This window comes from Pygocentrus nattereri, chromosome 29 (genome assembly GCF_015220715.1).
Source record: "Pygocentrus nattereri isolate fPygNat1 chromosome 29, fPygNat1.pri, whole genome shotgun sequence".
Lineage (NCBI taxonomy): Eukaryota > Metazoa > Chordata > Actinopteri > Characiformes > Serrasalmidae > Pygocentrus > Pygocentrus nattereri.
Window position 1 is genome coordinate 18,421,959 of NC_051239.1, and position 72,089 is coordinate 18,494,047.

Sequence of the window (72,089 nt, forward strand, 5' to 3'; positions counted from 1 at the left end):
AGGAAACCCAATTCTAGCATTAGGTCTAGTCTTAGTCTGGGAAATTGGTCTTTAAAGTTGATTTAACTCCAAGACGCTGGTGAACTGTGCACATTACTTCAGCATGGATGACGCTACATATAAATGGCCAGGGCTTGCAAGCAGGCCCAGAAGGTTTTACTACACAATTCTGTAGCCTAAGAACAGCTCAACCAGTTTGCAGTGGAGTCCCTGTGGTTATCGAATAATAAGGCCTACTGTGTAATAAGCCTGGGATTTTAAGGGGATAAGAAAAACATTTGAAGGGGAATTCTGGAATTCAAGATGTAAACAAAGTTGTTCAGAGTGGTCAGAACTGTTCACAGCTGTGGTAATAGAAAGAAAATGTCTGAAGTAAATGTCTGTGTATAGTGTTGTAAGGCAAAATTGCTTTTTTGTTGGTTTTTTTTCCAGATTTATAACATTATTCATAAAAACTCAGGTGATGTGCAGGTTCACTGGTATTTTTTCATTTTCAATAGTAGATAAAATGGTTATACGTGTTGTAGACATCATGACCCCTGGTTCCCATCACCACCACTGTAATGAATATCTAAGTTAGAAGGTTTCTCTACCATCTCACATCAAACCATTCTGAACGATGTTGAGTGAATAATACAGACATTTTGAAAACAGCGAAACTCTTTTTAAAGCACATGCTTTACCGAATTTACAGGACGTTTTTGCTCAAATCCTAATGTTTTCACAAGGATGTAAAATGAATTTAAGCAAGTGCTGTATGTTCTCAACATTTCCAAATATGTATCAGTGTAACAACGTTATTACAAGAAAGTCCAGCATATTGAAGCTCTTGTTTTAAAGCTCTTGTATTAAAGCTGTTATCCTTTCTCTGTGAATGAGTGCAAACCAACACAGCGCTGCAGCCTACAAACGTCGCCTGAATTGGGCTTCGGATCTATATACTACTCGGAAAGTTGCCTCGTCCAGTGGTCTGCTATTGAATGTCAATATGACATGCTCCAGTTTGACAGCAGATATCAGTAATGCCGGGGCTCAGCCAATAGGAACTGTCCATTAGGAGAGAGGCATGCGGTCAGCATTTATGCCAGATTGGAGCAGATTACTCCAAATCAGATTACCGCATCCCAACCCTGCTATAAAAAGCAAGGTTATTATAAGCTTATCAGCGTGTAATGTCAGTCTTTTTTCATAGCACTGCATCGCATCATTCTTTGGTGACATTTTGGCCCTTTTTAAAGAACTAATCTCATTTCTGCTGTGATCTTTTTTTAATGCCGTATGATACTGCTACTCAGTGTCCAGTCATGTAGTACAGCTTTAAAGGAGGTTTATTTGCCAGGCAGCTCTGCATAACAGCCCAAAAAAGACACAAAATGCACCAGCTACTCACAATGCCGCTATATATATTGTACATATATATATAGGACTGCAAATTTGGTCAGAAACGTCTATCAACACTGGACACACAAGATCTAATGCTTTACGCCAACATTAAAACACTAAAGCAAACAAATTATTAACAGAAATTATGTATACTAATGCTTGGTAGGTAGATCACATAATAATGGTGGTGCTCGTTAGCTGTTAGGCTACCTGCTTCACTGAGCTCTGCTGCACACTGCACTTACACAGTCGCCTTCTGTTTTAGCTTGTAATGATAGCACATTATGATTGGTGTGGGGGGATTTAAGGGAGAATTTAATTAATAACACAAGCAATGTATGTTTTTCGACAAATATCCTGCTAGCCCACAGCAAATGTCTGCTGTAATGTCAAAAATTCAGAAGGACATGTTCCCAAGACAAATTATCAGCTGTTGAAAATGAGAAATTTTTGTGTTTTTTGAGAAATATTTTCCACGGTTTTGAATCTGATGCCAGCAACTAATGTAAAAAAAAGTTGAAACAGGGGCATGTTAACCCCTGTGTTACCCACCTCTTCTTTTAACGACACTCTGTAAGTGTTTGGGAACTGAGGAGACCAACTTTTTGATATAGCATTTCAGCTGCTCAACAGTTCGGGTTTTTTTTATTTCATTATGCGGCAAATGTTTTCAGTGGGTGATGGGTCTGGACTGCAGGCAGGCCAGTGTAACGTCCAGACTCTTTTACTACAGAGCCACGCTGTTGTAATATGTGCAAAGTGTGGCTTGACATTGTCTTGCTGAAATAAGTAAGGCTTTCCCTGAAAAAGACGTCGTCTGGATGGCAGCATATGTGGCTCCCAAACCTGTACATAGTGTTTAGCTTTAATGGTGCCTTCACAGATGTACTAGTCACACGTTCACCTGAGTCCTTCTTAAATGAGCTCAGGCCCAGAGAAGTCAGCGGTATTTCTGGATTGGTTTCTTTGTTGCGTTATTGAGGTTTAACTTGCATTTTTAGATGCAACAATGAACTGTATTGATAGAAAATGCTTTTCTGAAGTGTTGCTGAGTCCACTACAGAATCATGTCTGGTTTTGAGGCAGTGCCACTTGAGAACACAAAGATCACGGCCAGCCCATATTTGTCTTTGTTCTCTGATTTCTCTGATGAAAAAATCCCGAAGTTCTTTGCTATTTTACATTAAGAAACATTCTTGAATTGTTGCACTATTTGTGGTTAGACTCTCAGCTCTTTTTATACCCTATCACATTACTGACCTGTTGCCAATTAACCTAATTTGTTGTGAGATGTTCCACCAGGTGTGTTTTTTTATAAGCATTATACAAATTCATCAGTCTTTTGTTGCCCCTGTCCCGCCTAGTTTGAAAGGTGTATAGATTTTTCAAAAAACAATCAAATCTTTTGTTTACATGTTGTCTTTGCACTATTTCTAATTAAAACATGGTTTAAATGATTTGCACATCACTGCACACGCAGTTTAGAAAACATGGTTGTGAAACCTTGTATTTTGTTTACAACATTTGAAAATTTAGTACAGTATATGAACATTTTATGATGGATGGACCTGTAGGAATGAGCCATAAATACTAATAAAATCTTGTTACATTATTGTGCAGAAAGGTTAAGAGCATGTTATGTTATGTTGCTGTTATAAAGTCACCATTTCATAGACAATATACATATAGCCACATGTCACATTACAAAAGCCAAAGTCACATGTTTTGTTGAAAATAAGTTAACACATCCTCCACAGGACATCAAAACTCTGTCCCTATCAAATGAAAAGTTCCTTTAACAACATAAAACCTAAGAATAAGTCAGCCAGTTTGCATTGTAGTCCATGTAATTAGCCATAGCCTGGAATTTTAAGAGGTCATTTCAACCACATACTCAGACTTTAGGCTTAGCAGCATCTGTGTAGAGAGTATGTTCTTTGTGCCATCGCTGTACTTTATGGGAAAAGAGGGCTATACCTAAGGGCCCACTCCATTTAAGATCTAGCTATATTTGAAATGTTGTTGTTCACCTCATTGGTTCTACAAGAGATATTTGTCATTTTGCTGTCTTGCTATGCCCAGTCTGAGAGCAGCGCAGTGCAGAACTGCCTGGGGCAGCGGCAGGTTAAGTGCCTTGCTCAAGGGCACAACCAGAAATACCCAGCCAGTTCTGGGTTTGAGTTGGTAGCTCACCTCTCCTACCACTAGACTAATGTTTTAAATATATGTGTGTGTGTGTGTGTGTGTGTGTGTGTGTGTGTGTGTGTGTGTGTGTGTTTTGCTGTTGTAATTTATCTTTCAATACTCAAACTATTCCAACCAGATCACTAATGAAAAGACAGTACATAACTGACCAGTGGCAAAAATGTGTGTGGAAAGCAGTGATTCCACAATCTTCTACAATCTACAACATGTAATGTACGATCGAATACATGTCTAGATCTTCGCCCATTACTCTCATACTAATAACTTCAACTCGCATAACAGCTTGGATGATGTTAAGGAGCCAAATTAATTTAGTTTAATTACATTATAGATCTGATAACTGTCCTGTGGACCCACATGATGCTAAAAATCTCATTTCATTTCATTTCATGATACTTCAGCTGAATTAAGGGGAATTCCATTGATTTGTTTTTAAAACAATGCACAATTAAATGGGTGAGATGGTTAACAAAGTCATTCCGAGAGGTTTTATGTTAAATAGTCGTTTGTAAAGAGTCTTGATTTCTTTATAATGGTGGTATAGGAGCCAGGGGTCACCCTGTCTACATCACAAATATAGTTATATTAGTTACTATTTAAAACCACCAGTGAGTGTTCTGGGTTATAAAATAGTGGTAAATCTGATCAACATTTGTTTTCCTTTAGGACTTTGATGCATCACAAAGCCCATTTACCTCTCTGCCATTAACAGACATTAAATATGCGTTATACGCCCTAAATCTTCCTCAGAACGTACATCAGTGTATTCATAACCATTGAACGTAATCTCTTTCTGTGAGAGAGCTTATAGAGGTGGATGTCTGGTTCCTATCATCACCATTGTGAACAGTAGAATTCCACCTCACGAAGTTTTCTATTGCTCCCCTTTCAGAAAGCCACATGGCAGTACTTCTTAAGTCCACTTGGTGGACACACTACTTGGTAAAGGAGTAGAAGAAAGCAATATAATATCAATACTAGGCGGAGGCCTAAAAGAATTATTCACCAAAAAATAAAATAATAATCTAGTTAATAATTATTCTTTTGGGACTAGTTTACATAAGTAAATAGTGCTAAATGCATCTTTCTAGCATTGCATTTGACCTTTTTCTAGCATTGCCTTTGCTTTTTCCTTTGGACAACTTTAGTGTCCAGTCAAACTGAACGGGTTGAGTGCAATATGTAATATATTTTTATAACTGCTGGCTTCCTACACTGAACCATATTTGTGTTATTTGTGTTTCAGCCTACATGTGTGTGGCAGTTATAATCAGACTGCTTCGCTAACGGGATCCCAAGGGATGCTTTGTGAAGCAGCCCAACATCTACGATGCCTTTAGAGAAAGTATCCCAGGCAACTAAATCTCACCATGTTTCTGATCCTTTTGAGATGGAGGTTCTTTACCTTTTGAGATGGTGGTCCTTCACAGAGCACTAGTCCCATGTACATCTACAGTGCTGCAGTTCAGATACTGTTAAAGGAGATTCCCACTGCTTTTTCTTGCAGCACCAGATTTCTTTACAATGCTAGTGATAGGAACCAAAGGATGTCTGTGGTGCAAATCTAGCCATTTCGTTTGCAATCCACATCTTCCAGTGAACCCCCACACACCTTCTGAGTTTTATATATAATGTTGATGATGGCAAATCCAAAAAACACGTTTTCTTTGGGTATCTTTTTGCTTTACAATGTCCTGCATGTCCTTCTCCACCCTGAATGTTTTTTAAAAATGTGTTTCTCTGACTTTCTCTACACCTTAATGTTGTAATTACACCCCAATTCCAATGAAGTTGGGACGCTGTGTAAAACATAAATAAAAACAGAATACAATGATTTGCAAATCCTTTTCAACCTATATTCATTCGAATACACTACAAAGACGAGATATTTAATGTTCAAACGGATAAACTTTATTGTTTTTTGCAAATATTCACTTATTTTGAATTTGACACCTGCAACATGTTTCAAAGAAGTTGGGACAGGGGCAACAAAAGACTGGGAAAGTTGAGGAATGCTCAAAAAACACCTGTTTGGAACATTCCACAGGTGAACAGGTTAACTGGAAACAGGTGAGTGTCATGATTGGGTATAAAGGGAGCATCCCTGAAAGGCTCAGTCGTTCACAAGCAAGGACGGGCGAGGTTCACCACTTTGTGAACAACTGCGTGAGCAAATAGTCCAACAGTTTAAGAACAACGTTTCTCAACGTGCAACTGCAGGGAATTTAGGGATTTCATCATCTACAGTCCATAATATCATCAAAAGTTTCAGAGAATCTGGAGAAATCTCTGCAGGTAAGTGGCCAGGCAGAAAACCAACACTGAATGCCCGTGACCTTCAACCCCTCAGGCAGCACTGCATTAAAAACCCACATCATTCTGTAACGGATATTCCCACATGGGCTCAGGAACACTTCAGAAAACCACTGTCAGTGAACTCAGTTCGTTGCTCTGTCTACAAGTGCAAGTTAAAACTCTGCCTGCAAAGCGAAGCTACATATCAACACCACCCAGAAACGCCGCCGGCTTCTCTGGGCCGAGCTCATCTGAGATGGACTGACGCAGAGTGGAAAAGTGTCCTGTGGTCTGACGCGTCCACATTTCAAATTGGATTTGGAAATCATGGACGTCGTGTCCTCCAGGCCAAAGAGGAAAAGGACTGTCCGGATTGTTATCAGCACAAAGTTCAAAATGAGTGAATATTTGCAGTGTGTTCAATTGAATAAAGGTTGAAAAGGATTTGCAAATCATCGTTTTCTGTTTTTATTTATGTTTTACACAACATCCCAACTTCATTGGAATTGGGGTTGTAAATAAAAACAGAATACGATGATTTGAAAATCCTTTTCAACCTATATTAAATCGAATTTTCTACAAAGACAAGATATTTAATGTTCAAACAGATAAACTTTATTGTTTTTTGCAAATATTCACTCATTTTGAATTTAATGCCTGCAACACATTCCAAAGAAGTTGGGACAGGGGCGTGTTTACCACTGTGTTACATCACCTTTCCTTTAACACTCAATAAGCATTTGGGAACTGAGGACACTGATTGTTGAAGCTTTGTAGGTGGAATTCTTTCCCATTCTTGCTTGATGTCCAGCTTCAGCTGCTCAGCAGTCCGGGGTCTCCGCTGTCGTATTTTGAGCTTCATAATGCGCCACACATTTTTAATGGGAGACGGTCTGGACTGCAGGCAGGCCAGTCTAGTACCCACACTCTTTTACTACGAAGCCACGCTGTTGTACCAAGTGCAGAATGTGGCTTGGCATCGTCTTGCTGAAATAAGCAGGACGTCCCTGAAAAAGACGCTGCTTGGATGGCAGCAGATGTTGCTCCAAAACCTGTATGTACCTTCCAGCATTAATGGGGCCTTCACAGATGTGCATGTTACCCCTGCCATGGGCACTAACACCCCCCCACACCATCAGAGATGCTGGCTTTTGAACTTTGTGCTGAAAACAATCCAGACAGTCCTTTTCCTCTTTGGCCCGGAGGACTCGACGTCCATGATTTCCAAAAACAGTTTGAAATGTGGACTCGTCAGACCACAGGACACTTTTCCACTCTGCGTCAGTCCATCTCAGATGAGCTCGGGCCCAGAGAAGCCGGCGGCGTTTCTGGGTGGTGTTGATATGTGGCTTCGCTTTGCATGGCAGAGTTTTAACTTGCACTTGTAGATGGAGCGACGAACTGAGTTCACTGACAGTGGTTTTCTGAAGTGTTCCTGAGCCCATGTGGGAATATCCGTTACAGAATGATGTGGGTTTTTAATGCAGTGCCGCCTGAGGGATCGAAGGTCACGGGCACTCAATGTTGGTTTTCTGCCTTGCCGCTTACTTGCAGAGATTTCTCCAGATTCTCTGAAACTTTTGATGATATTATGGACTGTAAATGATGAAATCCCGTAATTGCACGTTGAGAAACGTTGTTCTTAAACTGTTGGACTATTTGCTCACGCAGTTGTTCACAAAGTGGATGCTCCCTTTCAGGGATGCCTGACTCACCTGTTTCCAATTAACCTGTTCACCTGTGGAATGTTCCAAACAGGTGTTTTTTGAGCATTCCTTAACTTTTCCAGTCTTTTTGTTGCTCCTGTCCCAACTTCTTTGGAACGTGTTGCAGGCATCAAATTCAAAATGAGTGAATATTTGCAAAAAACAATAAAGTTTGTCCGTTTGAACATTAAATATCTTGTCTTTGTAGTGTATTCAATTGAATATAGGTTGAAAAGGATTTGAAAATCATTGTATTCTGTTTATATTTATGTTTTACACAACGTCCCAATTTCACTGGAATTGGGGTTGTATTGTGAAATTTTGGAAAATTGGTGGAGTTCCCCTTTACCTAGATAATCTATATTATATATCTTTATTGTATGCTATATACAATGCTACGTGATACATAAATTGTTTGTATAACTAAGAATGTATCCAGGTGCGTGCTTTGTTATTTCCCAGGCCAACTGGGCTTATTTACTAAACTCTGCAGCAAAGCAATGGAGATTTGACTGAATAAGAATTCCATTTAAGTCCAAAATTCAAAATTTGACTCTAGTGGAAATGTGTAACTGCGCACAACATGCAGAAGAATATTTTATTGCTTGTGCTTAGGACCTCTTCAGCAAGTCATTGAATCTGGTGGACTGCAAGTGCATTGAAAATTATTCAAAGAGAACTCAATCAAAACTTGGTGAAGGATGTAAGGATGTGTCTTCCAAGGATGTAAGTGTAAGTGTATTTTCAGTATAATCATATAATACTCAATTTTGTATTTGAGATGAATGAAAAACGAGCCGAGCCTTTTTTTAAGCCTGTGCATGTGGCGTTTAAATGCAAAAGCATCTAATGTGGTCCAAAAAACACGAAACCCAACCCAGCGACTTGTCGCTTTAGAGAGCGACTCTCTCCTGCCCATCTTCCTCCTTTCTCAATAATGTTACTTCTTTTAACTTTAACATGAAAAGCGTACATAGAGAACCTGTTCATGACTTGTTGGCTTTGAGATAGGAAAATTAACAATTATAGGACTGAGAAAACTGTAAAATCTGAAAACAACAAGCTTTTAAATTTGGGAGGAAATCTTCTAATCAGAGTGGAAATCAATGTATGAATATTCAACTACTTTGCTGGTGTATTGATGATTTAGACTGTTTTTAATCTGCAGTTCTGTGCTTTTGTCAACCCCTGGCAATTTTAAGTTGGGCTCCACTTGCCTATCACAAACCTCAATGTCACATGACTACTACTTCCATCCAGGTCAGCAACAGACTACCTGGGAAGTGTTGAATAAAGTCCCGCTTTAGTCTTGGTACCCGCAATAGTGCATAGATTAGACAGTGTTTCACTGTGAAATCATGTGTTCATTATTGTAGCTTTTATTGAGAATTTTATTGACTTAATGTTATGGATTGCTTACTTTCCATTCATCCACATAACTTTTTCCCTAAAGTATCCCAGATTTCAATCATGACTCCAGCTACACTTGAGCCTACTTAACATTACCTGAAGCTTACCCCAAATTCAAAACGTAGTCCACATCTTTCATAATGTCTTGTTTTTATGGAAGATTCTGGAGTGCTCCCTCACCCCTTTCTCTCTCTCTTTGTGTCATACTCAAGGGCCCTTGCATTTGAGGTGCTTGCCCCACCCTACCTGGAGAAGAACTCCTGGAGGAGGACTCTGTTGATGCTCCGATCTCCTTAGCAGAGTGTTTGCATGCGGGATGCTAGCGGCCCTCTAGACCCTCTGGGTAATGAATCAGGGTATATTGTGTTCCAGGTCTCTAAGTAACGGCACTACCCAGCTCGCCTCTAGGTCTCCATGGAGTAATATCTCACTCATGCTGCTGGCGATAATTAGCTATGGGTTGGAGACAGACTCCCTCCCCTACCTCCCTCGGATCTGCCAGCGGTCCCCTGACTACCTGCCTTTCACTTGTTCCTTTTGTTTTTCTCATAGAGTTACAGCGGCCCTCGCATGCAGCCCTGCAGAACTCCCTTGGCGGGGGTGGGTCTCGTTGAGTATTGACTGGAACTGAGCGAGTAGGTGAGGCAAGCACCTAACGGCGCAATTAGACGCTTAGAACACTGTGCATATGATGCAACCAAGGCGTTGAGTGATGATTTTCTTTTGCCGTCACTGTTTGATTAAGCACTTTTAATGGACTTTAAGAGTTTTGGGCTCAAGCCTTTGTCCCAGTGTCCCCCTGAGCCTGGACTTTTATTATTTGATCCAAAGGTTCATAGAGTCATGGCAGTAATTTCATGCAAAGCCCAATGCCAATGATAATGTGTATAGAATCGTGTTTTTTCAAAGTCAAAATGTAAACACAGCATTACCTTCCTTGAGTGTTTCTGCAGACTGTGGATATTTAGCTGAGCCTTTTGGTTTTCGGCCTAAGCTACTACTCACCTGGCTAGTGGGCTAGGTATGTTTAGTTAAGTGTTTAATTTGTCAGGGACCATGAGCATAATCATGAGAAAAAATGCTTGAATTGCTTGATGAATGTAAAATAGCCCTAAAATCAGGGCTGGGATGTAACAGAATACAAGTATTGGGAATACATATTCAGAATACAGGAATGAAGTATTTGTGTTCAGTCTAAATTACATTCAGTCAAACCAAAGTGAAAGTCTAAGTTAATTTATATAGTGCTTTTACAACAGGTGCTGTCACAAAGCAGCTTTATAGAAAAATTTGGGTCCAAGCCCCCACGATTGTCGCCAGTGGTGTCAGTGGCAAGGAAAAACTCCCTTAGAGCAGGAAGAAGAAACCTTGAGAGGCACCAAGACTTACAAGGGGAACCCATCCTCCTCTGGTCAATAGCAAACAGCATTAGTATAAACTATTAAAATACAGAAATGGGGAAAAACAGGTAAAGCAATGGCTATAGTTAGATAGTTTGAGCTAGAAGGGTCATCAGAAGGGTCAGTACATGCAGGTGAGGTTTGCAGAGTGTTGTACAGTTAGAAGCTCCATGGTGGTCAAACCAGTCCAAAAGGCTAGCAAGCAATGGGCATCTGATCAAGGAAGAAGAATCAACAGCATCAGACGCACAGGATGGGCAACTATTCAACTCAGCAAAGAGAAAGAAAACACACAGAGTTAGTTCTGTAAAGAGTGGCTTACAGAGACAGATTACAGTATTAACAGAGTGCAGCGCAGACTCCATCAGGTCTAGTTATTACAATCTCACTGAAAGGGAGAAACCAGAAAGGTCCAGAAAGGTTACTGAGACATGAGGCTCCCTGAGATGTCAGCGTCCCTCCGCTCCACTGTCAGCAAACCTGAGTGAGAGTGTGAGAGCAGTGGGATGACAGCACCAAAACCCCCAGTTTACCATAATATCCCACATAATGTCCATGAACCCCCAGATCTGCACCTTTTATATAACAGGGAACACTAATTACCAAATGCCTGACTTAACAAGTGGGTTTTCAGCCTAGACTTAAAGGCTGAGGCTGTGTCTAAGTCTTAAAAACTCACTGGAATTTTATTCCAAAGCTGGGGGGCTAGGAACTAATGGTAAGCCATGCACCTTGTGATCTAGGTAGGAGTGATGTAAATGTAAATGTAAATGTAAATGAGTGATAGTTCTTGGTAAGACAGAAGTTCATGTAGGTACTGAAGGGCAAGGCCATTTAAAGCTTTATATGTCAGTATTCAGAATGCAGCGACTTTTTACATTTTTAGGAGAACATTTCTGAAATACGTAACCACAAAAATACATGTTTATTGACAGTTTTAGAATCTAAATATATATAAATATGCATAAAACTAGTAAGAAACCAAAACAAGGAGAAGCTATTCCCCCAGATATCTACAGCTGTTGTCATAAAAGGTACATATGTGGTTAATTAACCAATGCTCACCATAGTCAGATGTCAGTTATTATAATACCTAGGCAGATGAGTGCAAGTCTGTGTCTTTTTTTTTGCTCTCTTTCTCTCTCTCCCTGGTTAAGAAAGCCACAGTGAAATAGGCTAAGTGGCTTGTTGGTGGTTGCCAACCTCATTATAGCCATGTCTCTGGCACATAAGTCTACTAACTGCTTTTACTAGCTAGTCCCCCCCTAAAATGAATTTCTGGCCACACTTCTGGCATGCCTAGACATTTCTTTACCCATGAGGCACAGAAGAATCACTTAACACAGTAATTGTCACCTTATTTCCAATTAGTTCTCATCAAACAGCTGATTTTCTGACATCTCTGACACATTTGCAAATATACAGATTCAGAGCTATGGTTATTATTGTATTAGGACCACCATCTCTTCATTTTTACTTAAAGCTATGGTTATATTTCCCATTAAAATACATAAACACACAGACGGACTGGAATATTAAAAGCATGCTCTTTGACTGTAACATGACTGAAATAGTTGAGGATTGATTATCAGACAGCAACACCTATTCGTCATCCACTTTATCAGAAACACCTTGTACTTCCACTCGGTGGCCACTTTATCAGGGCCATCTACATTATAGGTTTCTAAAATGTCATGCATGATTTGTCAGTCGCCTTCTACCCCATCCATTCTGACCACAGGACCACTGTTGACCTTGTATTATTAGGGGAGTGGACCAGTGACAGTAGTATATGAGGCATAGTATATGGCATGGTGTATGTGTAGGCATGGTAGTGATGGCACTAGTACAAGTGTATCTGGCAGATCAACACAGGAGTTTTACACACGTCAGCATCATTGCTAGCTTAAGAGTGCTCTGGCAGTCAAAATGATCAAACCAAGAGTGGCTCTATGGCCAGAAACTGACAACTCATGAAGGACCATAGATAACAAACAATCAGCACATCCGTACAGTCCCTAACTGTGCACCAGCAAGATGGACCTATGAAACAGATGGCCTGTGATCATATGTGTAGCAATTTAACAGGGGTACTGGTTAAAAACGTATAGTGCAATTGTTTCTGAAGCTATGTCTGTGTTGGAGATTTGGAAGGATTTGAAGAAAATAGCCCTGGAATAGCATGCTGGCCGATTTTCTATGGAAAATCGTCCTGGAGATAACCAGCCTCCTTACATATTAACTGTGCTATTCTTAAAATGAGAGATTTTTCTTTGAACGCTGCACAGCATTCACTACAACTTACATATGTCTGGCTATGGCACAGAGCTAGCCTTGATGTGGCTGTACTGTGCTTTCAGCAGCCAGTGTAGTTTTGGGGATGGGGTATTCATGTTCCACAAGCAGGCATTACAGTTGAAAAAGTAGGTGTTGGAGTAAGGGGAAGCTCTAAACTGTGCAATGCTTCAGTACTCTGGGCTTTAAATTGGAAGTAAAACAGAGCTCTCAGTGAAACCAGCCTCGCCTCCAAGCCTCACATCTTCTGAGGCTGTTTAGACTGAAGAAAGGTGAAAGCACAGAGCTGTGTCTGGTAGAACTGAGGAAATAACGAAAAAGCAGGGTATGTGCAGTCGGAGTGGAGCTGAAGACAGTAGTGTGAAAGTCTGAAAGGTGAGGCCCTGTTGTGAAGCTTTAGGACTAGGCCTACGTCCTAGTCGTCGAGCTCAGCCTTGCGCTTACGTAGTGACGCAGGCGAAGCGTGGGGTTTCCCGGAGCCCAGAGCAGGGTTACCGCGCCCATCTCTGCTGTTTGATGGCCGGAGGAAGCGCCTGAGCTGCTGTGGGCGAGAAGAAAGAAAGAAAGAAAGAAAGAAAGCGCAGGAGAGAACGACAGAAGGAAAGAAAAGGAAGGCTGCGTTTTGGACAGGGGGCTGGAGTACGTTTGAGGCGGCAGCAGAAGAGCTTCGGTTCGTTTTACTGCAAAATTAGCATTTTTCCTGGCCGCCCCGTCTTCGCGCCTGTGTGCCGGTGTGCGTATCGAAAAGCTGGGTTCGGGGAGTGCCACTCCTCGGGTAGCCTGTTAGCTCGTCTGCGCGCTGGTCGGAGAGACGGGGGAGTCTGGCTTCGCTGTTTCCAGTCAATGCGATATAAACAACGGACGCCCACGACTGAAAACGGGTAAGACATCGTTTTGGGCCGTTTTTGTGTGAACGAGCGTGACAGTATTCGTCGCTGAACGGCGGCTAGCTGCAGAAAGCTAATTGGGTTGATTGCCTTCGCTGGGTTGAGAGTGGCCGTGCTGTGGCGGGGGTGGGGGTAGCGGTTGGTAAGCTAAAGTAAACAGATGGGTAATTGGCAATGTGTGAATAAATATTTCAGAGATTGTTTTTCGAAGCTTTTTTTCCGATGAGGACCGTAGCCTCTTGTGTGTGGGATGTGGTCGAGCCTTGCAAAATCGCGGTCACGGGCCAGAAATATTCAGCGCTGTCTCGTCGGGTTTACAGCACCTCCTGTGTTAGCTCGCGAAGCTACCGTTAACGGCCGTCTTCATTCAGATTCGGGTTGCATAATCCCGCCAGTGTGAGATTTATTTATTTTCCACGGGATTAGTGCAGGTCCTGTCAGAAGTGGTAACCTCATTATTGGCACCGCGTGTGTGTATTTTTGCCCTTTTTAACGCGCGTCCACCTTTCGGCACATTCTCCTGGTCTGGCCGGGGGAACCGAGTCGGGTTAGCCGCTCGCAGCTAGTGAAACAGCCTCGTCTGGCTGCCTCCTCATACCTCGGCTGGCGTTTAAGTTAACGCGAACCACAGGGACCGTAAACCTGGGTTGACTAACGTTAAACGTGGTGGCTGCGGATTTCACACAGGCCCGAGCTCAGAGCGGTAGATGCGAGAACCGTTAAAAGCGGAGTGAAACTGTGAAAATGGCTTCTTGTTGAGGAGCGAACAGCCCAGTCCCACCACCCCACTTCTGCCTTGGTCCTGAATTGGCCACTCTAGTCCCCAGTCAGCACCAGCAGGCTTTCTCAGCTCGTTTAGTGAGCGGACCTGTGGTCACAGACGGGGACAGGGCGTGTTTGAGATTCCTGTTGGCGTTTAACAAAGTCAGCGATACGCACTGCACAGTGAGGGGTTAATATTAGGGTTTCAGCGGATTTCCCCCTTTAAACCCTTTATTTCTAATCATTAGGTACACCGTTCACACCCTGGTCTGTTGTGTGTTTAGGCCGTGTGGTTCTCCAGTGCTGGAGTGCTCGCTCTGGGATGGACCCAGTTGTCCTAGCTTGTGTTGTATGTACTGCTTGGATTAGCCACCATCTTGCTAATTGCCATGTTGTCGGAGCTGCATGTTTGTCCCTGTTTGTGAGGAAACTTGATGGGGGGGAGAAACGCCACCAACGCAGTGTGGTGATGGTCGCAGGGATCGATGATGCCCGGCCCGGCCCGGCCCGGAGTCTGAGGACGCGATGCTGGGCTCGTTAGTCGTCGTTTTAAGGATCGTCTAGTCTCTTTCAGTTCCGCCGAGGAGCTAACTAACGTCGAGGTGGCGGTTCAGCCGGGCTGTCGCTTTTCTCTGATCGCCTCTTAAATCGAGCCTCTACTTTTAACGATGTAATTGGATTTCCGCAATCTGTTTAGCCCGGGCTGCAAATCTCGGCTTCGCCTGCGCTCGTAACGTCAACTGTGATCTAGCATCGCCGCCGCCTCCGAGCTCGGCGCTGCGGGCGAAAGCGGCCAGCCTTCTCCGAAACGAGGAAGCGGCTGATCCCGCTGTTATGAAGCGAAAGGGAGAAACACACGAGCGGGGCGGTTTTGCTGTTCAGGGGAAGGTTATTCGGAGTCAGCGGGCCGCTCGCCGGCGGATCCCCCGTAGCCCGGGCGGCTGAGCGCTAGTAACGCCGCAGCTACCAAAGCCCTGCGGGTGTGAGGCGGACCCGCCTGCGCCAGCCCGCCGGCCCCTCGCTCTACCCCTCGCCCCGGCTGCGCTTTCTCTACGCTGTCTCGGGTATTTTCTTCGCCCGCTACCTTCAAAGCGTCTCCCCGCGGTGCTAAGCGAGCGTGCTCGGCCACAAAGCCGGATTGATGGCTCCGGTCCCCCCTCCTCTCTCCCAGAATGAATGGCTCCCTGTATTCTCGACCTGAGCAGCTGCGACCAACAAGATGGCGTTCGCAGCGCCTTTTTCACATTTTCCATCTCTTTCCTCCGACCGGGCAAGGCTGCGGCTCCGCACAGGCGTCGATGCAACTCGAATATGAACGTCTGGCGGCCGCGTTTCGCAGTGAAGACGTTGAAAACCGCAGTTTGTGCCTCTCCTCCTGAGCGCGGTCGAGGCGCGGTAATGGCAGCAGATTTAGGACAACATGGAGGGGCTTGGGGCGGAATAGTAGCTCTACAGAAGGGGCTGTTTCTGGGCTTTTCCTCCAGGTATACCAGACTTCTCCCTCACAGTGGTTGGGGATGATCTCGGTAGCGTCCACAGTTTAGCACCCGCTCGCTGTTGGACAGTGGAAGGTACCCAGAACCAGAAGGCTTGACCATTGAAGAGCGTGGACTCCAGGGCTGCGCAGGCTACGCTTGGGGTTATGGATCTGCAGAACTCATGCGTTTCATTAAAACTTAGCTTCTGGAGATGATCTTGCACCTTGTTGTTCCAGGAAGTGCAAACTGACACATTTCCCAGTTTTTTCCCAGGTCCATAACAAGCCTGCGAAGTCACACATGACTTGAGCTTCCATACACGTTTAGGCAAGATACTGTTTGCCCAAGAGTTGTGTGCTCTCACACACACACACACACACACACACACACACACACACTCATGTCAAGAATGAGTTTGAGCAGGTCATGCATCACTTTTAATCGCCTTACCCCGGAATAACACTCATTTTGAAGTGCTTATTAAAGATCCATCACAGTGACACACTGCCCTGTATATTCTGCTTTAAGACCTAATCCTAGTCTCAAAGTCCGTTTACTCTGTGAAAGTTGAGAGCTTGGTAATATTCCTCAACAAATTGGCATCATCTTAGTCTTCACCCATCTCTGTTGTGGTCCCTGATGTCGGACACTAATACAGAAAGTAAATCGGCTTTAAGTGAGGAACATATGACGAGCGCAGAATCATCTGCCCTATGCAACTTAATGGATATTTGTTTTAATGTTTTTTTTCCTCTATTTTATCCCTCGCTCTCTCTTTTTATCCTACTCCCGTTTTTCAGCCAGCCCAGATAGGATTAAATTCTTGCTGTATTTGAACCTCAGCTTTTAGGATTATGGGCTTGGTCAGTGATACAGCTGATTTGAGTGTGTCGTTTTTATTTTTGCTCTTATTGTCTTTATTATTTTTAATATCCTCTTCTCTGAGTTACGAAGCCTGTTTTTGTAGATTTTTATTTGAGACGAATTCTGAATGAACCCTTGTTCCACTCCCGTTATGTGAAGCCTGGGGATTTCAGCACAGCTCGTTATATGACCGTGAAGCAGCCTGTGTGCACCTGTCTGTTACTTTTCAGTCTTCTAGGTTTTCCGTTATCAGGTCCTAACTAGAATATCATGCTTAATCGGTTGTAGTATCATAACAAGTGCACGTGTTGAGTGCCGTCAAGCTTACCCACCAATTTTGGGCAAATCTAATGGCTGTTATGGATGTAGGTCAACAAATTACGTCAAAGTTTGTTTGTGTGAGAGCCGGTGACATCATGGCTCTTGGGTTTCGTAGTATGTTGAGCAGATTCATTCAGGTCTCACTGACTCTGCGTGCTGACGGTAACCAGCTGTGTCAGCACTGATCTTGGTTCTTGAGAATCGTTTGGAGATGATGACGTGCAAAGAGAGTGAACCGGGCCGCCGCCGGAAGGATCACCTAAAATCTAATGGTAGACCGCAGCCTGCCGATGCTGGGCCGCAGTAATACCCCACAGGCAGCTGTGTCTGGGTGTCGGTGAGGCCTCAGTACAAATCTCTGTTACAACGCCCAGTAAAAATCCTGTCACAGGAAGCTCTTTTCTCTTGTGCATGTGTTTCCTGTCAGCCATTTTTCAAGACACTTCTTCCATGTTCTCTCTTCTTGGTAACGTTTGAACCTGTACACTGCAGATGTGTTGAAGGGAACAGCTGGATGTTCTTGTTTTGGATACCAGATTTTCCTGTTAAAGGGTTAGACATTGATTTTAAAAAAATAAACAAATAAACAAACAAACAAAAATCAGCAGCAAAGCATTGTGGTCTATGTAACACAGATTTGTAACAGACTAATGTAAGACTGGTGTTTGTGTACCAGCTGAATCTCCCCATGCACATGAGCCTTTGTGCCAGTCTATATGCAGTTTAAGCTATTTTGTGGCTTCTTTTAATCGTGTGATGCTGGAAATGTCCCCAACGACGATGAGAGCCACAGATAGTTTATCCTATGAAAGCTGATATTTATTATAAAGGGAAAAAGAGAGCATGTTTTATAACAGACCAAAGATGTCTAAGTGGGGAGTGGTTTGGTTGGGGGGGGGGTGGCAGCACTACTTCTTATCCATTACCAGTGTGATAATAAAAGCATGAGTACCGACTCTATTGGATACCAATCGAATTGAGATGAGCATCTAAAGTAAGCTGTAAAGCTCAAGCTAATGACGCTGCCCCACTGGATCAAATGCACAGCCAACAGCCCACTGTGCTGTTTCAGCATTAAAAATAACGTAATGTTTGGGTTTTTTTAGTCTCCTGATTTCTGATCCATCATTGTCTGATGACATTGACCCAATACCAATATTAATACTCGGTATTGGGTCGCTATGATCTCTAGCGACAAGGGCCTTTGATATAGGCCTAATGGCGACAGCATCTTGCGTCTGTTGCCGTTTCCCTTTTAGGTATTGAAGGAAAATGTTCTTTCGTTATTCTATAGTGAGGAGAGATGCCATCTGTTAAGTGTTAAAGCATAATGTTTGGCCGTGGATGTTCTTTGATGCATCTCTGGAAGTGCCTGTGTTGTCTCTCCGTTGCTCTCGCCGTCGTCCTCACGGGTGTGAGGTAGAGTGTTCATATGTGGGACTTTCTTGTCCTGAACGTTTGTTTGATGTAGATGCCATGCTAGGCCTTGCTAGACAATGACACACATTTTAAAACGAACAAGTGAATCTTTGTCGCCGCGTTATATTTAGTGTCTGGTGCATGTGACCGTTCTTTGGCAGGAAAGAGGAAAGAATACATCCAGCAAACATTGAGGCACATATTTGCCTCAAATCGTTGGTGTTCATGTGGTCGGTGATGGGGTGCTGTCCAAAGCACATTACCGTGTCCACACCTCCATCCTTAGTTTGCCTCCTTCAATCAGAGGTCGTGTGAACAGGAGAAAACATTAGATAACCTGTAACTACACCTGTGCTTGAGCCATTCCACTATTCCTCTCTCTCCACAGGTAATTTGCATGAAGCTGTCCTCAGTTTTCCCCGTTATCAGATGACTGCTGCACACACTACTGTGCATTTTTGAATATCCAAACTTTTTGCCTACCACAGTATAAGCAGTTGTCTCTGCCCTAGTGAGCTTTTGCATATGCTACCTCAGGAGCTGTGTTTTGAATAAAGACTTTGCTTTCTATTTACATTCTCAGGCCATAGATGAGCTGACAGGTGACGGGGGGGAAAAATGTGCCCAAACTTGAAGCAGCAGGTCTTTTTTTTTTTTTTTTTTTTTTATTTCTTCCTCTAGTTTTGAATGCTGAAGAAACAGCCACAGAAGGAGTCTAACTTTAAAATGATTAGCTTTGAATCATGTGACAGGTTGCTCACTAATGTCTCTTTTTTTGGAACTGGGTGGTGGTTGGGTGGTGGTGGTGGTGGGGGGGGTTACTGTATTAATGCAATCAAAGCCGAGATTCTTGCGTTTAAAACAAAGTCATGCTTTTGGCTTTGGGCGAGCTTTTCAGGCTTCATGATTTCCTTTTATGAAGAAGCCAGTTGTATGGGCAGTGGGAGATGAGCACAACCACATCTTTGTGTGTTTGTGCAACGAAGGGCTCTGAACTTATTTTCTGTTTTAAATGATCCAGGCTTTCTGAGTACAGCTCAGCGGCAGAGCTGCCATATCCGGAAGCTTCTTTAACGACTATCTCCCATAGTGCTGGCATTTTAAGTAACTGTCTCATAGCCAGGATACAGCCAGCATAGGCGCTATCCAGAGGAACCAGTTTAGCTAGAGGCGACAGCAAATGGGCGGTGGAATGACTAGTGAGTTCACTGTATACGGTGGAGCTCTTGTATAGCAGGAAACTCAAAGAAAGAGAAATGTCTAAACGATCTGATTTATAGACAGGAGAAGGCTGGAGGGGAGGGGGGGGGGCGCTTAGGCAGACATTGTACACTACAGGCCATCTCTGAATTGGAAGGGGCCAGTTAATGTGTTTGTTAATGCATTTGTAATAAGCTGTAGTGTAAACAAACCTCTGTTTGTGGTGGCAAACTGCCTTTTTAGAGAATACCATCATTCCTTTATTTCAGTATGACCATTGCCTTGTATTTGAACCTTCAAAGTTGTCTGTGGTCAGTAATACAATAGAGGCCTTATAAAGTCACAGAAACCCCAATTGCTGTACTTTCGGATCAGTGCAGTATGTGTGAGAGTCATTGGGAGTTTTTGCTCCTACGATTTTCATTGTTTTCTTACTATTTCTTCCTTTTTGTTTTGTAATGGAGGTGGCAACCCATGGCTGTCCATTAGTGTTGATGCTTCCAATATAAAAGGTTGTATCAACAGAGATTGATGAGTGCAGATGTCCCATTCAGGCTTCTGAAGGATATTGTGATATTGTGGTGGTAGATTCAGGAGACTTGCAATGCTGCACGTGACCTACATAACCACTCAGTGGCATTTCTTACAGCCAACTCACTCCTTAGATATTAAGGTCTGTTAATATTTTGGATGTCAAACGTTGTCATTGAGTTATGTCTTGCTCTTAAAGAATGGAAATGACTCCAAGTGTCACCACTCCCAAATAAAGCATCTATTGAGTTAGTTACTCGGCCAGTTGAATAACCAGATAAGGAGACTAAACACTTCTTCTGAAAGGGTAAAAATAAGAGATGATTTGACCCAGTAAAGGTTTCTTTCGTTACAGTTCACATGCGCCAAATGAACCACCCAAGCCTACTTTAAAATCCAAGACTCTCCAAAATTCTGCACTACTTTTACCATTTGGCACAAATTTCACTGTCAAATCTTTGGTTTTTGACAGATGAGGAAACTTATCTATTGAGAGGCTTCATTGTTGTCCCAAAGGAACAACCTTTTACAACAAGAAACGAAACTGACCAAGTGTGCTGCAAACCTTGATTTTAGTTCTCCAGTGAAGAGGTCATATAGTCAAATTGTCTAGTTATGAAATATGAGCACCTCTGTGGGCTAGTTGGGGAGTAAAGGGTTATAAATTCAAAACTTGTCTTTCAGATATTGTAGCACATGGGAAACAAACAACTCGCTTCAAGAAGCTTTGCTCCTCATCACTTTGTAAAATGTACTTGCTCTCATACGATTAAAAAAATCATGAACTTATTTTAAATTAACACAAATTTGAGGTGGATTAATTTGGTGTGTGAAGCTCCCATAAGCCAGATCTTTCCATCCTCTTCCTAAAGGCAGAAGCAGAGGGTTAAAAATAGATCCACAATTGACAATGTTGACAATGCAGCTGGAGTCTGAGGGACAGTGCACATGGTTTTCTGCTCCTGCAAGAGCCATGCAGTTTAAATGGTTGTTTTAGTTTTGCTTTTTTTTTTTTTTAAATGAGTGTGGAGGCTGAAGAAGCTTTGATTTAAGAGCTGGTTCTTGTGGCAAGAAGAGCCCATCCACTCTGACCATTCAAATTCAGCCAAAATTGGATCAGTTAAATTCAGTGAATCAATACCAGTGTTTAATGGCTTGAGTACCAGTTCAAAACACTGTGAGAACACCGAACTGTGAGCTAGTGCTGTACTTTAAATGCAGTATTTGAGAGTGAGATACTGATACCACAAAGTATTTTCTGACGTGCTTGTGCGCTAGTAGATGGAACTTAGCGCGTCGGCGGTGTGGGTTGATAAGCAGCAGGAAGACATGCTCATGGAAAAATCTGTAATGCCAGTATTTCATGACAAGAACACACAAATGAGAGCCCCTTGCCTTAATGGCTGAGTCAGACTCCTTTCAGCAATCACTCTTCTGCTGCTCTGTCATTTGCAGTAGAAGTCAATGTTATTTCGTTTTGTTATTTCGGGAGCAAACGTTTGAGAGGAACAGTGTGGAAGGAACTGCCAGACTGCTGGCATAACCATCGCCTTTAGCCTTGATTTAGCCTTTCGCATAGCAGCCCCTGTCCACAAGCCCTGGCTGCGGTGTGTATCGTCAGAAAGCTGTGTTACAGTGCAGCAGGGTCTCTCAGCCCACTGCTTCAATCAGGACGGGGAAAAAAACACTTGATTGGCTGATACTGAAAGCGTGAATAGTTGTAGTGTTCACAGAACTCCAGTAGAGTCTGACATGCATGGGTTTTGGACAGGATAAGACAAATTACTTGAATGTGTGAACTTCATTCGGTGCCATCAGTTAGAGAAGCTACTGGGTGCTTATATACAGACCACAGGTTTATCTATATATTCTATATATTGTTCCATTCAGTTTAACTATTTTCCACAATGAAAATATTTTACATGCACTTAAGTTGTTAAGTTCGTTTCCTAATACAGATTATGACAGTAAATACTACATATATTGTTAATAAACACTGCATTTTCTGTAGCATCACGCATGTAATCCGACGAGTTAATGCCACTCAAGCAAGCCGGATATGTTTTGTGACCATAATATATATTTTACATAATACATATTTTAAAAAAATGAATTGTATAAATATCAGGAATTAGATTTTGTATCAGTAACAGTCTGAATATGTTGATGCTTAAGGGTTAGATATCGGAATCAGGTGGGAAAAAATGGTATCATTGTATTGTATATCGGAATTATCGGCCGAGTGTCGCTATGCCTGTAGTTACGTAGCTGTAGTTCTGTTAGTCAATCACAGTCCATTCACTGCTTTGGGATATTTCAGTCCACAGATACTCTTCAGACACCTTACTGAAAGTGTCTGACATTTTTTGTAGGCAACTTGTGGTTGTCGATGATTATTTCCAGTGCTGCAGATTAAACGCATTGACCCTCTTTTTTCCATGGAAAAGGTTTATGTTCTTTTTGTTTTATAGGCTGCTGTGAATGTGAGAATCTTCCTGGCATTTGTCAAGGCAGGGAACATGATTTCATCTGATTGTCAGAGTTCAGTTTGCCTGAGTGAGACTTTGGCACTTCATCCCCTCAAGTAGGCAAAAATACCAGCTTGCAACTGCGTTAGTAGTTAATTAATTGATTATCTTAGTGATGAATCGCTTAATCTCTTCTTCATAAAGGCCAAAGAGTTAAAATGCAAACCAAGCATATACTTAAGAGCCGTATTGGTAAACAAGGTGTCATTTAAAATGTAAAATGCTGTGGATGGAAATGCATAGAACATATGGATGAGGGCCGTCAGATCCACAGATGATGGTTTCTCCTAAGCATGCAACTGGTGTGAGGAGCATGGAATGATCTCAAGGCTCAGAGAGAAGTCAGGTTGGTGTGAGGAGAGGGCTGGATGAGACTGGGACGTACACAAGGGACCACCGTTTGGACCCTACTGGGGGTTTGCTGAGCCTCAGCAAAGCAGTGTGCCAAATCATTTTATCCTCCTGTAATTTTCTGACGCTAAATACGTTGAGTTTCTCAGCTAGAGCCTTTTGAATGATGCTTCTGGAATAAATCAATTACTGTCGAATGAGCAGATTTGATTTGTATTAATTAGTGCAGTGATGCAGATCCAGGGGTGTATACACAAGATAAATGGTATGATGTTTATTTTCTTAGCAGAGTTAATTCAGTCTGTTGAGCATTGTGTGTTACTGTGAGGAATCTGCTATAATAGAGCCGGGCTGAGGACGTATCAGGGCTGTAACAATACACAGCATCTGTGTGACTTTCCAAGCTCAGTTCAGGATTCAGCTGGATTTTTGCTGTTTTATGAAATGTTGGGGATGCATGATGTTTTCGCTTGTTTGTTAGTAAGTCTGTATATTACACTCTAGAGCACATGTGCGTAAATGTCAGCATGTTCCCAAGGATGCGTTGTTAAGATGACCCTAGCTGATGTTGGCTTGGTCCAGAAACAGTGGAAAGGTTACATGTTGGCACATTGTCCTCCGAGGAGAAAATACCATGTGACAGTGAATCCTCATCAACATCCGATGTTGTACCAGTTAACTATAATTTTAGGTTAGTTTTAGCTTGGACAGTCTGTTTCATCCAACATGAAAACTATTGATTTTTCCTTTGCTTTTCTGCATAATAAAACATGGTTTTGGTGCTATGTTTTTTATTTATATATATATCAGTCCTTTCATATATAAGAGTAAGCTATTACCCTCAGCCCTGCCTTATTTTTGTCTGGAGCCCCCTTTTACGCCTGTTTCTTTTTTTTTTTTCTTTTTTTTTCCCCCCGTTCTCCACAGTTGACCCATCGTTCATTTGTTAACCGTTTCTAATATCAAAATTAGAAGGAATACCCATTTCTGACACCTTGGATTGGTCTAGTCACTGGGCTAATATTTTAAACTGGTTTGTAATGACATTTGTGTACTCTGAGCCGAACATGTGGGTGGTGCTGGGATGCTGTGCTAAAAGGTATGCGTTTCATTCATTTTTTAATTCCTTTTCATAATGTTGACCCTGCAAAAATAAGTGTTTTATTTTTCTGTAATACCGCTGTTTATGTAGCAGCATGTCTGTGCATGAAAAACACTGGAAATTGGCATCCCTAGTTAATTTGTCTTGATTCTACAGATCTCAAAACATGTGCTACCAGTTTTGACCCCAATACCAATTTTATTTTAAAGCAAAAGATTTCATGATAGCAAAAAATATCTTAAACAATACAACTGATCTGTGAACAATAAAAATATCCATTATGCATCCAGGTGACAGTGGTTCCTACAATACATGGCAAATGAGATTCTCACAAGAGCAAGGCAGGTATCATGGTTTTGTTTCAGGGCACGGTTTGAAAAAGGTTGTTTTTACACCTTTTAATTGCCACTAGTAGACCAGATTGTATCGACTCTACTGTTATTGCCTCTTAATACATGTTAATGCCCTGGTTTAGTGATAATTAAGTAAACAGTTTTTAAAGAAATGCTCAACAAAAGTAACAGGAGCAAACTAATGTTTAGCGTTTTAAGCATTCTAAAAAAAAATTACTGGAAAACGAATAAATGTGCAGGTATTAAAAATATATGACTGTTGGAAAAGTGCATATAAATGAGTGTGTCCGTGGGGTTTTTGACAGGATTTCTGCTGCAGGTGTGTTCAGTAGGTGAGTAGAAAAATGTGCCATTCCATAAAATGCCAGGTAGTCATTGCTGATTCTTGGCCGATGCTTTAGAATTTATTTTCCAAGTTTAATTGTTGGAATCGTTGGCTTTTACTAGCGCACTTGACACTAACTAAAGGTTTATTTTAGTTGTCCTGTGGATCCAGTCACTCAGCTGATACTAACAACCACCGCTCCACCCCACCGCTCCACCCCACCCCGCACCCCCCAATCCCAACTGACATCGGAGCATTAACAGCTTGATTGATTTCTGAGTGCTCAACCAGAACCTAGCCGTGTGACATCGAAGGCCTGCCCGCCTGCCTGCCCGGTGATATTTGTTTCCATGTAATCGACAGTGAAGAAGGGAAGCAGCAGGGCCAGGAGAACAGAAGAGAGAGAGAGAGGAGAGAGAAAAACCATTGGAGAAGCGAGAGCTTTTAAGGATTGGCTTCCAGCAACTTCTGTGTCCTCCACGTTTCCTCCATCAGTCACCTCTATCCTCATTGTCCTGCCGCTCTCTGTGACCCCCTTGTGTTTCAATTACATTTACATGCATGAGCTCCTCAGGCCCTCCAGATACAGGCCACATGTAGACTGTCCCACTGCCGGCCTGCCTCCTCTGTCAGAGAGAGAGAGAGTAAAGAGCAAGGGGGTGGGGTGGTCTAAGAATGGGGGAAAGAATCCTCTCTCTGGCTTGACTGTTTTTAAATTGAGGCTGGTTTTGGGGGGGGGGGGGGGGTGAGGGGAGGCAGCTGGCAGAGTGCTGTTAAATATTGCATACTCCGTCTTGGGCGCATGGCTGTAGGCACACGCTCTGTCTAAACACACGCACTCACAGCGGCCATTTAGCCAGGCTCAAGTAGCCAGGCCTTTTCACCGCATGCACTTAAGCGCCATATGCACTGAATCCTTTATACGTGCATTATCACCTCAAGCTATGGCCTACAAACACGGGGGGGAAACTATGCATATTTGTGTTATGTGGATTAACTGGCACAGGCCACTTTGGCGACCTTTTCAGACCAATAGTAACCTTGAGAGCGAAGGGAAATGCGTTTGTGTGTGAAAGAGAAATGGAACAGTTTATTTTTTCATAGCAGCAGTGTTGAAGGTGTGGTGCTGTGACACCCCCTCCCAAAACGACGGACAGCCTCTTAAAGCAGCGATTCCTTGCCAAAGCCTGTCCTGGAGTTACAATGAACAGAGCAGAGACAGCACCAAAGAATTTGGAGATATTTTTTTTTCCTCTAACTGTGTACATTCAAAATAGCTCTATAACTTTTAGCAACTTTGATCTATATTTTTATAGGTAGAAACCAGCTTCCACCAACCCAGGATTATTCCCATGTTTCCAGGTCCTTAGATTGTTTAGACGAGCTAATGAACTACATGGGCCGCTACGAATGGCAGAGAATGTTCTATCATGGTGTGTTAGACGTTCGAGAGTCTCAGTAATCGCACAGCGATGGCCCACCTGCCCAGCATTTCAGGTGGTGGTGGGGATGCACTGTGGTGAGAGGCGCATCATTATAGAAATGCTTAGAAATGTATCTCCTCACTGTCAGATCAGAACCTCGTATCTCCAGAAAAGAAGCAAACGACTTTCTTAAATTTCAGTTTAAGATTTTCCTCCAGGTCTTTTTGGACCACTTCTATTGGTCCGTTCATCGTGAAATTGACAGTGTAAATATGGTAAAGTTGGAGAGACAAGGTTTTGTTCTCATGTTCAAATTGACTTGATTTTTACTCTGCTACAGGCCTGCTGTGCTAAATATCTGCCTTCTTTTTACTGCGTTTGTAGGCCGCTACAAATTACGTTTCTCTGATGCTAATCTGGGTGGATCTACTTCCAGTTTCTACGTTTATTCATTCTTGTATTTTTCGTGTCTGCTTCTGCCCGCAGGTTTATACCGTTCCGTCTCCAGTTTATTGTTGAATCGGTGTTTTATGGCCTTACTGTGCCGTAAACGTTTTGACAAATCTTACTTTTAAGACTTTTGTACTGGAAGCATGTTTTAAACAGCAGTGAGTCCATCTTAAGGACGGTGAAGGTGATTCTCTCGTCAAGTAACGACACAAACAAGATCGATATGTACAGAGCTAGTTTGGGCAGTGGTGTCTTGCTTGTGTGTTTTGGCTTCGAGTATGAGCAAGACTGCTGTGTGTGCTCTAGTTCTGTGGCTCACTCCACCCTCTGTTTCCTGTTTGTAACACACACACACACACTCACTCACACACATTCAGCTGACTTTGTGGTCATGTGATGTCACTAGTCTCGAGTGCAAAAGGACATGGCGCACAAATTTCAAAATACACCTACTGTCTCCAGATATTTCCAGGCTTGAGCAGAACTCGTGAAATGCGGATTGTTTGAGCCAGCAGAGGGGTCTAGGCTGCTCGGGTGGGAGAGGTTTAATTGCAGACTAGTCCTAACCTTCGTTGTGTTCCCTCTGCTACTCTTGAATATGTCAGAACTGGCGGTCTGCTGGAGGTTTTCTACAGCAGGTGATCTGATCTGGTTTTTCAGCATTTTTTTTCCGGATTTCGGTTAGAATCTCCACATCAGGAGGAGACTGAAACTCCAGGGCTGTTTAGTCCCCTGCAGTAGCCAGAGCTTTTAGCAGGGCACAGCATTTCTACTTCCTGCTCTGCTGTTGCGACACACGGGCCCCATCAGAGAAGAGCGCTGTATCCGCCTTCCCAAAACCACACGCACGTTAGACTCAGACACACTTCCTACTACTGATCAAGCCTGAGTGTTCCTGAACCTCCAGCTTCTTCCTATAGTGTTGTAAGCATTCTGCTGGATTGTGGCTTTTGGCTACGTTGGGACTTGCTGGGAATACACATGGCCTCCTCTCCAGGAAGTCTGGTGCTCCTTTAGTTCTCATTGGTTGGGACAGCGTAAAACCTGTTATCTGGCATCAAATGGCCTCCTGAGTTTCCTTGTACAGCTTCAGCTGAACGAAGAATGTTGACCGAGATCTGGTGGCTTTCAGTCCAGACGTGGGGTTTTTTATTTTTTTGGATGTTTCAGACGGGAAAGAGTTAATCCCTTGCAGCTACCCATGAGCCTGTGGGGCAGCTGGCGTAGAGGGAGGGAGGTCTTAAATTATTAAGCCCCCACCAGCAGAATCAGGGCGCCATGTTTAATACATAGCACAGCATGAGGAAAGCTGCGCTGCAAACTTTGAACTGGTCACCTAGTGCACCACACAGATTTAGCCTTTTCTTTGAAATGGCTTTCGTTTTAGTGGAGGCGGGAATTCCCACATAGAATGAAGCAAACGGGGATTGTGTCCCAGTGCTTTATAGTAACACTTCTTTACTGCTATAGAAGGTACCTGTACAGTACAGATGGCTATTAATATTTCGGTGTTTAATGATTCAGTTTAGCCGGAAAAGCCAAGCGTGCACGGCGTCCGCTTTAAGGCTGGTCTTCTCCTGTGGCTTTAAAAGCAGCTCTGAATAGAGGTGATGGGACTGTGTGTCCGTCTTGTGCATAATGCTCTGAAGGTGACCACGCCCCGGTCCCCTTCACCACAGTCCTCATTAGGAGAGCTGTGCTCCAGCTCATCCTCTTGAGTGTAGACTCCCATTAGGCTAATCTCTCTGTTAGAGGTGGGTGATATGGCCTAAAAATATCACACTGTGTTCTCAGATTATAATATTTATTACTACAGAAATCTATGAAAGTAGGTCTAAAAATACTGCAGGTTGTACCAGTTTTTATTTTTATATATATTTTCTTTTCCTTTTTGGTGAGAGAGACATTTTTAGGCCATCACATTGTTATGCACTCCAGAATGGCTAAAGAAAACCCACAGCCCGATCAGTACCGACGTTGAGACGTGGTGGATGTAATGAAATATTCTGCTATTGAGCAACTCCAAATAATTGTGTGATTCACTTATCTGGCGTGTGTAAACACACTTCTTGGAGGGGATTGGCTTTCCTGTGAGAAACTTTGTGCTGCAGAACTCTCTTCAGCCGTCAAGAGAACCCCATTTCCGTTCGACACATGACTCGGTTCTTGTGTAAAATTTGAGCTGTCACTATTGAATTTGTAAGGTAAATAAACGTGACCTGCACAAGCACGCTTTCCAGATTTGATGTATAAACATTTCATATTTCGTGGGTCAAACTCACTCACACACTTACTTACTTACTAGTGTTTTTATATATATAATTTTTTTTTTTTTTTTTTTTTTAACGGTTGCCCACTGGTTATTTAGCACAATTAGTTAAGCATAATTATGTTACTGTTGTTGTGTACAGGTGTAGCAGCAGCAGTGAAATACAGTGTGAGCACTTACATGAGTTATTTACATCATAGAATTACATCACAGAGCAGCCAAAATGAAGAATTGGCTCGTTGCCGATTTTGTGTTTTGAGCAAAAACAAGTCTTGTTTCATATTCCAGTTTATTTTTAACCGATCCTTCGAAGGCCCTGTTCACGCTTGAAATTCTGATCTGGAATGAGACACGCAGACACGGCGAGACACGCAGCTGTTCACACGCCATTTCCACAGGTCTCAACTAAATCTCTAGTGACCGCGTTTTTTGATTGGAGGAACGGTACTATCCATATCTACTACACCAGTCCCTCACGGTGTTTGTTGTCAGTTGCACAGCGGAGGAGATGAAAAATGAACATGCAACTGCTTTTGTGGAAGAGATGAATGGCGTGTTCACAACACATGATATTTCCACTCGCGGCAGTTTTTGGAGATCACAGGGAAAAGCCCAAAATCGGAGGCTAATCGCCGTTTGCTCGGGTCTCACGTCATGGACCGTTGAGACAACATTATCGAGATTCGCCTGTGCCTCACAGAAGCCTGTGAGATATCAAGAGAAGTTGTACATCAAGCATGGCTACAGGTTTTCTCACCCATATTGCTTTTCTTTGCTGCAGATTAGTGCACAAACAACTTGAATAGCTCTCTTCTTGCTGACATACATTTTTGGAAGGGGTAAAATTCCCTGTCTAGTGTGTGGTACCGCGTCATTGCCCATGTCGCTTCTCGCTTGTGTTTTCGCGATGAATTGCAGTTTGGAGGTCAGACGGACGTGTTGCAGATTCCTTCTGGTGAAAGATCTTGTAACATTGGACCCTCTACCATGGACAAGTCATGTAACTGGCCTTTATGAGCAAACCACAACAGTTTCAAGATGCAGACAAGACTGTGACGACTTTGAACAGTATGTAGTGTGTCCATGGTTTAAGGTATTGATTGATTGGATTGATTGATTGTCAAATGTGCTTTAGCTTTCCTGATTCCAATGTTTGTGTGTGTGTGTGTGTGTGTGTGTGTGTGTGTGTGTGTGTGTGTGTGTCCCTGTCTTCCTCCAAAGATGGTTTCAGTGATTTGTATTACTGTGTTTAGACCCTGTGCACACTTGCACTGACTACTTATCCGATCGCCCAGGATGCATGTGAATGGGGCCAAAGCAGATTTATTTTGTTCTGAAAGAGCAGCACATTTGGTTGACACTGGGCTGCTGTGCTGTGGCCGTTTACATAGAAAGGGCGAAGCAAGCATTTACTTACGGTTTATGGTGCGAAGACTCATTGTACACGTAGGGTACATTTGCTGTTTCCCTACAGGATGTCTGAATGTTTGGTTTTTTTCAGAGGTACACGTTAATAAAACGCCTAATCGTCATGACTTGCTTGGGTGTTGTTTTTAAGTGGAAAACGACGTCTTGTAAAAGAGTTGGTCAGGTAGCTTTACAGGCTTCTTATCTGTGCCGAGCTTTTTGCCTTGTCTCATTTGACTTGGTAAAAAGGAATGAGTGCCTCCAGCACCTTGCTTTAATAAAGGTTAGCATATCTAATCCTTCAGCAAAGGGTCTCTGGCAACACTTGTTCCAGGGTGGATGGAGAGGGTAGATCGCTTTCAATTTGATGGTTTGATTCTTTGATAAAGATGATTTTTGGTTTACAGCAGCCCAGTCCATTAAGGCATCGCCCACTTCTCTCTCTTCAGACTAAAGGAAGTCCTTTACGATCCCATTTCCTTCCTTCCTGCCTACAGCAGAAATAAATAATCTACCCCCGGCAGGCTATAACAAGCCACTAATATAATCAGAGCCTTTTGGAGAAATTAATGAGTGTGGCAGGGGCCTGGACTTTCTCGTACCACCTGAATGTGTGTGCGGGGCATCATTGTGCTGAGATGACTGAGCTGATAGGCGTCGCTGGAAAATGTGAAGACCGCTTCCACCCTCTCCGCCGAACCCATCCACCACCTGACTAAAAATAGTGCAGAGAAAAAGAGGAAGGGGGAGAGGAGGGAGGCAGCACATAAGAGCTGTGGCTCTTTTTTCCTCTCTCTCTCTCTCTCTCTCTCTCTCTCTCTCTCTCTCTCTCTCTCTCTCTCATTCGTTCGTTCTCTCGCCCCTCCCTTGCTGCTGTCGTTTTTCTGTTCTCTCGCTCTTCTCTCTTTGTTTTATTCGTCTGAACAAAGCAGTTTGACCACTACTGCAGTCTCTTCAGTCCTAACAAGCAGTCGCCAAACTGACGTTCATGCAGACGGTCCCCTTCTTGTTCTAGGGGGTGGATTTTGACTCCGCTCTCTCTGTCCGTCCTCTAATGCGCAACCAAGTGAACTGGAGAAAAGAGCTTCAGCAGATGCATATGAACGTGTTCAGCACTCCCCAAAACCCCAATAAAACCCTCATTTCTCTTCCACTAGTGTGAACGTGTCGACTGGTTAGCCGCCTGGGTCAGTGAGCTGTAGCCTGAGCCGCAGAGGCGGAAGGAAGGCCATATTCAGGTCACAGGGATCTGAATATGGAGGATAACTAGTGCTAACCCTGTTGCACTCCCGATGGCGAAAAAGAGTATTAGCAAAATTAGCGTGACATTTTTATCGCCTGGATTATGCCAGGCTTAAGTCGCATTGTCTAAATGCAGACCCAGTTAGTTCTGCTAACCAATCAGCGCGCCACATTTTAGTGAGATGCTGTTAGGTGTTTATTGGCTGTAGTGTCCATTCAGAAGGTCCTTGGCCATCGGAGATACAGGATCTGTATCTAGCAAAGGGCAAGGTAAGGTGTGGTCATGCCACGGTGTAGCTGTTTTTAAGGAATTTTAATCGGATGAGGGTAGCCCCTCTGGAATAGACAGTTACCTGAAAAGTTCCGTCTGACTAGTGAGAGCCAGGAATTTGAGTTTGACCGTGTTGATTTTAACGCATTAAGAGAATTTTCCCGAGAAGCAAAACTTTAGCCTGTGATGCTTTGTAGTAGCTAATTTGTGATTTTGAGGTATTTTTTGTTAAAAGTCTTTTTAGAATAACCGAAGGTTAATTACCCAGCAAACCACACCCTGCTCGGGTACAAGCATGCTAACTGATTGGCATCCGACACCTGCTTCCAGTTTGGGTGTTTCACTCTGGAGGGTTGTTTTATTTTCAGTTTGTAGCAGTGATGCATATTTTAAGGTGGGATTGTGTGAGTGAAAGTGTTAGCGGTAAGCGTGTTGGCTGTTGGATTTGGGTCAGCAGGAGAGTCACTGCTTTTAGGATCATCAGCAGATTCGACGTTAACCGGATTTACATGGACGAGCTGAATCAACTGTGTCCCTGGATTACTGGTGTGACATTGGAGCGAAGGGGAGGAGAACAGGGCTAGCTCTTTGTATCCCTGGCCACTGCTTTGACACACTGTAAGGACTTCCATAGAGTCTCTCTCTCTCTCTCTCTCTCTCTCTCTCTCTCTCTCTCTCTCTCTCTCTCTCTCTCTCTGCCTCTTTCTCTCTCTCTCTCTCTGCCTCTTTCTCTCCCAGTTGGTCCGACAGACTGGACTAAAAAAAATTTTTTTTTTTTTTTTAAATCTGCACTAAAACCTTTAGGGCTTTTTTTCCCTGGGTGTCAAAGAAAGGGTACACTTTTTATAATTTTATAGTTAAAGTAGGGCCTTGCCACACCTGCATAGAATGGATCAAATCTCAGTCTGGCCTTGGGGAGGGTTATAATGGTCTCTAGGTTGCTGTGATTTGCAAAATGGGATGTTTGCACCATGCATGCTCTCGTAGGTTGTAGACTGCTGCAGCTCTTTTATTTGAAATGCTATTTGAAGAGAAACCAGGCTACGCCTAGCACGTTTCCATCTGCCTGTTTTTTTTTGTTTTTTTTCCCTCCCCTCTTCGCCCCCACTTTTAGCCAAAAACAAAATCTGAACATCCTGCATTTCAGTACACCGAAGGGACCGGCCGTTGCTGTGAAGCCGGCCGGATTTGCTGTGGGATCTTGTCGGTCATGATTTGTAAATAGCTTTCTCTCTGCACCAGCACAGAAATGGTGATCTTTAGCACAGGCTAGCTGCAGAACCCTGTTGCTTAGTAACAGCTTCGCGGGTTGGCAAGGACACAAGCGGGTTCTCTCCAGAAGCCAGCAGAGAGAGAGAGAGCGAGAGAGAGAGAGAGTCTGTCATCGCTGGATCAGTTTTTAATATGGCACATTTATTGCCTTGCTTGGCCTTGTTGGTTAAGACGGTTAAGCCTAGGACTGAGTGTCGGGGTGCAGGTCTTCTCCACAGACCTGTAAAATGTCATATGTGCTCTTCACACAGTCCTGTTACGTTTAGTCTCGTGGAATGGCTTGTCTAGGGGATTCGTTGGTGTTGCTGAATATTGCATGAAATGGTGGTTTGTAACAGTTTCTCTTACTGAAGTTGAAGGCAGCCTCTTGCTCAGAAACAGTCTCGTCACAGCATCGTGGCAGTTTGAGGATTTTATAGATGGGAAAATTTATTCTTTTACAAAGGATCACATTACTTGAGCTGAAGGATAGATCATGTCAAAAGAATTCGTGAGTAGGTGCTCTTAGTAACCACTGTCTACTGAAGTTTATGCCAGTAGCTTGACCTCACCTTTTTTCTCTCTCTCTCTCTCTCTCTCTTTGTTTTTTTTCCCCTCATTCTCAGATCAGTGAGTAACCCAGCGCGAGGCAGGAGTGAAGTACATCATTTAGCAGAGGAAAATGAGCGAACTCGACCAGCTACGTCAGGAGGCTGAGCAGCTGAAGAACCAGATCAGAGTGAGTGCACACATGCTCACTCATGTGCTTATGCAGAATATAATATACGATGTCCTTACATTACGTTCCAAGTATGATCCTCACGTTTTGTTTGGATTTCCACATCATGATTGCGCTTTGTGATTTCTGGCCACACGTTTCCGATTTGTCCACTTCAATTTTCTGTCATTTCAATTCTTTAAATGTTTTAATGGAAATTGAATTTGAAGCGTGTCCTTATTAAGTAATACAGACTGTTTGTGTGGTAATGGAGCCATGTAGGTAATTTTCAACTTCTCAGTTGTTAGTAATTCATACTGGTGTCCCTTCTGCTGTTTGGAGATTGCATGGGTTTGAAGTTCGGGTGGGCGATATGGCAAAAATGCCAAAAATAAATAAATAAATAAATAATCACAGTGCTTGAGGACATTTTCAGGACACGCAGTATTTCTCATGATATTTAGTTTATAAAATACTATCAAAGCGAAGTGTAATGGTGTATTTCTTAAATGCTGCAGTGTGTCTAGTTAAAGAGATACTTGTGTGCTATTTTCAACTACTCATGTAGTTGTTTAGCTGTCTTCTTCTAAGTATATCAGTCACAATATAAACTTATTGCATGATTTTATCAAGGCAGCAGTAAAATACTGTTATATTGGCCAATGCTGAAAGTAACAATCTTAAATTTAAAAATAATAAAATGTGGCTAGGTCTTACTTTCATCAATGTGTCTATCAGAATATGCTGAGTTAGTGCAGTACAGGGGAACTTTTGAGGTTCTGATCAACCACAGTAGTAAGAAATCTTGTGTGACTGACCGATTCTTTTTCTTTCCCTTACTGGCCATTACTGAGGTACTGACCGGTAGCGTATTTGTGGCACAATAAGATTTATCTCATGCTCGTTACTGATGAGATACTACAGTCTGTGCTTTTTATGGAAATTAAAGTCTATGTTAACGAATATTTCACGCATGGTTCTTATAGCATTTTATGTTTTAAAAGGACATCACTCCAAATTTTAACCTTCAAAGCTGGTAGTTAAGATGTTTTAAGCAGTGAATCGATTGTACGAGAGGTTGTATGAAGTGGTTTAACTAATGCGAGTCAAATTTTTCCAGGATGCGAGGAAAGCATGCGCGGATGCCACCCTGTCTCAGGTGAGCCCCTGCATCGAACTTTTGATGGCATGAGTCAGTTGGGTCACATATTGGTCAATTACATTGTCATTTGTTTGTGTGTGCAAGGTTCAGATGTTTTAACTGAGATTTTAGATTGATTGATTGATTGATTGATTATATATTGACTGGGAGTTCTATTCGTGTTTGTCTTTTGTTCACAGATTACAGCTAACATTGACCCCGTCGGACGAATTCAGATGCGCACTAGACGGACACTGAGGGGTCACCTGGCTAAAATCTACGCCATGCACTGGGGCTCTGACTCAAGGTAATCCCATTGAAGCTGCGTGCTAGCCATCAAATCCACTTCCGATATCCTTAGCACAAAGACATACGGAAACGCGGCAACATTCTCAAGCTTATGTCACTCAGGATTTGGCTGAGACGTAAGGAAAATTTTAAAAAGTGCTCTCACTCGGCGTGATGAACACCTTGGGGACAGCTCTGTGACGTAGATGCTGCAAGTGTTGTTTGAAGGAAAGGGTGGGAAAAGGAGGTATATAAAAAGAAGAGGAAGTGTACTGGGCATTCTAGCCGAAGATAATGGCGAAAAAAATATACACATGTAAGAAAAGCAGCTGAGCAACGCAGTCCCTGGTCTCCAGGAGGCTAATTGGGAGGCTGCAGGTGAGGTTAGGCCCCAGAGAGACTCCCTTTGCTTTGTCATGGTGCTGTGCTGCACTAAAGGAATCACAGGGGCAACGAATCATGTCTTGCCCGTTCTGAGGAAACACATTTTACTGCATGGACTGAAATCTCTGTTGCGTCTTTAAAACAGTGAAAAATTCTCAACAGTCATAGGACTTTGTTTGTGGGCTTTGCTCTTTTTTGTGTCTGGAGGCACAATGATGAGGCAAAAATAGCTGCCTAATTATGAAGGGGACAGTTCTGTGTCGTGGACAAGTAGGTTGTGGCCCCCTGACTAATTGCAGTCCTCAAAACTTTGGTTAGAATTTTTTTTCTTGACCCTAATTTGCAGTGTTAGATGGGTCAAGTAAGACAAGTAGATAATTATAGCTAATCGTTATTCTAACAGAAACCCAACCTTGAGTGCAGTTCATATGGCCCATATGGGGTACGGTACATTGGCACGTTTGTATTTTTATTTATTTATTTTTGTCCAGATTCAGTCGGTGGCCCAAAACCTTTAACTTGGAAGTTTTGGGGTTTTGTTCCTGCTTTCATTAACGGCACCAGTGTGGTTAATCAGTAGATGTAGCTGAACGTGGTTAATCTACTGGAGGAGAGGACTTTAAGTCCACTCCTGCGTTATTGGGCTGGGTTTGGACAGCAAGATAATGCCAGTCAATCTCTGCTAAGCATCTTATTCTCGAGCAGCAGTGAGTGTAGCTTAGCACCGTTCACGGTTAACTTTCCTCCTTTTGTTTTGTTGGAGATGGGAACGCTGTTTCTTGTAAGTCAGTGAGATGAGATCTATCTTTGAAAAGTAAAGTGTGCTGCTGTTTAAGTAGCTCTGCTCAGCCCCTCCCTCTCCTTCTTGCTTTTTGAAGGAAAAGAGTAGGTCTCCCTTATGTAGGTGATGCCCGAACTATCACGGCTTTATACCGTGTTCACCTTGAAACGTCTTCTCTGGCTTTCCTTAAAACATTCTGTAGTCCGCCACCAATTCCTGACCTGTCCCTCGTACAGAAACACTGTGTGGGTGGTTTTGCATATTCAAAATGACTCTTGAGAAGGAAGTTGTATATGACCACGTTGCGTGTCAGTGTGATGTGTGTTTTCTGTGAAGGTGGTGTTTGATTACCTGAATATCAGAGCACAGTTCAGCCATGAAGTCATGAAGGGGAATGTCACTACCTTTCTATGCAAATCGCAGCATTCACACACAAAGGGCAGTGGAGGCCCCAAGCATGTAAACAAGTGTTTTCGCAAAAGCGTTTCTAGATTCAAAACCGTTTGAATGATCACATGAGAATCTTCATTATGTAATCTAACACAGTAGGCCCCATTTTATCCATACTATCCATGGTTTTCCCAGAATGTCCACATAAAAGAACTAGCCTAATATTTACTACTCCTCTTTTTGTTTTCGTCTCTGCAGGCTCCTAGTCAGTGCTTCCCAGGATGGTAAACTTATTATTTGGGACAGCTATACCACAAACAAGGTAAACTTGGGTTTTCCAAAGGCCTGACAGTCTCTATTTTTTGCTGGTTATTGGAATGCATGTCTGATCTCACTGTATGTGTGGCTGTAAGGAGAAAATTTGCCTGGGTCTCTAATCCTTTCCATCATTCTCTCATCAGTTTTACCCATCTTTGACTACCACTGTATTGGCCATAAACTACTGCATTGACTATAAAACCTTGCGTTTGCTTGCTCTGCCATTTCAAACTGTCTGTCTCATTTCAGGGATGTCCTGATCCAATTTCTATCCCAAAATCTGATTTAAAGTGTTAAGTATGCGTGTAATGTTACTGGACTGGACTTGAACTTTTTTTATTATTATTATTTATCTTTGGCTTTGAAATGATCATTTAATTTTGTTTGTAATGTTGGCTTGATTTATTTATTTATTTATATACATACATTTGACTGATTTATTATAAAATGATGAAGTAAAATAAATTATTTTTGGTGCGTGTTATCTGAATACACTGAACTGCCTACGGTTCCTTTCCTTTGTTTATTAAGTGCGTTGTTATAGCTAACATGGGTGTTTTAAACCTGAAGCAGGATAGCATGGCACAGCACAGCTGGTCAAGCAGAACATTTCTTTGATACCTTTATTTTAAATTAGTCACAACTCGCTAAAAGTATCAATATGGATACCTTGATTTAAACGGAGATTTCTCCACAATGCTTTTCTCGATACTTTCCCAAAAGTGGGGGTGTCTTAAGCCTTAAATGAGTGTGAGCTGCCTGGAAGTGGGTGTATTTGCTGACTATAATGGATTGTAAACTAATCAAGAAGTGCAGATGTTAATGACATGGTTACAGAATGTAGTGTAGTCTAAATTTAATAAGCTGTTGGGTTACGGATGCTGAGCCGAACTACATAGAGTACTGAAATTTAATGTTGAGCGACCAGGTTTTTCCAAGTTATTCAGTGGGGCACAAGTGAAATGATGCCAAACACTCGTCAGAGTTGCAGGAGTGTATTTGGTATGTAGTTTTAATGGCTTACAGCTGGCAGAGAGCGGCGAAAAATAGACGGGAAGCTTCTTCCCATTTTACACACCCTCTATAACAGGGATGTAAATACAGAAGGAACAGGTTAGAGGTGCACAATCCATTAAAACATTTCTGGATTAGCCCTAAATCCACTGGATACGATGGTCTGTCCCTATTTAATTTACTTCTCTATGCTGATGACGCAGGTACCTTTTTTTCCTAATGCATCAAACTTGTGAACTGGAGTTAGCTGCTAGTTGCATGGAATGATTTAACCATTTGACTGCAGGTTTTCTTATCCGAGTGTTTTCCTCCTGTAGGTGCACGCCATCCCGCTGCGCTCCTCATGGGTGATGACATGTGCATATGCTCCGTCCGGCAACTACGTGGCCTGTGGTGGCCTGGACAACATCTGCTCCATCTACAATCTGAAGACCCGTGAGGGCAACGTTCGCGTCAGTCGTGAGCTGGCTGGCCATACGGGTATGGACCCAGTGTTTCTGTGGAGTTTATCAAGCTGTATTAAAAACTAGAATTTAGCTTGCTGGAAGTTTGAGACGTCTGTGATCGGGTAGTCGTAGAGTGTGGAGTTTACCTTTTTGCTGCTTTTAAAACGTGAGCATGGGTCTGAGGAGCAGAGTGAGGAGCAGGTTTCAGTAGTTCTGTGGTGTATAGCAGTGCATTCTCATTACATTAAAGTAAATGGCAGTCGGATGCTGTAATTGCCCCATTGGTTTGGGTCAGTACACCAGTGCTTAAGTTTGGGCTGTCACAATCATGACATTGCTGTATAAATAATTTTGATTAAGTATTAAATTGTCCATTCTTTGTTTATTGTTTGCAATTACTGAAATATAGGCTGGCTAATTAGCCACTGTAGCTCTGTTTACTTGGTTGCTTACACCGGTTGTGGTGTCGAATCAATATTGTGCATACCTTCAAATAAATGTCTACAGTTACACAACCATATGTCAAGTTTGATCAAAGCTAAACAAATGTGAAAATATAAACAAAAATGGCTTATTCTCTCAGCACCCAAGCAAAAAATGTAAAAAAATGAGTGCTGCCCTCTAACCATGTTGGAGCACAGTTAGAAGTTGGAGCTTTTTGGTGTGAATGCTTTTCTTTCTTCTGTTTATATTTATTTGCCTCAACTCAGTGCTTCCATTTTATGTTTTGTTTGTAGCAGCATGAGAATGAACTCTAACAACACTGGAAAACGATAGCAGCTGGTTCAAGTAGTTATCATCTCAAATTATTCCGATTATGTAAAAGTTGTATTGAGTTAAACTGCTCTATAACCTGTGAAGGACCTATCGAATCTTGTAGAATGGGGATTTCCAATTGTGGAGACATACTGAACTACAGTTTCCCTCTTCCCTGCTCTGTCATTACTCATCATGAAGAGCTTTATAATAGCTGATCAGTTGAGGCAGCGGTAGTACTGCACCCCAGAGAAAGTCACAGACCTGGTCTGTTGTCAGTTGTGGAGAATTTGAATGTTTTGAAATTTACCACTAAATGTCTCATAATTGATAATTTTATTCATTAATTTATCTTTCTGTGCCTGACCTCTTTGTCTCATCTCTCAGGTTATCTGTCCTGCTGTCGTTTTCTGGACGACAACCAGATCGTCACTAGCTCAGGCGACACCACCTGGTGAGTTTGGGGTAGTGTGCCAAGACTGCTGCTTTTATCCATATGCGTTAGAGGCAGATGCTTGCATACATACTGACTGTGTAGACGGTTGTATGACGATAATTTTAATTTCTGAGTAATAGAACTGACAATTTAAATGTCTCAGAAGGAAAATGTGTCCAGCTCTTTAACATGTGCAGTCTTTTTTTTTTCCCTTTGAATTTAAAACTCTTTCCCAAAACACAGCAATGCTGTTGGTCATGTGGGCCAGTTTTTTTATGTTGACTAGAGAAAGCGGCATAGCAGATAATATTGTGTTTACAGAATGTGGTGACAGTTGCAGAGTACATTGTTCAGACTTTTTGCTCATGGTTTGCTTTTGTTTGCAGTGCTCTTTGGGACATTGAAACTGGGCAGCAGACAACCACCTTTGCAGGGCACACTGGTGATGTGATGTCGCTGTCCCTGGCCCCAGACACTCGTCTGTTTGTGTCGGGCGCGTGCGATGCCTCTGCCAAGCTGTGGGACATCAGAGAAGGCATGTGTAGACAGACCTTCACCGGCCACGAGTCCGACATCAACGCCATCTGCGTATGTATCTCAAAAACACAAGCTAGAAATGCGGAAAGCACACAGTGGTTCAATTAGGTCTCCACCTTGTATGTCCTATGTTGTGATTCCTTTTTCCTGTTTACTCAGTTCTTCCCCAATGGGAATGCGTTCGCCACGGGCTCGGATGACGCCACCTGCAGGCTGTTTGACCTGCGTGCCGACCAGGAGCTGATGGTGTACTCCCATGACAACATCATCTGCGGCATCACCTCTGTGGCCTTCTCCAAGAGCGGCCGCCTGCTGCTTGCTGGCTACGATGACTTCAACTGCAATGTGTGGGATACCCTTAAAGCCGACCGTGCAGGTCAGTAAAACTCCCTAGTGTAGTTCCCTAATTTGGCACAGCTGACTGAGTTAATCAAGACCTTCGGGAGCATCTGAAATATGCTGGAACTGAACTCTTCATAGCTAGGCATCATTGTGTAAGAAGAATTTGTAGGAAAGCCTAATAGACATGAATTAGTGGACTGAGCAGTGATGAACTGAATATGTGATGGTAATGAGATGTTTACCTCATAAATTCTGATTTATGATTTAGAACTGTGGCCGAGTTCAAGCCGCCGTCAGTGGTGAAAACATGGAAATGTAACTTTTTAGATATTTGTCTAAATGCCCAGGAAACATACCAGAAATACCGTCCATTAGGACACAGTTAGTGCTGCGGTTTTCGTGCTGCCAGATGTCAGTCTTCTGATTTTCAACTTATTGCCCTCACATTTGAAGGATTTTATGACCTTTGACATTCTTTATACTAAGTAAACCAAAAGTTAAACCAGAACTGTAAGAATATTTTTAGACCAATGCTTTCTAATGTTCAATTCTTGCTATTTATGCTATTTTTGCTTGCTTTAGTATTTTTAGCACGGGTAGGTACAAAAATCTGGGAGAGGCAGTGACAGAAATGGATAGCTACTTTAGACCTATTTTACAGCAGCACTGCAGAGTTAAGAATATATAAACCCCAGCATGTTTACTGCCTGCTGCTTATTGTAAAGTAAAAATACAGGTAACAGTAGGGTACTGCAGTTCTGTGCCCCTACTTAAATGTGTGGCCTTTTCTCAGTCTGTGGCCCCTACACTTTTCAAGATGTTACACCTGTGGTGAGGTATAAAAACCAGCTTCAGCCTAGCTCAATTGTTTTTGCCTGTTTGTACTGTTGGGAATTAGGAATCATTTTGGTTTTAATGCGTGTTTAATTGATGCGACTTTTTGAATTGATGGCAAAAGGACTTATTTTCACAAATGATATTTTTTCCACTGAAGGTGATTTAAAAGGCAATAAATGAGATTCTTCAGCAATGTTGCACACAACGCAGCTAGTACCTAAATATTTCAGAACTGGCAGTGTGCATGTGTGTTTGTGATCAGAAGCACAGTGCCACTCCTCCATGCTCATGAATAATGAACATGGTAGAAAGATGTGAAATGGAGATTATGTTCACGTAGCATCCTACTGTAAAAACACTGTTCTGGGTCAGCACACACACACCATCCATCAGCATGAGCGCAGATGACCACTGATGACCACAAATGAACTTGGACTTCACTTAGGGTTTTTTTTTTCCATTTCATTTTTAAGAAGTAAGGTCTACTTATTACTGGCACATGGTTTTTAACCTACTCTTGCCTTAGGAGTGCTTTGTCATTTCCTTGGCTAAAATCTCTGGGACATAAACCCATCATGAACATTTTGAACTTAACATCAGTGCTTAGTCCAGTCATTTGTCATTTGGTAGTGTTTTAATAAAGGACAATAAAGATCCATACATACAGATTCACATCGTTCCCTAACACTTTCCAGTGATTAACAGTGAACTTAAAATTAACTTAGTAGATTAAAAAAATTAAAAAGGGAAGAGGGGGTGTGAGGGAAACAGGTGACTGCTGCCGTCTACATATTTAAATAGGAACACATTCCTGTACAAGCTGATTTCCAGACCGTGTCCATTTAAGAATGTATATAGTATTTTGGTTTAGCCGTTTTAAAAGCAACTTATTCTATCCATATCTTGTCCCCTTCCCTCAAAGCAAGATGATGAGCCAACTATTACTTTTGTCAGTCTTTAAAAAATGAAATTGAATTTGATTAACATGTGAGGTTTGTATGTTTTGCAGGTGTCCTGGCAGGCCATGATAACCGTGTTAGCTGCTTGGGCGTTACTGATGATGGAATGGCAGTGGCAACAGGTTCTTGGGACAGTTTCCTTAAGATCTGGAATTAAAGCCGCAAGGTAATCACTTCATTGAATACATACATGACTTTCAATATTTAAACCAGATGTTAAAAGTATTTTACTGTGTCTAAGCATTCGTTGCGCCTCATCTCAATAAAAGTGCACCCCGTACAAAACTTCCTACAAATACTATTAAACGGCTACACAAGACTGGCAAGTAACAGAGTAATGATCGAGCAGTGACGAGTTCCTCGTTCCAGTTTCTGTACTGTGGTGTACAAAGACTCCTGCAAGCGGTGTACTAAATGACTGATTGTTCCCAGATGAGGAATTATTTGTGTTTCTGGATTTAAATTGTCCTGTCGGCACTTCAGCCCTACTGTGTACATGACATGGTCGGTGAGGATTTACACAAGAAAAAAAGTAAAGCTGCGCTCTAATTTGTGAATGTGCTACTGCCATTTAATTACAGCTTGAGTTTTAAAAGGAACAGACACCGTAATTGTGGGCTAGGGTCGTTGTGTAGGATTGTCTAGGATTCTGCACAGAACGTTTGAAACGAAAGGAATGTAAAAGTGCGTGCTTGCCTGGGTCATAGAGATCATTCCTTGGTGCTGTGATAAGCCAGGCCTCGTCTACCCGTAAGTTTCGGTTATGTGACTTTTGTTTTTGCCGTGGCCGTGATGTTGACGATCAAGTTTTGACAGCAGGAAAGCAGTCGCCTCAGATGAATGAGAATTACTTTCTTGGTGGATGTTACAGCTTTAATCCCCACTGTACTGCTGCAGCCAACAGCACAACAGACTGCACGTATGTTTTATGTAGCAGATATTCAGCAAAGTCGGGGTTAACAGTAAGGTACTCTAGTACTCGAGGGCCAGTGTTCAAGTACTGCAGTCACTTTGGTCGTTCTTTACGTTTCATCATATGAAAGATGTCCTCCCCTCGTCAGCATCCAGTGCTGTACCAGTTACTTGTAGTTTTAGCTCAAATCTGAAGACACAGCGTCTGTCACTAATTCAACACGAAAGCTACCAGTTTTTTCTTATTTCCTAATGTTTTCAGACCAAAAAGCCTAAGCCTCTGGCCATAGGTTAACTTTATCCTTTTTTGCCTCCTCCCAGTGGTTAACCAGATATGTTTATTAGCTCCTGTGGACACATGAATATAAAATATTATTCAGAATGCAAATCCCTATTTAACAGCTTTTAACGTTTAACTTTTTAACTGAACTTCTAACTTTGTCTACAATGACTTGGCTCATGACGGACATCAGTCTGGTTGGGGTAGATCGTCAGGGCGCTCTTATAAGATGCCAGATGAATCTCCTGGATAGTATCAATAATGTACTTGTATGGAAACGAGAATGGATCAGATGTGTAGTGTGTACAGCAGCGATGATCACTGACTGTTTAAAACATTTTGTTTAGCTATTTTGATCTTTTTTTTTCCCTCTGTTGTCAGTTATGCAGAAATGCACTTCTTTGTGTTGAGGGGGAAAAAAGCAATAAGGGAGTGAGCATTTTACCCAAAATTGCTCGCATTGCTAATGAAGCTGATGTCTCAGTGCAGGGAAATAAATTGTTGCTTTTGCTGGTTCTTAGGTGTTGTTGATTGATAAATTAACTACCCAGCTCTAGTAATCTGCTGTTTCTGGGCCTTAAATGCTTGATAATTCCACTTTTCTTCATAAGGCCTTCCTTTCTTACATACCACTCCCTCATCCATGATTCATGGACACGCCCCTTTAGCCCAGGCTTTTGCAGTGATGCGCTGATACTCCCATCTTTTTGTGGAGTCTGGTGCTGATACTAGGACAGCCGTATATACACCTGCTGCCATCTGCTGGTGTAAAGTTATAACACTAACCTGTGAAAGAACTGGTATGCTGTAACTAGGCCAAAAACCGTTAACACCAAAAATAAAAAAGTGGTAAAATGCAGTTATGAAATGGTATTTGGCACTACGTCAAATTTATCATGTTGCAAAATTTTTTAATTTTTGCCATAATAATGTTCAGTTCAGCAAATATAAAACTAATAAATAATGCATTTTATAATATCCATATTATTTCCTTTTAATTTTTTGGAAGCTGTGGTCTAGACCAGTATTTCCAAGCCCTGTCTAAAGGGGTCCCCCCTTCAGACAGCCAGTGGTTTTTCTTCATCCCTTGTTAAGTTGATGCAAAAATGATGATGGTCTTGGCGGAGGGGGGGGGCTGGGAGACCCTGATCTGTAATATTTGTGATTTCATGCTCTTTTTCTGTAACCAGGCTGGTTTTATATTGTATAACATTTTGAAGCTGTTTTGAGACGCTTTAATGATCATCTTGCATTTTCTTTCCTTTCAGATGGCATCCGGACTCCAAAGTTGACTGGAAGACCATTCCAACATCGAAATGTTCAATTTTATTGCATATCCAATCTTCTCAAACACAACAGAACTGACCCCATTATCTGAAGAAACAACAAAAGGGCAAAAGTTATTCTCCTTCCCATAAAAAAGAGCACAATTGTTTCACTCAGCCAGATCACAAGGAAATCGGTGGGTTCATCTTGATGTGGTGGGGGGAGGGGGTCAAAAGTAATTGTGCATTCCTTCCGGGACCATTTTCTGACGTTGCGTTGAACGAATATCCAAAAACCCGCTCATCACGTTGCGATTGTCATTTAGGCTAACTTTATCTATCTGTAACTTAAAAGGAGGTGATCTTCCCCCGTAAGTGAGCTAGGTCTCAAAGGCTTTTTTGGGCAATTTTTTTTTTCATCCCAAGAATTACATTCAGCTGTTCGGCGGTTAGTGTTTCGGAACGAGGATCGGAAGCTGTCTTTTATCGCCTAGTCTTTAAATATTTTAGAATCGAGTTTATAGATGGAAGGTAAAACAATGTTGAAAGTAATCACTGTCATTATAATCCAGCTTTATCATGTCAAAAAAGAGGAAACAAAGTGAACGGTTTGAGCTTGACCAGGGGTCCACTAGCCGCAACCAGGCCTGTATATTTAGTCTGAGATTTTTTTTTTTTTCCTTTTTTTTTTGTTTTTTTTTTTGTTTTTGTGTAGTCACAAATCTTTGTTTGCACAGGAGTAAAACATTGCATATATATAGAATAATGTTGAAAAATGTCAACTAACCAAGCACATGCTGTTAACGATGATGAATGCTCATTTTTAAAAATGAATTGAAAAGTCCATTTTAATCATGCATCTTTTTTTTTTTTTTTCTTTTCTTTTTTTTTTTCCTTTCTTTCCCCGGTTGGCTAATGTAGAGTAATGAAAGGAAATGAAGCTTATCCCATAGTTTATTGTTATTTTTGTTTTATTTCTCTTCTCCATGTTCCTTATTTGTGTTAGATCTTGGTGTGGAGGGTGTTGACCGGAGGGTGGGTTCGGGGTTGGGGGTCATGGGTTCAGGGAGACTCGATTTTCATTTTTACCCGGTTTCAACAGAGGTGCCCGTTCCGTGCTTGGAAAACCAGTTACTACTCTGTGAATGACATGTTGTAAAAATCAATGTTTGAAAATAATGATATTGAAAAAAAAAACTTTTTAAGTTAAAAATTAAAAAAAAAAAATCTTATTTTGGTTGTCTGCCATGGGTGGGTTAACTCTTAGAATCGCATGCTGTAGAATTGCTTAAAAAGAGGTGCATATGGAACTAAGTCCTTCGATGTTTTTCTTTAAGAAAATAACCTGTTAAATAGATCACAATATTTATATTCTTTTTTTTTTCTTTCTTTTTTTTGCTACTCTGTGCATACATAATTCAATTAAACTTGCAAAGCTATGCACTCGAGAAGCAAACACATTGATTGACCCATTCTGTCCGTACCTTGGAGTTTCAAAAACACTGACCCTCACGCAGACACGGACACGCAAACACACACAGGAACACGGCACACACTCTCTCAAATAACTAGAACAAAATTTTCATTCTTTCTGTAGCAAAACGAAAATTCCAGATACAAAGAAAAAGAATGCTAGAGACATTTTGTAACAAACAGGTTTTTTCTGTCCTTTAATAAAAAAAGAAAAAAAAAACTTGCAGCATTTGAATGGCAGAATTTTTCTGTTGTTCCCTTTCTGCGTGTAACGAGAGGCGCTCTTTCCTTAGCGGTAGTGGCATTTCTTCCATTCTGTTATTCCTCTGCGACATTCTGTACAAAAAAAAGTGCTGTCGTTGTGCGTTAGGCCTGGAGTTGGCAACAAAACAAATAAATAAAAAAACCATACAAAAAGAGTAAAGATTAAATCAATTCCCTTTCTTCTCTCTCTTGCGCTCTCTCTCGCTCTCTATCTCTCTCTCTCTCTCTCTTTCGCTCTCTCTCGCTCTCTCTCGCTCTCTCTCTCCATACAAATAACTGTAGAGCTCTGCACACCCCCACTGTATCCTTATCCATCTTTTGTATTTAATTTTAAATTCAGTGTACAACAGAAAGCTGGATGCAAGATAGAAACTATATTAAAATGTACTGTTATTTAAGATGTAATAAAGCAGTTTGAGATGACCTGTCCGTGTTGTTGCAGTTCATACGTTTAATATAGATGAAATTCATCTTGCAGCCTGCGCAGTTTACACATGCTGACACATTAGGTTAAAGCTGCACATCGTTGAGCCATTTTTTAAATTTATTTATTTTTGGTTTCATGGCTTCACACTCTTCAGAACATCAGCTGAGAGGCATGTAGTTGCAGCAACTAGCTGTTAAAGGAATATGTCTACATGCCCCTGTGATTTTGCCAGCTTGGCCTGAAAACAAAGCTTGCGTTATTCCACAATGCTAGTGAGCCGGCATTCAGTTGCATTCATAGCTCGCAAGGCCTTTCTGAGCCGTCTCTCCATTAAAACCTGCTTGCCATCAACCACCAAGGCCAGTTAGACAAATGAGTCAGTTGTGATCATTTCTCACATCGAGCATGTCTCTGATCTGAGATCTTAAACAGGCACGCTGGCCAAAACTAAACATCTCCCTGTTGCTACAACTGTTGTAAACGGTGCTACTCTTCTATAGTGTTTCCACAATAGTCCCAAACGTGTGTTTTTCCTGTAATAAACAAGGGAAGCCCACTTCTAGCCCACTTCCTCTGGACTCTTGAGGATGGGCTTTTCCTCCGTTTCCAATGGTTGGGTATTTGTGCAATGCATGCTGGGTATTGTAGTGACAGAACAGTGATGAAATAAGATACAGAATGGTTCATCAAGTGGAAGATGCAATGTTGTGATGCACAACGTTAAATACTAGTTCTGGGCTGGAATTCACATTGTCCTAAACCTATTTAGGGGGCAGTCGTGTGCTGGAGGTTAGGGATCTGGCCCTGTGACCGGAAGGTCGCCGGTTCGATCCCCAGCACCGACAGTCCATGACTGAGGTGTCTTTGAGCGAGACACCTAACCCCCAACTGCTCCCCGGGTGCCGTGGATAGGGCTGCCCACCGCTGCGGGCAAGTGTGCTCGCTGCCCCCTAGTGTGTGTGTGTGTCTATACACTAGTGTGTATGTGGTGTTTCACATGGGTTAAATGTGGAGGTGGAATTTCCCCGTTGTGGGATTTTAAAAAGTATCACTTAAACAACAGTCCACATTTTGTGATGGTCATTTAAGGAAACCATCACATGCCATGACTAAACATGGACCCAATTTAAAGCTGGAAAACATCTGAGTGTTCCCAGACAGATAAGGAAGGTCTAGCTGATATCCAGAAAGTCCACAATTATCAAAACTTGTTTATATAGAGTTGATCAGTACAAAATGGTCATATTAAGGATGAGTTATTGCAGCAGGCTTGCGTCTTGATGACTTCAGAGTCTGTGAACGTGCTGCAGGGCACTCATTGTTAATTGAACAGAGGAGCTTTTTTATACGATGACTGCTGCTGGAGTTTGCAGCAGTCCAGTCTCTACATGACACTCCAGTCCTGAGGGTCCTTTCTGTATTTGCTCTTAAAGGCGAATTCTACTGATTTGCAGAACTTCTGCGTAATTCAGTCGCTGAGATGTAAAAGTGTTTTGATGTGAAATGGTCCACTGTAGAAAATCCAGCTGGCTCAGATTCCTCAGCAGTGATGCTGATGGGAAGAAGGGATCTTGAAATGTGCTTTGCAATTATAGTTTAACCATTTCAGTCCAAACATTAGCAGCTACCCTACATGTTTCATATATATTGCTGATAATGGTGAAATTGTGCTGAGTGTGGAAACGAAGATTTCTTTGGGGACTGTGTGTCACTCCCTGCCATGAGGATTAAATAGTACACTTTAGGCCAACGCTTTATCACAGGTGTATCATAAACCAAGCGTGAAGTCTCAGGCTTTGGGCAGCTCCTAACCATTTCATTTAACAGCTGTGGGGCAGCTTTTATAGGACGTCTAACATTTCAGACATCCGGTTCCCATCACCGCCACTGTGAACTGAGCGTTTCGCATCACAGCACTATGAATGACTGTTTACCACTTTTAATCATTTTAATATTTCATCTAATTTTAGTTTAGATTAAGTGACCCTTATTAGTCCCACAGCAGGGAATTTCACCTCAGCATTTAACCCATCCCTGAAGTGAAACACCACACACACACACACACACACACACACACACTTGCCCGGAGCGGTGGGCAGCCCTATCCGCAGCGGCCCGGGGGGCAGTTGGGGCTTAGGTGTCTTGCTCAAGGACACAGGTCACATTTTAACGTTGAGATTGCACTCGGCTCACTGTCTCAGTTTTGTAGTTAAACGTGAGTTGCGACAACATAAAACTACAACCTAGACCAGTTTAATGCAGTTCGGGCTGGAAGAAGATCAGACGGGGCTGAAGAGCGGATCTGTGCTCTCACCCGGATGATCTTACAGATCATATGGAGTAGTGGTGGTTATGCAGCTGGTTTTAATGCCTCTGCATGTAAATGGTTCCAGAAACATTTATTTGACGTATCTCGATGTGTGAAAGTTACATCTGCAAGTAGCCAAAAGTATCCCACAAGGGTCTGTTCTAGGGCCTGTCTTATTTTCTATTTAAATACCTGATGTCGCCTTACTGTTAAGTGATTGTAATGTTCATCCACAGTTATTTTTTAGCATTATATTCATTCGTTATCACTAGCAAATTAGCAGATATGCAGAAATAATTGACAGATCAACCATGAGTCATTGTTTGGTCTCTCCCATCAGCCCTTGGTGTTTTGGGATTCACCAGTGAACAGACCACTGGAGGGTTTTTTCACGCCGTTTTAGGCTGATGTGTTCTGACGGGCTAATGGAATCGATTGGTGAGTTCCACACTTCCCACAGAGAGTAGCCCTCACCTCTGCCTTAACCAGTCTTTATGTTTAGTGAGACACATTGTATTGGCCTGCCTTGAATAAAATGAGTGTCAAACTGCTCACCTATTGTTTGTAGTTTAGATGCGTATTGGCTTTCGTCTTTAGCTTAAATCCAGAGAAGGTGGAACCCCATCAGTGCCGGGTCTTACAGGATGCGTACCACGACCAGGACCGATGAACAGAAAGGTAAGACACCTCTGTAAAATATCTGAAAAGGTCAAGCAGGCCATGTGTTTCTGAGTGCTCTGGAAGTGGAATTGGAATGAAATGTTTATCTGGTAAGTTGTAGTAATTTTTACTTGCAGTTTATCAGTTGATGCTCTGTGAGTTATGACTGAGGTCTGCACTGTATATTGTTTGTTGATAATTGGGCCTCATTCACCAACCGTGCTTATGAAGAAATCTGTTCTTAAACCCACTTACGGCTCATATTTTCATGAATCTGGCGCAATTTTTCTTACCTTTCTCAAGAAGGAATTTTAAAACATGAATATATAATATTATATCCATCCATCCATCCATCCATCCATCCATATATATATATATATATATATATATATATACAATATATGTAATAATATAATGTAAATATAATAAATATTTAAACAGACTCAACAAATCTCAATATTTCTTTGAATGATAATCAATAATTCAGGTCATTCCTGGAATTTCAACTATAACTATGGACCAAGTAATGCAGGCCAGCACTGAACTCAGATGACCAGTTTCAGATATCACTAGGCACATTCCAGTTGCAGTGTTTAGATTACATATGCTGGGTGAGACTGATTAAATTCAGTATTCATTATATTTTCAAAATATTTGGAATTTGAAAGTAGTTTCCATTAAAAATTCAAGTTAAACTTGAAACGTTTAGTGACGACTGGTTCTTTATGCTTCTGGATCGTTTTCTTCTCTTAATCTGTCACCAACATTACATACAACATGCTTTCAAAAGCAAGCAACAAACGAGATATAGGTCATGGATACCATGTGTAAAGTACCAAAACCAGAATTTTGAAAATCAAAAACAAACTGCTCGGCAACAGAGATGCTACAGTTTTATGAAATGGATCAGTATCACAGTATGACACCAACACCAGTGTAGATGATATATACCAATAAGATTGTCCAGGTCGTGCAGCTCTAGGCAAGATATTTCTGATTGCACATCACTGAGTGCAGTTTTTCCGAATATTTAAACATTTTACCCACCTTAAGTGATACCACAGTCGGATGTGTCTGTATCCATGTGTTGGTGTAAGCAGGTAGTGGAAAAGGCTGTTGAGCGGTCACTCAGGAGAATGCAGGACTGGACTGTCTCTAGAGGCTGTAAACGATCTCTAGAGGCTCTGGGATCTGTCCGACGTGCAGCAGGACGGCCCCATGCGTATGTGTCCCACATAATCAAACAACCGCCCACCCTATTTCCTTATGCTTGTGACAAACAAAATAAATAATAATGATTTTAACATGACAATCTGATTTGCTGGACAGCCTTCTACTAGTGTTGTTATGCTACTGTTCAAAAGTTCATGTCATATTAATAATTGCTGCTTGAGATATTATTATTTATTTTATTTAGTTTAATATTCCAAGTTTTGGGCTGTTTTTCAGGAGTGAATGAGTAAATTACCCCTTAGTTCCAGTGAAAGGAACTCTTAATGCTGCAGCAGAAAAAAGGAGATTTTGGACAATTTCATGCTCCCAACTTTGTTTGGGGGCGGCCCCTTCCTGCTCCAACATAACTGAGCACCACTACACAAAGCAGGTCCATAAAGACACGGATGAGCCAGTTTGGTGTGGAAGAACTTGACTGGCCTGCACAGAGTCCTGACCTCAACCCCATAGAACACCTCTGGGATGGATTAGAGCGGAGACTGTGAGCCAGGCCTTCTCGTCCAACATCTGACCTCACAAATGTGCTTCTGGAAGAACGGTCAGAAATTCCCATAAACACACTCCGAACCCTTGTGGAAAGCATGATTCAGATTTCAGATTGACCACTGTTTTACCACTATCACATATAAACTCAGTAATTTTGGATAGTAAATAAAATAGGTAGATTTGTATTGCGGACATCATGCCTCCTGGTTCCCATCATCACCACTGTAAAGAAATCAGTCAGTCAGTTTCTTTACAGTTAACCATTTTACATCAAGCTTTACATCTCAGAGACTAAATTATGCAGAAATGGATTGCTGAAGGGATGCTCAGTTTATATTTGGCAAATTTGATCAGTGCCTTGTATGTGGGTGTCATTTACCCGTTGGCCAGAAGAGGGCACAATAGCACAGCAAAAGGTTTAGAATCAACACTTCATCTATTATTTATAAGATGATGTGTGGTTTTAATTGTCAGCACCTCTGAACACTGGAGAGAATACCATTCTCATTTACATGCAACAATCATTACTTCATATTTATGTTTTATAGTGTGACCTTCTTTTAAAATGCAAGTAAGGTTTGCAATAAACCATAACAAGGTGTTGTACGTTATTATAAAGCCCTGAATGAATAAAAGCATATGCCTGTCTGACATCATCTCTCTCATTCACCAGGTGGTGGTCTCCTCTCAGAGCGCTATCTGAACAGTGCTGAGCCTAAGGGTAGAGCTGAGCTCCACACAGCATCTCTGAGCAAGTGCAAGAACGTGGTGGACACCTGGGACGGCTGGAATCTTCTCAACGTTTTGTCCTCTATAGCCAAGCACCACAGCTGCTCCATTGCTAGTGTGGCCACACCCTACATCCTGGAGCGGCCAGCGGTGGGTGGGGTCATTGTGGGCTGCAGGTTGGGTGTGCCATTGGCGGAGCAAATCCATGGCACCTTACAGAGCTTTAGGGTCGAGCTCAGCCCACAGGACTCGAGCGAGATTGAAGGGGCTCTAAAGCGATCCAGGGATTTGATGAGCCTCATTGGGGACTGTGGAGCTGAGTATAGAAATATAGCAAATAAAGAGACATTTTGCACTCAAATTTGCCGTTTTATGAAAGCTGTATTCGACTAACTTTGTCAGTCCCACGTTTGTGTGCTACTGGCCTGTTTGCTATTGTCCTCTTGTAATCGAAGTTAATCACTTATAATAAGATCCTGCAATTTTTTTCCCTTTAAGACGTGATATTTTTATATAAAATAAAATGTAATTTGACCGGACGTGTTCAAACTTTTGCACACAATTGTACGGCTAGACAAATCGGATTATTCCAGAAGCCATGAGAAGAAAGTTATTGATATTTTCTGATTCAGAAGCTTGGTTGTCTGTAGAAGCATACGTCTGCAGATCTGTGACCTCGATTCTGTAGGAAGATGATTCATTTGTTACCACTTTGGTATCATTTTGATTAAGATTCATAATTATTTTTTAAAATACACTGAATAAAGAATATGACGGACTATTCACAGTACATTGTAAACAATAAAAGTAGTTCTCTTAAATATTTTCATCATTTTTTTACATCTGAAAATGAATCTTATTATAATCAGTTATAATTGATTATCAATTTAAAATATATGCTGTCGAAGTATGCTGACTTTATTCATAGGTGTGCGTCGGTTTCACATGAATAAAATAAGGGTTTTTTTTGTGCACTGATGCATTTTTACACCACTACTATTTTATTCTAGAAATGATATTAGAAAAAAAGTTTGAGAAAGACCTGCTGTTTTGCATTAACTGGACATTTTTAGCACTTTGTCATAAATGTGGGCCTGTTAGCTGACTGGCTTTGGGCTGCACTCAAAAGACTCTAGGGACTCCTCAGCAAAAGCTAAGGAAACCCCTGAGGACTGAAAAATGAATGTGTTAACACGGGTACAATCATTCTATGGTGACACTCTGATGTTCTCTGAATGGAAGAATTACATGCTAGGGACTGTGTGGATGAAAGTCGGGGAGGGAACAGAAGCCTCATCTGTGTGAATAATTAGACACTGTGTGCACAAAATACCTCCTGTATGTGTGAGTGAAGACAGTCTATATAAGTGAATAAAAATGACGATTCTCCTCCTGTACTTGGCGTAAACCTCAGTCTAAGAACATATGAATTTTTCTCTCTCTGCCAGGCTGTATCTTTAGACAAAAATAAGGATGGTGGTGGCCACAGATGCAGCAGGATGGAGAGGGAGCGTAGAGTTTGGCAGGCTGGATGGAGTTTGTTGGAGCTGAAGGCTGTGTATGTGTGTATGTTCGAGAGAGAGAGAGAGCGAGAGCATCAGGGTTGATGCCAGTGCTGGGTTGCGTGCCTGAAACAGAACCGGCGGTGCTCTTGCACGCTTGATGTGAAGTGGACTGGACAGTCAGGTAACCATGGCAATGCGCTTCTGCATCTGCTCTTTCCCTCTGGAAGGGCATTCGGGGTCAGAGAAGAGCGCAGAGGAGAGCATTACTAGCCTTTTCATCTTAACCAACACGGTCTTTTAAAGCCCCAGTCAACGTGGCTTTAAATTTCAGTTTAAGTTTTAATAATAAAGATGTCAATGAAGTGTTATCAGCATAATGTAAAAAAATCATATAGAGAGAGGGAGAGAGAGAGGGGGAGAGAGACGGAGGGACAGAGAGACAGACGGAGGGAGAGGGACAGAGAGACAGACGGAGGGAGAGGGAGAGAGAGAGAGAGAGAGAGAGAGAGAGAGAGAGAGAGAGAGAGAGAGAGAGACGGAGGGACAGAGAGGGAGAGAGAGAGAGAGAGAGAGAGAGAGAGAGAGAGAGAGAGAGAGAGAGAGAGACACTCAGTGATGTTATCCGGGTTTCTCGAACGCTTGGGGGCGCTCCCGAGCGAGTCTAAGATGAAAGGGTTAAGATGGACCGATTGATCAAAGATGTTTACCTATTGTGAATATAAAAGGCTACAGAGAGCTCCTGAACCCAGAACAGCCCGCGTCGTTTTAACGCTGCTGTTAGTCTTACAGAGCTGATAAACTGGACTTACAACGGCGCCTCAGAGAGCGCCAGCAGCCAGTCAGCACTCAGCAGCAGTAACGGCCGCGTCCTGCTGCCCGAAAGAAGGAAACACAGGTGCCCTTTAAACGTCTCCTCCTGCTTCCTGCAGGGAAAGCTGTGAAAACCATTAGAAATACAACTGTTCTCGTTAGGATCAGGAGAGGAACGGGTACCTGCACCAAACTGAGTCCCACTCAACTCAGACTGAACTGAACCCGCTGGGGACATCCTGTATACATAAAAATAACGCGTGGGAACGAGATCCTAATGCGAGGCCACAACTTAGTTAAGTTGTGGCCATGACTTAGTAAGGCGTGGGAACAAGATGATGGCTTACTAAGTCATGGCCACACATTAGGATCTCGTTCCGACGCCTTACTAAGGCATGGCCACGACATATCTCGTTCCCAGGCCTTACTAAGTCGTGGCCACGCATTATTTGTATTTATACAGGATGTCACCCGCGGGGCTCCGTACTGAACTGAGGAAAACGTCAAAAAAGCCAGATCTCTTGACAGAAAAGACTGACAGAATTATTTCTCCACCAAAAAATGCTCGAGTTTATTTTAAGAAAGGAAAATGTATGGCAGCTTGCCATCGTCACGGTGTGATGTCACATGGTAGTTATGCAGAATGACAGTAATGCCACTCGCGCTGAGCTTGAAAGACTGAATCATATATTTGAGTTAAATTAGAAATTCAGTTCGCTGTTTCTCGCACACTGGGGACAAGATGGAGAGCAATTTGATGTTGCAACAAAAACTGCAACCTACTGCCAGAGATTTATTTATTCCTCATACTAAATAAACATTTGAGCTACTGCAGTAGGATTGGACATGTACACCATAATGAGACTCACATGTCTTAACAGTCAGGGTTGCCTTTAATGCAGTGGTTCTGCCAAGCATGAAATTCCTAAGTTGTTAAGTGGCTCGGGTAGGAGGTTCAGACACTGTATTACATACTGTTATTGGAAAATTCTCAAAAGGATGTTACAGTTAAAATCAATTCCATCGCAAAATGAAAGCAGCAAACGTCAGACGCCAAACATGCCTTGGCTGATCAACAATACTTGGGCTAAAAGTAAAATTGTGTTAAGTTGATTTATGGTCAGACCTTCGTATTAAGGAGGAACCATCAGCTACTGTGCTGTTAGCCAGCCAGGGAACATGAGAGGTTCCAGTGCAGAACTGTAGTCCGGTTCATATTGTTCCACACCTCTCAATGTTTCATCCTCTCCTGAATAATTGATGCACACGAAACATGCACAACACATGGAGATGAGATGATGTGCGGGAGCTTATTGGCCAGGTGCTTTCATTCTCATATCATGCTGTTCAGAGGATATTCTGTCTTCACGTTTTTGTTGCTGCTGTTGATTTTTGTTTTTCTGTGTCATTTGACATTGTATGAGCTCTTCATGATGACTGGACCAATACGGAGAGTAAAACATCTTAATATTAACTTCCATTAAAAGTTACGAATGTTTTCGCCTTCTCCTGTAAAGTTACTATTGTAGACACAGGTGCGTGAGCTTACTCCACGTGTGCGTGACCTCAGAGTGTCTAGGTTGGCTTGTTGATTCTTAACTTTGGCCACCAGCAGGATCCTGTAAATTAGCTTAGTCACTGCTCAGGTAGCTGTTACTTTGGCTCTCAACCTGCCCGTTCTAGCCAAGCTGATTTAAAAGCTTCTAGCCAGACCGAGATGCTGTTCCAAGATGTAACCATACTCCCCAGATACTGTTAGTGGTAGTACGGAAACAAGCCAAATGAGAGTAACTATGTCCATTCCCAGAAGTGCCAAGTTGGCTCACCTTAAACTTGGCAATGGTATAAACAAAATGCATATGCATGGATGACAAAGGAAAAACAGCAAAGGTTTTAAATAGTGTGTTGGGTCACCTGGAGCGCTTCAAGGCTGGTAAAGATTCTACTCTGGAAGTTTCTGGAAGTGTACTGAAAGTACAGAAAACCATTTTTCAGAACCACATTGCCTCAAATGATGTTTTGATGATGGCACTGGAGAGCGCTGAGTGTTATGTCAGTCCAGATTCTCCCACAGGTGTTCAGTTGGGTTGAGATTGGACAGCTTGTTCTTGCAGATACAGACTGATCAGGTGCTGAATTGGCTTTTTCAGTCACCTGAGGAACAGATATCCTTTCCTCATCCTGGAAGCATCCTTTATGTGCTTCCAACTACAATTCCCAGTCCTAATTACAGACGCCTTTCTCACAGATCTAAATACAGATGTTGCTTTAGTTACTGTTCCTTCAGAAACTCTAGCCAGTTCAGCTGTGTGTGCAGGGGGTCTTGTGTTTTCTAACTCATGGCCCATAGAAATGACCACAAAAGCTTTTATGGCCAGAAATAAAAAATAAAGCCTGTTGTAAATGTCAAATCTGAGTGGAATAGCCTTTGAATTTCAATTGACTGTATAATCATGCAACATAATAAACACAAAAAATGCAATATTTGTAATAGTCATAATTCTCGGCTCAGTTAAACGACAATACACATTAAGTTTTGAGATGAGAAAAAAAAAGTGATAAAAAAAACCACTGACAATGGCCAGCTAGCAGTACCACCATGATGCACTGGGGGGCCATAGCCCACAGGTTGCTAGTGAATAAAGATATTAAACCATCTTTCAGAGTCACTTTGTTTGTTCCTCTTGCCATCTTGATCCAAAACTGAGGTCAACTGGGCCTGCTTAGCATTTTCATCCCTGCTACAGAGCATTGATTAAACCTAGTATGTTTCTCCACTCATTTATTCTGGTTTTCCTGTGGTTTTAATCAGTCACCCACCTGTAATCAAAGACAACTCAAAGTTTGACAAGACAAGACAAAAATGAAGAAACCATCGCTTTATTTTGTGTGAAGCCCGTCTCTGGGATGTGTTTTTAAAAACATTGTTCCATCAAACCAATTCAGCTGACACAGCTAACCCTCACCCCAACCCCAGACAAGTGTCCAAAAGGCCTTCGCTGAGTGGGTGTGGCTGGAGTCAGAACAGTGATAAGAGGGTGACATTACTCAGCATCTATTTCCCTTAAAGGGATAGTTCAACATTTAATCCACGCCTATTCAGCCCCCTGGCTCTCTCTCTCTCTGTGTTTTTGTGAAGCAGCTGAGCATTACCTATGGAAGTATATAGAAATAGTTTATTACTCTCCCAAGCAGAGAAACACACCTTCCACTATTTCAGCTTCTGTTATTGAGGCTTTTTTTGAGGTACAGTTCTGAGTAGGACATTACTTGCTTGCATAACTGTGACAAGCATCACTTGCTGATTATAAGTAGCTGCTCACATACACAGAGAGATAGCAGAGAGAGAACCGTGCTCATGGGCAGTCTTGAGATGTATGTAAACTATGTGACTGAGCTTTTGCTAATGTTAGGAAAAACAGTGTTCCTGCCAAGTCTTGGCAAAAATTCTTAATAGTATCAAAAGTGATTATCAGACGGACTTGTGTGTTGTGGATTTGGGAGCAAGACTGCTGTAAAGTGAATGTGAGTCCTGTCTTTGCTTCATTCAAAATCGGAGAAAAGAAAACGTGAAACATTTTAACAATTAAAAGGCTTCTTTATAATGTCTGCATAGTTCACAATCACTGAGATGTAACATTACTTCAGAGTGGTTTGATGTAAAATGGTGCATTTTGGAGAAACTTGCTGTTTTCTTTACATGGGTGATCAGAGGTGTTGTGATGTCTAATACAGCTAATGCAAATATAGCCATTTTATCTGCTATCCAGAATAAGGTTTTCTATGAAAAACAAGTTTTCGTTGGGTACTATTTTGCCTTGGTCCACCATGAGTGAAGGTTTAGGCAAAAACCTTCTCACAACTATCGGAAAACATCAAGCAATGTATTGATTTCATGCAATAGCATTCTGTGGCGCATACTTTTAAACTCGTTGGAAATCCGGTTCCTATCACCACAAATGTGAGCAATCTTGATTTAATGTGTACAAATCCTTTAAATGTATTCTTTTCCAGGCTTGAACGAACTACCATTTGAGTGACACTGGGGTTAGATGCTAGCTAGCATGCCAAAATGATGAAATATATTGAATATAAACACCACCACTTTTCTGGGGTTAGGAGTGATAAATCATAGTTCACACAGTTAATACAAACCCTGGGACGAGAATGAATAAAACCACATCAGTGACAGTAAATAAAAAACACTTGTCTTTCTTTATCTCTTCTCTTTGTTTCATATTTTGTTGCCCTCAGTCCTCACTGGACATTGGGAAGACGGGCATCGCTTTCCTCATGCCGTTGCTGTGGGTGACCACATGCGGTTGCCAGGTTGTTTTGGGGTTACTTGGCATTTGTGGCAGTGCTGAGCATCTTCCTGACTGCCTGGGCGATGCTGTCACGGTCGATGCTGAACAGTTTGAGCAGCTCGCTGGGTTTTCCACTGCGTGGGACATGAGCGACGGCCAGCCGGTGCACCGTAAAACCAGGTTCGCTCACCACGGCTGAACACACGGCCTCACCAAGACCACCTGCAGAAGTGTACATGTATGAACCGTCTACACAGAATGTAGACCACCCTGGATTCACTGTGAAACACTAATATTAAATAATAAACGAAAGCTAGTAAGAAAAAAGTGTGTAAACCTTCTGGAATTGGAAAGTGGGTCAAGTCTCAAAGACTAACTGTTGCAACAACTGACCATTTGCAAAATAATGACTGGCAGGCTTCTCAGCCAGTCATGGCCAACCCTGCGTGCTACTCCCTCTGACTTATCTGTATAAGTAATACATACAATTATTCTGACAGTTGGGAAAAATTGAGTTACCTTTTAAATGAGAACAAGATCAAGACGGTTGTCCAAAGTATGTGGAAATATTGCTTTTTTTACTTTTACCCCATACTGCATCTATTCTAGTTCATAGTCGTTACATCTGTAACTGTAATTCTCTTCTCTTTGGCCTTCCTCATAAATCCCTCCATAAGCCTCAGCTGGTTCACTAAAACTCCTTCATTCCATCACATTACACCTGTCCTTCAACAGCTCCACTGGCTCCCTGTTAAATATAGGATCGAATACAAAATTCTCCTCCACACATTTAAGGCCATACATAATCTTGCCCCCCCTTATCTGTCAAATCTTCTCCAAATCGCAACTTCTACCCGCTCGCTCAGATCCTCCTCTTCCATTCATCTCTCTGTACCTTCTGCTCGTCTGAGTACCATGGGGTGCAGAGCTTTCAGCCGCTCTGCTCCCAAACTCTGGAACTCCCTCCCACCTGACATCCGGAACATTGACTCTTTTCCTCTTTTCAAATCCAGTCTTAAAACTCACCTGTTCAAAATAGCCTACTCTCTCTGTTGATGTTGTTTATATATATAAACCCTACATTTTGTACAGTGTCCTTGAGTGTCGAGAAAGGCGCTTTTAAATTAAATATATTATTAATATTATTACTTTGTGTATGCCGTTTTAGGCAAAAATGGGATGAGGGTTAAAAGGTTAACCATATTAAATCACATTAAGGTGACCATACATCTTTTTCCAGGATGTCCTCTTTCTGGGACCTAATAAAGACATGTGGCCAGGATTTCTAATTTGCCTAAAACTTTAGGAATTTCCTCCTTTTTGAATATGGTCACCCTAAATCACATCAAACACATGTACTAATATGATTGCAGTAGGGAATTTTTTTCCAAATCATGCAATATGAATTCCTCTAGAGTACAAATCGGCTCCACTCAAATTGAAGAGCAGGGGACAATACAGTAGTGGAGGAGTGAGCTGCACGTTTAACCGTGTTTGTTTTCTGTGCCCTCTGTGCCCGTTGGGTTAACACTGACCTACTTAACTGCCACTAAAACCACATTTGGCCTCTCTCACTGGGAGTGCATCGTTTGTTGTCTTCTCAATTCTGTTACTCAGTTCTGTCTAGCTCCTGCATGTCAGCACCTAATTAAAAGGTATAGCTCAGTTAAAACTTTATTTCATAAGCATTTCCACCCACTTACCCCAAACGCGCTCCATCACCAAAGTTAGACTGTTTAGTTCTGCACTGGAGCTTCAAGGCTAACAACTACAGCTATATACCTAACAGTATAGCACACCTAAATCACCTTTTATTTACCTCAAACCTTGTTAAGGTGACAGATAATCTTGAACTTTACTTTCTTATGTAGTTTCTGACACTGTATATGACTCACTCATCTAAAAAACATGGAAAGGTTGTGTGTGGCCACACGCTGTGATGCAGTGATGCATGTAGGAGTGTTAAAGGGGTAGAGCAGAAAGGTGGTGTGAATTATACAGATAGAACTGTCGAATACTGTATATCCATAACCGTTTGAAGCACATCTGCAATTGCATGCGCGAGAGTGAAAATGCATCTGCGATGGTTTAAAAAATCATGACTGGAAAATGACATGAAAGCATGTGCCAACGTATGTACCGCATGTACCAACTTATTCAAGCTTTACCATTTCATATAAGCACATTGATCAATATTTTAATCAAGGTTGTTAAAGTTCAACCAAAAATGATGCAACATTTTCCTAAAAGCTCACAGACTGTGACCCTTTGATTTGTGCACAAGTGTATATACATACATTATTTAATATTTTAAATTGCAGTATGCATTTACACAAAACAGCCATTACTTTAAAACCACCGACTTGTTTCTACACCAACTGTCCACTTTATCAGCTCCACTCACCATATAGGTGCTCTTTGTAGTTCTATAATTACGACACTGTAGAGGCTGGAATGGATCATCATCTCTAGATTAATCTCTGACTCTTGCTTTTATTAAGACCACATGTTCTAACAGTGTACTGCATCATCACATTGCTGGATGATGTGATGCACAAAAATGCCGTATAAAAATATGGAAGTGAACGTTTGAACTGAAGTGTGCCGGCGGTGGTACAGTGATCTATAAAAGGTTCAAGTGACTAGAAACAATCTCTAAAGTTAGAATATCATATTTTAGTATGCACCACTCACCCTCATAGTAGTGGTCCTCCACAGTGATGATGCGACCCCTAGTGACTTTGGCATTGTCTATGATGGTCTTGGAGTCCAGGGGCTTCACAGTGAATGGGTCAATCACACGGATGTTGATCCTCTCTGGGAAGACAAGATGTTGATATCATATCGAATGTCCTATGAAGCCATAACATACAAACCCAATTCCAATCCAAAGAAATAGGAAATCGGTGATTTATAAGTCCACTTTTGGCCTGATGTACTTTATTAACTTCATGGTTTTTGTAAATACACACTCCTTCTGAAATGATGCTTAGAAACATGTTGAGAAAGGAGAGGAATATCTGTTTATAAAGGACAAGGCCCAAAACCACAAGTGAGTTCCCTCAGATGGCACCGCATTAAAAACCAGCTTACTTCTGTAAAGGATATCACCACATGGGCTCAGAAATACTGTGAGAACCTGTCAATAAACACTGTGTCCACAAAGTGCGAGCAGAAGTCAGTGCACAGTAGAATTCATACGTCAACAACACGTTCAGAAACTCTGCTGACTCAAGCTCATCTGAAGTGCACAGATGCACATTGAAAACATGTACTATGGTATGATCAACTACTCAAACCTGGTGTTCTCTGGGACAAAAAAACCATCCAGATTGCTACTAGCATAGCGTTCAAAGGTCAGGATCTATTATGGTATGGAGGGGTAAATAAGCACTAATAAGTTGGTGGCTTGCACAACTTGAAGGCATTAACACTGAACATGCATATGCTGCCTTCTAGATGATGTCTTTTTCGGGAACATCCATGCTTATTTCAGCATGGCTGATCAGAGTGCAGCTGCTAGACTGGCCTCGTCACCCACTGAAAACTTGCACACAATGAAGTTCCTTTACATCGGCTTAGCCGTAGACTTGTATAACATTAGAATGTCTAAATAAATAAATAAATAAATCGCTTTCAAAATTGGATCGCTTTGGTTATTAAGTGTTGCTGAAAGAGGTGATGTAACACAGAGGTAAGCAAGTTCATAAGGTAAAATATAAAGTTATGTCTTTGTACCATTTTCAGTTTAATACATGTCAAACAGAACTTCCTAACCACTGCTTTTTGTGTTGGAAATGAACAAACTGTCTCAGTTTCTTAAAAATTGGGTTTGTACATAATGTTCATATGAATGGGTTAAAATATGTACAGTATTGCATTCCAGTGCTGGGTGCCATCAAAGGGTTATAATGCTAAGGACAGATAGAAAGCAAATACACAGAAACTGAGCACTAAGCTTGTTCTCTATAGAGGACGTGTACTTTCACACAATCAACAAAGCATGTAAGTTGTTGGGGCGTTCAAAGTTTTGCATACTATTGTAGGTATAAACCTTTGCCTATGGTGCCTCACTGTATACTGTACCTTTCTTTAGCTGCTCAGCTGCCGAAAGCGCCTCATGCAGGGTGACCCCTGCTCCAATCACAGTGACGTGGTCATCATTGGTCTTGTATACGACCTGCGAGTAAATGTCACTATGAGTATAAGGTGAAGCACATCGTCGCCAAGGGAGGAGTTCATTTGATGCACATACCTTCGCCTGTCCTACACGGAAGTCTTCGCTGTTGTTGTAGATGACGGCGTTTTCTGGGCGACTAGTTCTGATGAAACAAAGACCCTGAAGAAAAAAGGAAGTTGAGAGAAGAACAATCACCTCAGCCTCTTTATAGACTATCAGCATTTTTACGCTGTACAGGGTGAAATATAAAGATTACGCCATTTACCAGATTGCAACATTTGAAAGTCGCAGTTGTCAGCAGTTATACACCAATCAGGCATAACATTCTGACCGTCTCCTTGTTTCTACACTCATTGTCCATTTGATCAGCTCCACTTACTGTATAGCTGCACTTTGTAGTTCTACAGTTACAGACTGTAGTCCATCTGTTTCTCTGATACTCTGTTACCCTGTTCTTCAGTGGTCAGGTCCCCCATGGACCCTCACAGAGCAGGTACTATTTGGGTGGTGGGTCATTCTCAACACTGCAGTGACACTGATATGGTGGTGGTGTGTTAGTGTGTGTTGTGCTGGTACAAGTGGATGAGACACAGTCACACTCACTGTCCACCCTATTAGATACTCCTACCTCGTCAGTCCACCTTGTAGATGTAAAGTCAGAGACGACAGCTCATCTGCTGCTGCACAGTTTGTGTTGGCCATCCTCTAGTCCTTCATCAGTGGTCACAGGACGCTGCCAGCTAGATATTTTTGATTGGTGGGCTGCTCTCAGTCCAGCAGTGACACTGCAGGTGTTACTGCAGTGCTGAGAATGATCTGCCACCCAAATGGTATCTGCTCTGTGAGGGTCCAGGGGGTCCTGACCACTGAAGACTTGTCAGTGTGGTTTAAGACACAGCATGACTTACTGAGTGGGCTATAAAAGTGAACTAAAATTCACCTTATAGCAGATCGCTGTGGCAAACAGGTGTCTTGATAATCGGTGTCATGCTAAATTCCAACTCATGCTGTGTGTAGACAATTTTCACATAGACAGCTTGTTTCACTGTAGTGAAGACCTGGATGCGGTGGCAACGGAATCAAAAGAAGTTCTTGGGGGGGAGATTTGGACGACTTCTAGTTAACAATGTTAGTCTTGTAGCTCCAGCACCAAAAATTCAGACACCAAACATGACTGGGCTGATCGGCTGCATCTTTTACCCAATCATTCCTTCAAGGATCTACCGCCACAAATCGTTGATAGACTCATGCATTTTCCTCTGTATTTGGCTCAAGCCAGCTACTGAAGACCAAGTCTAACTTGCAGCGATCTTATCTTGACATATCCACTGTGCACATATTGGTTCAGAGAGGATTATGGGTACCTTTGTGTTAGCGGCCAGCTCCACAGCTTTCTCAGCGGACACTCCATCGCTAGGATAGAACACAGTCGCTGTGGGAATAGCTCGGAACATAGCCAAGTCTTCCAGGCCCATCTGAGAGGGACCATCCTCTCCTGAAACACCAGGGCACACAAGTCATACGCAGAAATGCTAATACTGGCAAACCAAATGCACACAAATGGAAAACTGGCATGCGCTGCAGAGTCGGACCATGCGACATGCAATGTACCTGGAGAAGCTAAAGGAAAACCAGGAGCCCTCGCACCACTTCCACATGACAGAGAGAGAGAGAGGGAGGGAGGGAGACAGGGACCGAATGACTGAATGCCACAGAGTGCAAGCGTGGAGAAATGAAGAGGAGGAGGAGGAGGAGGAGGAAGATGTGAGGAAAATAAAGAGGAAGAACTGAACAAGAGAAGGATAAACAGTGGCTCATACTGGCTGTACAGGATTAAAAGGATAGTTCACAACAAAATGCCAAACTGAGAAAGAGAGCTGATGGAGAGTATTCAGCCGATAAAACAGTCCCTTAAACCTAGTCGTATGTAAAAGTTTAGGCACCCCCAACATGACATGTTTTGTTGAACTCTTTTTTTTTTTTTAATTATTTTAAAGAAGGTACAGTGAACACACGTTTTTAACGCACAATTACTGATTATTTATTTGCTTGATTTAACATATTGGCAATGAATAAAATGTATAATGTGGCCTGTGCAAAAGTTACAACACAATGTCTATTTAATGTTTTATTTTGTTCAATATGTTGAAATTGTGCACTAAAACGTGCAGAAAAGTTGTTCAAGTCAAGTTGCTCAAACTTTTGCCTACTGTAAAAGTATTTGAAAACCAGGAGTGGCTGAAAATGCTACATTAATGTTATTGACTCTTTTTTCAATTTATTAGCATTCAACATTATAAGTGTACAATATTTATATAAACAGAAGTTGTGCTTTATAGTGTTCTGATCTAATGCTGAAGACAACATACCAGTCACTAAAGAAAGATACAGTTCAACAAAATATGATGCGCTGAGTTACTCTTAATACGCTTTGCTATCGAACATACACTTTATTAAAGACAACAACAGTAATGGGTTCCTTTTAGTAAACATAATGTAAAAAATGAAGAACCGAATTTGGATACATCACATAACCTTAATACTATCAGTAAAATAACTGAAGTAGTTCTAGAAGCATCTTTATAGGATTTCATGTTGTCAAGTCCCAAAAACTGAATCTACTACAGAAATACTGTTATACTACACCATAAGATAAACAGGACAGAGGTCAGTGGACACTAACCGATGGACACGCCACAGTGTGAACCGCAGAGGTTGATGTTGCTCTCTGAGATAGCAGCCATGCGCAGTTGGTCGTAGGCGCGGGTGAAAAATGTGGCGAACGTGGAGGCAAAGACGACATTGCGATCCCGAGCAGCGCAACCAACCGCTACACTCACCTGGAAGAGAGAGAAATATGAAAGAAATGATGCTTAGAGCTGTAAAAGTGCATTAGTGGAATAGCTCAATAGCTTATTGAGGAATGCTGTTCTTAAACTGCTGGATTATGAACTGATGCATTTTTTTAGCGAAGTAGCAAGCCTGGGCCCATTTCTTACACACACACACACACACACACACACACACACACACACACCGCTTCTCCCTCAGGGTCAGGGGGGGTGCTGGAGCCTATCCCAGCGGTCATCGGGCGGAAGGCAGGATACACCCTGGACAGGTCGCCAGTCCATCGCAGGGCAGACAGACAGACAGACAGTCACTCACACCCAGGGGCAATTTAGCATGTCCAATTGGCCTGACTGCATGTCTTTGGACTGTGGGAGGAAACCGGAGAACCCAGAGGAAACCCATGCAGACACGGTGAGAACATGCAGACTCCACACAGAGAGGACCCCGGTCACCCGGCAGGGGAGTCGAACCCAGGCCCTCCTCGCTGTGAGGCGACAGCGCTACCCTACAAGTATGATTGTATCACCTGTTCAAGATGCTTTTTGAACATCCTAGTCTTGCACTGCCCCTCCGACAACTTTTTTGGAAGATGTCAATTTCAGAATGAGCATCTGTTTGAATACAGGCCAAAGTGGATTTACACATTATGGCTTTCTGGCTTTTATTCGCATTTGACGTATTGTCCCAGCTGATTTGGAATTAAGATTTGTACACGTGTCCCTGCGTTATAATATACATTAACAATCACTCACCAGCCACAAAGAAAAGCCTACCTTATACATCCATGCACTCACTACTCAACACTGTTCCTGGTGTACCCACTGCCCTACACACTTAGTGTGCATGTGTCAGGCTCCAGTCCTACTCCAGACTTCTGCACACTGCCTCATTCAACATGGCTGATTCAGCTCATCAGCAAATTAGCAGTGCCTTCATAAGCTAAATTCAGAGTCTTTAGTGAGGGCACAGGGCACCTTGGCCTGGAAGGTCCCTGGTTTGACATGCCTATTTTTCCCTGCTCCATGTACACCTAATGCAAATAAGCAGTTAGCAAGCCTGTAGGTCCTGGAGGGCTGGCTTTCGCTAACCTGTATCCAATAAGCTGCCCCATCACTTCCAATACATGTATTCCAGGCAACGAGGGACTTGGGAAGATGTTGATTAGCTGGAGCAGGTGTGGCAAATTGTGATTGGACTAGGTTATGCTGGAAGGTAGCTCTCCAGGACCAGGGTTGGAGACCACTGCCTTAGTGAGCTAAAGTAAAGCAGAAAAACACAAAAGGGCAGGTGGCAATTCAAGAACCAGGGACGGGAATCTGTGCTCTAGCCAGTTTATGACCACAGGAGTGCAGTCAATAGTTGTATTGGCCCAGTGGCCTAATGGATAAGGCATCAGCCTCTGGAGCTGGGGATTGTGGGTTCAAGTCCCATCTGGGTCGTTGTTTAGAATCCCAAAAATCTCAGTATGGTGTGAGTGCATCAGGCACAGTAGTATTGCTGGGTTTTTTATAAAACAATGCTAGTTTGAGAGTGGTCCACCACCCAAAATGATCCAGAAACAGATGAGCTACTGTCTCTAACTGTACACCAGCACAAGATAGAAGGCAGGGCTATCTAACAAAGTTGCAAGTAAGTAAAATACATCTTGCTGAAATGGTCTTGTCAGTCTCTCAATTATGTCAGATTGTTCAGTAAAGTGCTGTGCATAATGCAGGAAGCTTTAGCTAGGCATGTTATAAAATTTTAGCTAAATAATTGCCAAATAAATAACTGAAACATTTAAACGTAGCAATTTATTTGTTCATTGTATGCAACAATTAAAGTACAATTACAGATTGTAGTTTACTGACTGTTGCCATGCACTGTTTTTCAGTTGCCTTCTAAAACATTCATCATTGTCTCTACTGTTCATGTTATTATGGAGTGACTCAGTGGCCTAGTGGACAAGGCATCAGCCTCCCAAGCTGGGGATTTTGTGGGTTTGAGTGCCATCATGGTTGTTTCCTAAAAACATGCCTCAGTGGTCTAACTCACCTCAATTGACAACATATAAAGCTCAAACAAACAAACATCACTCAACACTGCCCTCTAAAGGTGTCGTGGCACCAGTGTGAAGTTAGACCTTCTATTGTTTTCCATAACATGACATTCCTCAATAAATGCTCCCATCTGCAGGAAATGCACCCAATACATGTTCTGTTTGCTGTGGTGTAAACATAGGATTTGCAAAACCGTCAGATAAAATAATTGTGATTAGTTATGATCAGAGGATTATGTATAACTGTGACAAGCCTAGTCTTGGCATTTCTATTTTTATTTCCTTTATGGCACCTTCCACTTCACACTGTAAAATCTGTGAAATGTATTACACTTTACAGCAGCAGCAAGTCAGAGCCTGCTGGCCCTGCTGCAGGAATTTAGCAATTCTGGCTTCTTTCCATTGCAATACTCTAACGTGCCAGTTAATTTCCTGTTCTTTGCCTCCACAAAACTTACCATGATCTCCTTGGACAGTGCAAGACAAGAAAATTCAACAAATTCACCAGGCCAAGTACTTACTCAGAGCTGAGTTTCAAGAAGAAAAGGTTCAGTACACTGGGAACGACAGCTCAAGAAGTATTTAAAAACTAAGTGCCTTATAATTAGTGAGCAATTTTTCTCACCCACAGTTTTCCACTTAAACCAGTCTCAGTTAACACCACTACACAAAATCAGCGCAACACATTCAATCAGACTAATTGATAAATACGAAAACTTTGTCCTTTCAACAAAAATCGAACCATCTTGGGAACTATAACTATAAATTTAATGTCCATTCTACCATCTTGGCTCAGTAGGTGCTAATGTTCTAGTACAGGCTAACAAATTTAATATAGTTGGAAAAAAAGCCTTACGTTTGTTCTGCTTTAAGCTTTAGCTCAGATATAGCCGCTTTTCTCGCATCTCTAGCAGGAAACTTTTCCACAAAAGTAGAATAGTTCCTGGTGAAATGTCTTTCAACATTCGAGTTTTAGCACGGCTTCTCCTTCACCAGCTTCTTGTTTGAGTTTTCCCATTCCACCTTAAATAGTGCAGCAGGCACATTTAGGGGGGAACCAGAAAATTTGAATGAGAAGCTGACTTCAGTTTGACTTTTCAGTGTTTGCCAGTTTCTCCTTGCAGATTAAACGTATCAGGAAACCAGGTGTAATGATTATAAATGCAAATTAGTCCATTTGTCTGCAAATTATCCATGTTCATTTTAAATATCTCTCCTTGCCATTTTAGCTACTAGCTAGACAAGACTGCTGTCTGTGTTGCTATGGTGACAAAACATATTGTTGCTGTCTGAACAAAACCTTTTATCCTCTATATATCTGTATATATGTTTTTTGCACAGAATTTGAGGCCCAGTACATGGCACCCAATCAGAACAGAGGTAACTGACACATGAGTCTTACAGGTATAGTATGGAAAACCATGCCTGTTTCATTGTAAGGGTTAAATAGAGGCAGGAAAACTTAGTGTGGTTAGCCACACTAATGTTATAAGGAACATCCTATTTCATTCAAGAAAGATAACTAAAAACCAGAGCAATGCAAGATATGGCCCCTTTGAATTTGGAGCCACTGAGAAGCAGTTTTATTTATGCAATTAAAGCAAAAAACAGAAAAGAGAAATAAAATGAACTTAATCTTTTGGACCTTTAGAGCCTGTGGAAGGGAATTCAGGTGGAACTACATTTTGGGCTCCTTTCCAAGGCCATTTGCAATCAAACATCGTTGTGACAGAATTCAAACTGAAAGCAGTTCACATACCATATTCTGCTCTGCGATGTAGCACTCCACATAGCGGTTCGGGTATTCGTTCTTAAAGATTTCTGAGAAGGTGGAGTTTTTTGTGTCTCCATCCAGAGCGATAACACGCTCACTGACACGTCCTAGTTTAGCCAGAGCCATCCCGTACGCCTTCCTCGTAGCAACCTGAGAACACGACACGTCATTAATCCATGGATGAATTTTAGCTCCAGAAAGTTTTGCCTCTAATGTTTTACCTAAAGTTCTAAAGTCAAATCTGTAAAAAAGTTTCTTTTTTTTCAAGTATCAATTTAACTACATAACATACTCATTTAAGCACATCTTAGTCAATGTTTATTAGCAAATTAGAAAATCACCGCAAACCACAACTACTGCTACAACCAATACTACAACTACCATTTCATGTATGGCTCATTCTACGTCCTAGTATTTATAGATATATTACAGTTAAAAACATGTTAGGGCTCAAATGTATTCATGTTTTAAAATAAAACAATGTTATTTTAACAATTACACCTTCTTGAGCCATCAATTTAGCAATACTGGTTTTAAATCAATTATAATTATAGGATATAATATTTATAATTATAGGATATAAATAATAATATATAATTCCAGGAACCACAGAAGTGCTGGTCGTGTGTAAAGGGTGAGGCCATATTTTAATGAAAAAAAACGTTTTCCTGCCATTTTAACTACAATAATCTATACGTGACTATGGAATATAGAAATTAAACGACAAAGAAAACAAATGGCAAATAAATATTATAAAATATATAATGAAAGTTGTTGTCCCCAGAAGTTGCGTCACTGGTGTTACCACGTCACAAAAGATCTATTATAAAAATCACACCGATGACATCATTTGACTTCCTTTGACCTATTTTTCAATGAAAAAAGCCCACGGTAAGTCCATTGTGTCTTTTCAGTTAGCAGAAATCTTCTCATTTAGCTCATTTCATATGAAGCTTTTAGTTGACGTCATTGGCGTGACCTACTTTTTTTTTAGATCATTGTGAAAAAATATAATACAAATGGATTAAATGACATATTTTAGTGGATATTCCATGACGCACAACACGTGGTTTGATGCTCTGTAGCCACCACTGTGTAAAATCCATTTTTCATTATGTCAAAATGTCTCTGGAGTTACCTTTCTTATGTATAACACCAATGAAGATAGGTAACACCAGTGACACTTAAGGATAGATAAAAAGTGGACGGTTCTGTAGAGTAATAATTAGTATTAGTAATAGTAGCACCTAATAATTAGTAACAGTTTAGCCCCACCCATTCATTCTGAAGTTAGGCAAGCTGTTTCAACCCGGGCTGCTTCTTAGATCCACTTTTATGCATGTTTAGACTTAATGAACTTTACACCTAAATACAGTATTTTCTTTTACTTTTAGGGCACAATTTCTATTTATGTGCTGCATTTAACATATTTTCCAATATTCCAATATGTTAAATCCAGTACATACAGTAGAATGGACAGAAGTGTGATCTCTGGAGAGCATGTGTACTTATTTCCACTTTAAACAAATCAACAAAGCATGTTAGTGCCACACCACCCACTGCAGAATTGGGCCGTGACTATTCCAGAGAAGTGTCGTACCTTGTCGCCGAGTCTGTAGCTGGGTGGGGTGGGCATGCGGATGTTCTTCAAGCTGACGGGTAGAGTGTTCTCAGCGGGTGTGGCTGGGTACAGACGCTTGCTGCTGCTCAGGATGTGGCTCTGTAGATCCCTTATCACGCTCTCAGCCATGTCCTTGGGCAGGGGCTTACCATGCCAGCCCATCTTATCCTCCGCCGCTGTGAAGACACAAGCATGCAGATGTACACACTTATTATCCTCAAAACCCTGAAACTGAAGGAGTGGAGAATTAAAGCCTGCATGTGGGGAGATCTCCAGTAAAGAGATCTCCACAAACATTTTATCCTGACCCACTGTAGATGGTTTGTAGATGATCACTTTAAATATCTAATAACTAATTACAACTAATATGCCTAATTATAACCTCAGTATACTGATAATATTACAATTACAATAGCAATACTGTTGATATTCAACAGAGCATCGCCATGTAGTGCGTTAATACATTTGAAAATGTATTGTTCTCCATGAAG

General features: G+C 41.9%; 2 protein-coding genes, 1 non-coding gene and 1 pseudogene across 9 annotated transcripts in view; 3 read left to right on the forward strand and 1 right to left on the reverse strand.

Moving 5' to 3' along the window:
* Positions 1-13,194: 13,194 nt before the first annotated feature.
* On the forward strand, positions 13,195-47,093 carry gnb1a (guanine nucleotide binding protein (G protein), beta polypeptide 1a). 7 transcript variants are annotated; one of them, XM_017707485.2, is made up of 11 exons: positions 13,195-13,575; positions 33,756-33,868; positions 34,968-35,006; positions 35,189-35,295; positions 37,090-37,153; positions 38,481-38,643; positions 39,753-39,819; positions 40,188-40,389; positions 40,498-40,714; positions 42,527-42,642; positions 44,937-47,093. In XM_017707485.2, the coding sequence occupies exons 2-10, from the start codon at positions 33,812-33,814 to the stop codon at positions 42,631-42,633; spliced, it is 1,023 nt and encodes a 340-aa protein (XP_017562974.1). In that variant the 5' UTR covers positions 13,195-13,575; positions 33,756-33,811; the 3' UTR covers positions 42,634-42,642; positions 44,937-47,093. The 7 variants fall into 7 exon arrangements, with proteins under 7 accessions (XP_017562974.1, XP_017562977.1, XP_017562973.1 ...); XM_017707488.2 differs by having other exon boundaries at positions 33,761-33,868; XM_017707484.2 differs by lacking the exon at positions 13,195-13,575 and adding an exon at positions 31,774-31,877.
* Positions 45,458-52,945, forward strand: LOC108433111 (annotated as a pseudogene).
* A 4,747-nt stretch (positions 52,946-57,692) lies between these two features.
* The window catches only part of LOC108433129 (transketolase), a 34,222-nt gene continuing 19,825 nt past the window's right edge, over positions 57,693-72,089 (reverse strand). The window contains exons 7-14 of the mRNA XM_017707483.2: positions 71,578-71,774; positions 69,963-70,127; positions 65,999-66,155; positions 64,680-64,810; positions 63,391-63,474; positions 63,222-63,315; positions 61,830-61,952; positions 57,693-59,357 (exon numbers count right to left, since the gene is read on the reverse strand). Coding sequence (XP_017562972.1) covers positions 59,170-59,357; positions 61,830-61,952; positions 63,222-63,315; positions 63,391-63,474; positions 64,680-64,810; positions 65,999-66,155; positions 69,963-70,127; positions 71,578-71,774 — 1,139 coding nt within the window. The 3' untranslated portion in view covers positions 57,693-59,169. The remainder of the gene's footprint in view (positions 59,358-61,829; positions 61,953-63,221; positions 63,316-63,390; positions 63,475-64,679; positions 64,811-65,998; positions 66,156-69,962; positions 70,128-71,577; positions 71,775-72,089) is intronic.
* On the forward strand, positions 67,532-67,604 carry trnaq-cug. The gene has a single exon. It is a non-coding gene; the product is annotated as a tRNA-Gln (tRNA).

Excerpts from the sequence above, each read along its gene's own strand:
- gnb1a (XM_017707485.2), top strand. The coding sequence starts at position 33,812 with ATGAGCGAACTCGACCAGCTACGTCAGGAGGCTGAGCAGCTGAAGAAC. Across the intron at positions 33,869-34,967 it reads AGCTGAAGAACCAGATCAGA|GATGCGAGGAAAGCATGCGC; the intron begins GTGAGTGCACAC and ends AAATTTTTCCAG. Across the intron at positions 37,154-38,480 it reads ACAGCTATACCACAAACAAG|GTGCACGCCATCCCGCTGCG; the intron begins GTAAACTTGGGT and ends TTCCTCCTGTAG.